The sequence below is a fragment of the Miscanthus floridulus genome, chromosome 8 (genome assembly GCF_019320115.1).
Source record: "Miscanthus floridulus cultivar M001 chromosome 8, ASM1932011v1, whole genome shotgun sequence".
NCBI lineage: Eukaryota > Viridiplantae > Streptophyta > Magnoliopsida > Poales > Poaceae > Miscanthus > Miscanthus floridulus.
Genome location: NC_089587.1, coordinates 221,712,146 through 221,773,093, shown reverse-complemented (window position 1 = coordinate 221,773,093; position 60,948 = coordinate 221,712,146). Strand labels below are relative to the sequence as shown.

General features: G+C 46.0%; 4 protein-coding genes, 1 long non-coding RNA gene and 1 other non-coding gene across 9 annotated transcripts; 2 read left to right on the top strand and 4 right to left on the bottom strand.

Annotated features, from left to right (window-relative positions):
• Positions 1-5,046: 5,046 nt before the first annotated feature.
• On the bottom strand, positions 5,047-5,783 carry LOC136475077 (uncharacterized). The gene is made up of 3 exons (XR_010763087.1): positions 5,670-5,783; positions 5,491-5,570; positions 5,047-5,116 (listed from the first exon to the last, which is right to left on the bottom strand). It is a non-coding gene; the product is annotated as an uncharacterized lncRNA (long non-coding RNA).
• Positions 5,784-10,595: 4,812 nt separating this feature from the next.
• LOC136475076 (autophagy-related protein 18b-like) lies at positions 10,596-13,941 on the top strand. The gene is made up of 11 exons (XM_066472629.1): positions 10,596-10,787; positions 10,889-10,962; positions 11,302-11,375; positions 11,485-11,594; positions 11,766-11,857; positions 12,013-12,125; positions 12,747-12,866; positions 12,956-13,101; positions 13,188-13,298; positions 13,384-13,443; positions 13,553-13,941. The coding sequence occupies exons 1-11, from the start codon at positions 10,729-10,731 to the stop codon at positions 13,707-13,709; spliced, it is 1,116 nt and encodes a 371-aa protein (XP_066328726.1). The 5' UTR covers positions 10,596-10,728; the 3' UTR covers positions 13,710-13,941.
• A 1,022-nt stretch (positions 13,942-14,963) lies between these two features.
• Positions 14,964-21,500, bottom strand: LOC136478255 (serine/threonine-protein kinase BLUS1-like). 4 transcript variants are annotated; one of them, XM_066476621.1, is made up of 20 exons: positions 20,717-21,499; positions 20,023-20,277; positions 19,760-19,884; positions 19,605-19,649; positions 19,420-19,501; positions 19,269-19,337; positions 19,018-19,188; positions 18,875-18,940; positions 18,578-18,652; positions 18,382-18,516; positions 18,230-18,297; positions 17,929-18,108; positions 17,133-17,242; positions 16,955-17,034; positions 16,843-16,881; positions 16,508-16,627; positions 16,250-16,390; positions 16,015-16,076; positions 15,875-15,926; positions 14,964-15,283 (listed from the first exon to the last, which is right to left on the bottom strand). In XM_066476621.1, the coding sequence occupies exons 1-20, from the start codon at positions 20,915-20,917 to the stop codon at positions 15,278-15,280; spliced, it is 2,082 nt and encodes a 693-aa protein (XP_066332718.1). In that variant the 5' UTR covers positions 20,918-21,499; the 3' UTR covers positions 14,964-15,277. The 4 variants fall into 4 exon arrangements, 3 of the variants coding, with proteins under 3 accessions (XP_066332718.1, XP_066332715.1, XP_066332717.1); XM_066476618.1 differs by lacking the exon at positions 14,964-15,283 and having other exon boundaries at positions 15,294-15,926; positions 20,717-21,500; XM_066476620.1 differs by lacking the exon at positions 14,964-15,283 and having other exon boundaries at positions 15,294-15,926; positions 18,584-18,652.
• Positions 21,501-23,252: 1,752 nt separating this feature from the next.
• Positions 23,253-23,325, top strand: TRNAE-CUC (transfer RNA glutamic acid (anticodon CUC)). Its single transcript has one exon. It is a non-coding gene; the product is annotated as a tRNA-Glu (tRNA).
• A 5,671-nt stretch (positions 23,326-28,996) lies between these two features.
• On the bottom strand, positions 28,997-31,097 carry LOC136475075 (UDP-glucuronate 4-epimerase 1-like). The gene has a single exon (XM_066472628.1). The coding sequence runs from the start codon at positions 30,458-30,460 to the stop codon at positions 29,141-29,143; it is 1,320 nt and encodes a 439-aa protein (XP_066328725.1). The 5' UTR covers positions 30,461-31,097; the 3' UTR covers positions 28,997-29,140.
• A 10,463-nt stretch (positions 31,098-41,560) lies between these two features.
• LOC136475074 (transcription factor IBH1-like 1) lies at positions 41,561-43,342 on the bottom strand. Its single transcript, XM_066472627.1, has 2 exons — positions 42,331-43,342; positions 41,561-42,055 (listed from the first exon to the last, which is right to left on the bottom strand). The coding sequence occupies exons 1-2, from the start codon at positions 43,100-43,102 to the stop codon at positions 42,036-42,038; spliced, it is 792 nt and encodes a 263-aa protein (XP_066328724.1). The 5' UTR covers positions 43,103-43,342; the 3' UTR covers positions 41,561-42,035.
• Positions 43,343-60,948: the final 17,606 nt, after the last annotated feature.

Below are 60,948 nucleotides of genomic sequence, written 5' to 3'. Positions count from 1 at the left end.
TGAAGTTTACTTCGGGAAAGATCGTGCAGCTAAAGAACGTGCAGCATGTCCCCTCCATCAAGAAGAATCTCGTTAGTGGATCTCTATTATGTAGAGATGGCTTTAGACTTGTATTTGAGTCCAATAAATGTGTTGTATCCAAGTATGGAACCTTTGTTGGAAAAGGCTATGAAAGCGGAGGCTTGTTCCGCTTCTCTTTGATGGATTCTTGTGATAAAATTGTGAACCATGTGAGAAATGATAATGAGTCTAATGTTTGGCATTCCCGACTCTGTCACATCAATGTTGGTTGTATGATGCGCTTAGCTAGTTTAAAATTAATCCCTAAAATCGATCTAGTCAAAGGGTCTAAGTGCCATGCTTGTGTTCAAGCGAAGCAACCTCGCAAGCCTCACAAGGCTGTGAAAGAGGCGAGAAATTTGGCATCGCTAGATCTCATTCATTCTGATCTGTGCGAGATGAATGGTGTATTGACCAAAGGAGGAAAGAAATATTTCATGACTCTTATTGATGATAGCACTAGATTTTGCTATGTGTACTTGCTAAAAACAAAGGATGAAGCAATGCATTATTTTAAAATCTATAAAGCTGAAGTAGAGAACCAATTGGAAAGAAAAATCAAACGGTTGAGGTCTGACCATGGGGGAGAATACTTTTCACATGAGTTTGATTCATTCTGCGAGGAACATGGAATTATTCATGAGAGGACGCCTCCATACTCCCCCCAATCCAATGGGATTGCCGAACGAAAGAATCGCACTCTAACTGATTTGGTTAACGCCATGTTAGACACTGCGGGACTTTCTAACGAATGGTGGGGTGAGGCTATATTGACGGCATGTCATGTCCTGAATAGAGTTCCTACAAAGAATAAAGAAGTAACACCATTTGAGGAATGGGAAAAGAAAAGGTTGACTCTCTCATACCTACGCACTTGGGGATGCTTGGCCAAGGTGAATGTGCCAATCGTCAAAAAGCGCAAACTTGGACAAAAAACTGTAGATTATGTGTTCCTCGGTTACGCTTTACACAGCGTCGGCTATAGATTCCTAGTTGTAAGCTCTGGAGTACTTGACATGCGTGTTGGTGCAGTGATTGAGTCCAGAGATGCTACATTCTTTGAGAATGAATTTCCTATGAGAGAAAATGAACCTAGCACATCTAGTCAAAAACCTGTTGATTCCCCCGTGGTGCCAACAGAACATCTTGAACAAACATGTGTTGAGAATCCAGAGGAGGATAATAGTGGAACTACTCGAAAGAGTAAGAGACAGAGGACTGTAAAGTCTTTTGGTGATGATTTCACTATATACCTCGTGGATGACACTCCAAGCACCATTGCTGAGGCATTTTCCTCTCTCGACGATGACTACTGGAAGGAAGCAGTGCGAAGTGAGATGGATTCAATTATGACCAATGGAACTTGGGAGATTGTTGATCGTCCTTATGGGTGCAAGCCTGTAGGATGTAAATGGGTGTTCAAGAAAAAGCTTAGGCCTGATGGTACGATTGAAAAGTACAAGGCAAGGCTTGTGGCTAAGGGTTATACCCAGAAAGAAGGCGAGGACTTCTTTGATACTTATTCACCAGTGGCCCGATTGACCACAATCCGAGTACTGCTTGCCCTGGCTGCGTCTCATGGTCTTTTCGTTCATCAGATGGATGTTAAGACGACTTTCCTAAATGGGGAGCTAGATGAGGAGATCTACATGGATCAGCCTGATGGCTTCATAGTAGAAGGTCAAGAAGGAAAGGTGTGTAAATTATTGAAGTCTTTGTATGGCCTAAAACAAGCACCTAAGCAAATGGCATGAAAAGTTTGATAAAACTATGACATCTGCTGGTTTTATTACGAATGAAGCTGACAAATGTGTGTACTACCACTATGGTGGGGAAGAAGGAGTAATCCTCTGCTTGTATGTGGATGACATACTAATCTTTGGGACAAGCCTCAATGTGATTGAGGAAGTCAAGGACTTTCTGTCAAAGAGCTTTGACATGAAGGATTTGGGAGTGACTGATGTGATACTAAACATCAAGCTTCTAAGGGGAGAAAATGGTGGGGTAACACTTGTACAAACTCACTATGTGGAAAAGATACTGAGTCGCTTTGGTTATAGTGACTGCAAGCTCGTGTCCACTCCCTACGATCCAAGCGTGATCCTGAGAAAGAACCGAAGAATAATGAGGGATCAGTTGTGATACTCCCAAATCATCGGCTCGCTAATGTACTTGGCTAGTGCAACGAGGCCTGACATCTCATTTGCTGTGAGCAAATTAAGCCGATTTGTTTCAAATCCGGGAGATGATCATTGGCATGCTCTTGAAAGAATATTGCGCTATCTAAAGGGAACGTCGAGCTTTGGCATTCACTATATGGGGTACCCGAAGGTACTCGAGGGCTATTGTGATGCAAATTGGATATCTGATGCTGATGAGTTAAAAGCCACAAGTGGATATACATTCACACTTGGAGGTGGCGCTGTTTCCTGGAAGTCTTGCAAGCAGACCATCTTAACAAGGTCAACAATGGAAACAAAACTTGCAGCACTTGATACCGCTACTGTTGAGGCTGAATGGCTCCGTGAGCTCCTTATGGATTTGCCGGTGGTTGAAAAACCTGTGCCTGCAATTTCTATGAACTGTGATAACCAAACAGTAATTATCAAGATAAACAGTTCAAAGGACAACATGAAGACCACTAGGCATGTAAAGCGGCGGTTAAAATCTGTCAGAAAATTGAGAAACTTCGGAGTAATAGCATTGGACTATGTCCATACGTCTAAAAATCTGGCAGATCAATTTACTAAGGGACTATCGCGTAATGTGATAGATAGTGCATCGAGTGAGATGGGACTGAGACCCACATGAAGTTCTATCGTGGTGGTAACCTGTCCTATGTGATCGAAGATCCCGTGAATTAGGATGGTGAAACAAGCTATGAGTAGACTGAGGGAAGAGACCCTTTTTAATAAAGGTCAATCTCTTGAGTAATGCACTTCTCTTCCTATCTGTATGGCAGGTTGGTAAATACCTCAATGTGATCCGAGTGGCTTAATGAGAAACAAAGATGTCGGCCTACAGGGCATCTTAAAGGAACACACCTATCTGAGTTCAATTGCTAGTCGCAATCTATGAGATTTGGGTGATCTCTAGATACTCATAAATAGGCCGAGAGTATGACTTATATGCTCCAACCAGAGGAGATGCTACAGGCAGCCTTGTATCAGTAAAGGAATCGAGTGAGCCTCACTTTGCACAAAACTGTCAATTCAAGGCATAGTCCATTGGTCAGTTGTAAATGAGTGTAAACTCCTTTTCTAGATGGATGTTCAACTTAACAGTCTCTATCGAAACACTGGTATATCAAACAAGCTCAGACCTGAAGACATTAACTGTGGACTTCTGAAGTTTGGTGGGGATTGTTAGATTAATTTGGGCCAGGCCCATTATTTATTCTAATTAATCAAATAAACTTCAAAGGCCCACAATTATTGTTAAGTGAAAAAGTGATTAGTACCATATGGGAAATTCACTAAAAAGGTTATCAACTTAAATAGTGAGTCTTAGGACTCTCACATAGACAAGTTGAGAGGGAGAACCGGGAGGCCACACGCGCGCGCCGTCGCCGCCGAGCCGAGCCGCCCGCCCGCGCGCGCGCGCGCGCGACGCGACGGGCCGGGCCGGGCCGGGGCCGTGGGCTGGCTTGGTTTGGCCTAGTTTTGTCGCTTGGCCCAACCAAAACCCTAGCCGCCGTAGCCAACTCCCAACGCCCAACCACCCTGTCCAGGTTCATTCCCCCGACAGGGCCTAACGGACAGATGGGAATTACGCGGCTATAATGAGGGGAGGGCGCCCCTGTTCCAGAGGTGCGAGACCCGACTCTTCCTCTTCCTCCTCTCCGCAACATCTGAGCGCTGAGCTGTTCGTCTGCATCTCCGACCGGAGTTCCCTGCGCGCACAGGGAGCTTCGGTAGCAGGCCTCCGGAACTTGGAGGGCGCCCCTGTTCCAGAGGTGCGAGACCCGATTCTTCCTCTTCCTCCTCTCCGCAACATCTGAGCGCTGAGCTGTTCGTCTGCATCTCCGACCGGAGTTCCCTGCGCGCACAGGGAGCTTCGGTAGCAGGCCTCCGGAACTTCCCCCGTCAAGCGTACCTGCACGGGTAAGTGGGGAATCAAGTTTTTGGGGAGCGCCGGTTTCCCGGTGCGACTGTTGCCCCGTCTGTAGTTTCCTGTTCGGGGGCTTCTGCTTCCTGACGGGAGAGTCTCGTTCTACTGCTCCGACGCCGCACCTGCAGGAGCTTCCCGTGCCACTGCTCCGACACCGCACCTGCAGGAGCTTCCCGTGCTACTGCTGCGACACCGTACCTGCAGGAGCTTCCCGTGCCACTGCTCCGACACCGCACCTGCAGGAGTCTCCCGGCGCAACCTCCTCTGCAACATGGTGGACACGAGGAGGACTGGTGGCCACACCAACACCAACGACGGAGAAGATGGTGGTTCACTGTCCGTGGGTACCGGCAGTCCCACCCTAGGGTATAAATCTAATCCCACTGTGCGCTATTGTTCATATGCTATTCTGTTAGCGTTTTTAGCGTATTTGGTTGCTGCACTGTTAAATACTATCTGCAGTAGTGGTGCTGTTACAGTATGGTTAGTGGTACTGCTACTATTGTTTAAGTCGTATTTATGGATTAATATAAGTCGTAAATTGACCAAATGTTCAACAACAACTACAGAACTACACGGCCCCGTTCGCGTGCCCTTAAACCCGACTTGATCCGCTTCTTTTTTCATCCGGAACAGTATTTTCCTCTCGAAGATTCCTCTAAATTCATCCAGATTACTCCAGATTCCTCCAAACGAACCGGAGTAACACTTGATCAAATAAAAATCTCTAGTAGCAAACAAGCTACTGAGAACTACAGATATAGCTCAAGCAACTAAGCAGGATGGCAAAAAATTAAACAAAGCCAATTAGTATAGCATGAAATGGGCACTTAACAAAATGAGATATCAGCGCAAATCACTGTTGTCGCTGCTCACCTGACAAACTGAAACCGACTTGATCAGTACATGACGTTGAACAGGCAGAATAGGAGCAGCAGGAACACACCTGCATGCATTTACATAACACATCATGTGATTCTCAATATATACTCTAGAGGACATAAGGAAAAATTAAAACTTGATTCCAGTAAAAATTTTGTTAATCTACAGAGCACATATAAGTTACGGTTCTACTTAGAAATATATACATGGTTCGATTGTGACTTGACAGGACTGAAGCAATTCTTTAATACTCCATTATGTATCCTCTAAGATAATAGTGCTGCCATCAGAGTAACTTATCTAGCTAACTGAACAAAATCTGCTATCACTTTGTGAAAGTGCTACTCTAACCGATTACTACAGCAATGAAGTAATGTCAAAGGCAAGACGAAACAAATAACATTCAATCAATTCCAATACTCATAAATATTGATATACCAATAACTAGATCTGAAATTTTCCTTTCTGCTCAAGTCCCAAATCCCAGGTGGGCGACTTCATCTGGAGCAAGCAGCACTCTGCACGCAGGAGCACAGGTGATAGGTCAAAAACAGAAACCAAAGCCGTGGATGGCCAGATAACACAATTGGATCAAAAAAATGTAACAGCCTGCTCACTACTACTAACTGCAGGAGCTGCCACTACCCCTTCTCTCCCGGCCACTAGATCACCACAGGTCCACATCCATTGCCGCCACCAGGCGTCAGCCCCTCCTCTCTTTACCTTCCCCATACCTGAATCATCAAGGCACCTGCAGCCAGACATGTGCTAATGACGGATTAATTAGTCTTAATAAATTTATCTCGCCGTTTATCGACGGATTCTATAATTTATTTTTTTATTAGTATCCGAACACCCCATGCAACATCCGATGTAACACCCTAAAACTTTATATCATGGATTTAAACAAGGCCTGAGTCTCGATCCAAACAAAATAATCGGATCGGTTCAGACTCATCGAGTCACCAGATGGGTATTCTTGCAACAACCTTCCATGCATGTTCAAACCATGCATGAAACCAGATCCATGCATGTAGGAGTACATCACGAAAAGGAATGTAAAACTGTTTTAGCATTGCAAGCAAGCAAGGAGAGGGCATTGCATAGCATTACGTACCTCTGGGCTTCGTCGTAGCGCACTCTTCTCATCGGCCGGACTCCATGCTTGCATGCCCTTAGGCCGTTAGGCGAAACGAGGAAGATCCAACGAACAAGGAGAGCAATAACTCGTTGCCGTTCTTCTCCTGAAACACCGAAGCAGCAAGCCTCGTGCGTGGTCCTTCTTTCCCCTGGGGCAAGAGCCCTAGCTACCTGCTACTGTGCTAGAGCTCGGGATGGAGGCTGGAGCGACCCAGATGGATCGGAGCAGTGGAAGTGGTCATGGCAAGCAGCCACCGATCGGTCCATGTCGGTGTGACCACTGAGCCCCTCGTGCTGCCAGTTTGCAATATGTATATATGGAATGGAGGCGATGGCTCTAGGCAAGGGGCCAAGCCATGGTAAAAACCTCTCCCCGGCCCCGAGTCCCGTCGCCGTCGGCGTGCCCATCCGGGGCCGCGCTAGCTAGCTATCTCTACCATGGCCGATCTGCCCGACCCGGAACACTTTCCTCAGTTATGGCGCTGCTTACGTGCTCCGGCAGGCCGGTCGCCTGACAGGTTCACTCCGGGTTGGTTTTGGCCGGACACGCGCGTGCGGGCGATCGATGTTCACTTGCTCCTGATGTTCACTTGCTCCTGATATATAACAGCACTGTAGGGTGTACATGGTCACGCACGGCTCCTGATGTTCACTTGCCTGCCATCCACCAACCTGGACCTCTGGTGTGCCTCTCTTGATCCGTCTCTCTCGCGCGTGGTCCGTGTTTCCTTCCGGTTGAGGCACACCGGGCCGTTCTTTTCTTTGCCCCTTTCTGCACCTGCTGCTGCAAGAGCTATGATTCCCTCTCAGTTGTTGCAGCTGTAGCACAGCAGAAAAGCTACAGCAAACACGCTACCGCTATATTTTGAGAAAACAAAAGAAATACTCTACTTGACTTTAGCTGCACAATGCAAACTAACCATCTGAATCACTGGCTGTTGCAGACCGGATCGTTGTGGCGAGTTTGGGTGTTTGTCCTCCTGTGCACACAGGTTCCTCCGCTGTATTTTTTTTAATGGTTCAAGAGGTGAATGGTTTGATCATGGGAGGAGTTTAAGTCTGGACAATCTCTTGTCACCTTAACAACTGACAATTGATCCCTTTCAAAGGCTCTTTGATAGAGCCACCTAGCTCGGCATGCTACAACCAATTCAACACGGATCTATGAAGCCAAGGATGACTCTAATATGCCGATGATGTTCCAATTTTTTTTTTGAACCCATCGTCGCAGGAGTTTAGTGCAACACTTGAGAATTTATCGGCCTTTCGGTCACGCATCTAGTCTGGTAACCAATCTTCAAAAATGTGTGGTCTACCCGATTGCTTGTGATCCCTCTTCTCTAGTTGATATCCTCTAGTTGATCTCCTGGATGGCATTACGTGTGAGTTCAAAGCCTTTCCATGTAAACATTTGGTCCGCCTCCAAATGATAAGCCATTGCGGAGAAAGTTAACTAATAACCAAGCCTTTGATTGATAAGGTGGCTGCGAAATTGTCGAGATGAAGGCAAAGTTCTTGGACAGACATCGGGCAGCTTACTTTGATAAACTCTATGCTATCTTCAATTCTAGTCCTCTTCGTCAAAGTCCTTCCAATCAAGAAATGGAATAAAGCAGATAGACAATTTCAAGAGGGTGATCGTTTGGAAAGGGGAAGCTAATGTGAATGGAGCATAGTGGTCACTGTCTGGTGCAATTGCTAAAAGCAACAAGACCAAACAACATTGGTGGGCTGGGGATTCTTGACTTGGAGAGATTTGGAATGGCTTTGAGAACAACATGGATTTGGTATCAGTGGGACGGTCCCGAAAGACCGTTGGTGGAAACTGTTTCGCAATCAAACGGATAAACTCTCTTTCAAGCCTCAATGGTGGTGACTGTTGGACGAGGAGACAAAGCTAGTCGCTGGTTTCCAATATCGGCCGAAATCTTCTGATATTTCCGATATATCCTCTTTATCCGTAGGTGCCGATAATGAAATATCTATCTTTTTCGTATAAATTTTGTTTAAATTTATTTAAATTTACTTAAATTCAAATTAAATTTTATTTAAATTTGGTCCGATATTTCCGATATATCATATTTATCCTCTTTATCTGTGACCCCGATAAATTTTAATATCCGAAAATGAAAACCTTGGTTGCTAGCACTCGTCATGGCTAAATGGCCGAGCACCAATTGATATAGAACCAAATCTGTACCCATTGCCTCGGATAAAGAACCAGACAGTGAAAGATGATATTCTGAATATGAACTGGACACGAGGTTTGATGATAGAATTTGTACGACACCATTTCTTGAAAATGGACAGCTGAGAGAACTTACAGTGCAAGATCAAAGTGTATCTCGCAGTTACAGGGGAAACATCGATTTTTTTGCATGGTTACTAATACAAGTAAAGATCCTAACAACAGATAATTTATTACAAGGGAATTGGACATGCAATCCAACATTTTGAGGCAGCGTTGCATCTGTATGTCCGTTGCCCTTTTGCTTTAGAAGTCCGATTACTTATCATAAATTGGGAGGACTCACTGCAGCGGCAATCCGCTTTGCAATAAAGAACAACAACAATTGTACTCATGTACACGTCATGGAATATCTGGAAGGAGTGAAACCGAAAAACTTTCAAGAAACAACGAGATCACGCTTACAAAAGTGTTGGATATTAATCAAGGAGACGAGTTGGGGCTTATGAAGCATGCTTGCGCAGTACGGAGCATACTTCGTCCATTCTAAAAACAACACAATTCTAGTGTAATATATATGGAGTCAAAATATTTAGAGTTTAATTAAATTGATGAAAAACAATATTTATGATGCTAAATAAGTATAATTAGATTTGTTATTGAATATATTTTACTTAATGATAGACCATTTGACGTCACAAGAATATTGCTCTAATTTTTAAATTAGTTAAACTTTAGATGACGGGACTAAAGTTGCATTCTTTTGAAAGAACATGCAGCGAGCTCTCACGTGGCACACCGAAGCAAAGCGTACATCATCGGGGGGCCTGGTTGGTTCGTGACTTCATTCATGCCCGGGCAGCAATACCAGACGCAGCCTGGCTTCTGGCTTCTGGCTTCTGGCTTTGCCAAGCAAACACGCCTGCGAGCGTACCCGCGGCTACTGTCGCCCCGCACCTGCTGCAACTGTGCGTGCCCTTAATTGGACCGGTCTCACTGCACTGTACGTCTGTACGACAGGCAGATAATCAGTATCCTTTTTCACCCTCGAGAGAGACCGAGAGTTTGAGACGAGACCATGCATTTTAATTAGTTTGGTTTTTGTTCACGCTTCATCTGAACGGTACTTGTATCTCTGTATAGAGTAGTAGTATAGATACGACTTGGACGTGTACACATGGATGGGTTCGTCCACGGTGTACGGATGGCAATGCAGATTCGTACAGTACGTACTGGGCGTCTGGGACTCTGGGCCGGAATGCCGCCATGCCGGAGACCTCTTGCCGTCTTGCGCGTGGCTCGAGGAGGAGCCAGCCCGAGCCTGCAGTCCTGGGCGGGATTAAGCGCTCATGATTTGATTGCCTCAGCCCTTAGAGACAGAGACAGAGACAGGGAGAGTAGCAAGCAGTAGTGTGAGTGATTAGAGAAACCGTACCGCCGGGGACAGCCTAATCGGCAAGCTTAGCGTTTCCCTGGGCAGCTAGCTGCCGTCTGCCGAGCCCGGCTCCAGGCTGACTGGCTGGCTGAGGCCGACGAGATCAGGTGCAGTGCTCGTGCAGACGCAGTCACGCTCACGCAGACGGCCAGAGCAAAAGCACGCGTCGTTTCGCTCCGTTCAACGGCGGCTTGCGCCTGCGCCGCGACAGGTGGAGGCCCGCCCGTCCAGCACGCATCTCGACGCAGCTCCTGTTTCCCATAACCTGTTGGACTGTGGAGCGCCGCGCTCACACACTAGCTGATGACCAGCAAGCAGCAAAAATGTCTTGTCAGCAAAAAAATGTTAGTTTTTTATTTGGAACGTAGGTTTTTCAAGGAAACATATTGTAATTTCATAGAAATCAGTTTAATTTTACTGTAGAAACGTTTGATTTGAAATTTTCCCCGGATTCCAAAGGAGATCTAGATTTTTGCAAGACCACCGATTCCGTGGGCCTGTGCTGCTGTGCTTTTCAAATCTTGGGCCTCAGTATGTCAGGCCGCGCTGGCCCAAAAGGCAGGCCGGGTCGGACCCACGCACCTGTCATGTCCAAGCATCCATCGTCGTCTTCTTGGTCCGGGCAACGAACGAACCCGATTCCTTATTCCAGACAGGGGGAAGCTCGCCTTCCTACTCTCGTAGTCGTCGTCGTCGTCCTCCCGACGTCAGGTGGCATCGGACTTGCGTGGCGTGGAGGTCCTTCCGGACTAGGGGTCGATTTGCTTGTCGGCGCCGAACCCTAGCTTTGCTTCGACGGCACCCACCTACGCTACGGCGGCCGGCCCCAAGCAGTCAAGCGACACCGAAGAATTTTTGTTGCAGAGACGAGCGTGCGCGCCGGCGAGTGGGCCCGATTTTCACAGCGCCGGCGATGGCGAGCAGCTCGTCTCCGTCGCAGATCATCTGCGTCTCCTTCAATCAGGACAACAGGTGCGTGCGCTGAGAATACCTGTCTCGTGGTGACTGCTTTTTACGGTGGCGGGGATGGTGGATTAGGAGCGTTGATTCTGGTTCCTTTTGTATTGTTGCAGCATGTTTTCTGTCGGGACCAAGGATGGGTTCAAGATCTTCGACGCTCGCAATGGGAGGCTCTGCTATGAAAAGAGTGAGATTTTTCTTCGGAGACCCCTTTTAGATTTTGTGGAAATATCCAATACGGTTGTATGCAACAATAAAATCGGTACCACGTTGTTACGGGAGTATATTGGCTATAAATAGCGTTTTGGAATTTTGAAACAATAATACATTAGGGTCTAGCAGAATCAAATGAAACAACACTTACAATTTATTTCTGAACACGGTTCCAAAAAATGTATATTGAAAGAGCATTAGTCATTCTACTTTTCTGAAAACAAAGAAAGTTGTCATTCTACTGTGGAGACAGCTGTTCTGTAATAGTACTACTACTATAAGATGCTGAGTATGAACCTCTGCGTGTTTGCAGATCTTGGGGGATTCAACATTGTGGAAATGCTATTTGGCACAAACCTACTTGCCATTGTTGGAACTGGTGAACAGGTACCTCATTCTGTTGATTGATTGCCCCTAACTTGTTGAACTTTCATAGGTTAGTCGAGTTAACTTGTTGATTGTGACTTGTGAGTTCAAATTCTTTCCTCTTTCGCAGCCTGCAATGTCTCCTCGTCGTCTGTGCTTGTTCAATACCAAAACAGGAGCATCAAAGCGAGATCTGAACTTTAAGACTTCAATTTTGGCTGTGCGATTAAGTAGGAAGAGGTTAGCTACTACTTCAATGTATTATCAGTTTCTGTGGTGGTTCATACTTTATGTTCTGTTATTAATTGATGCATGCCAATTAAGTCCCAGTCAGGATCCACAAATATTGTGTTGTTGTGCATACTAGTTGCTGTGTTCTTTTGAATAAAGTAGTAATCACATTATGTGCAGGCTTGTTGTTGTATTGCAGGATAGGACTTTTGTTTATGATCTAAATAGCACTACTATATTGGATGAAATTGAAACCGTGCCCAATACAAAAGGTAAGGATCCTCCTGCTCTTTGTATACCAAATATTCATGTCATACCTCCTGCTAACAGCCCTTGCTTTCAAGATGGCAAATAATAATAACAATAATAATATAAAAAAAACACTCTTGTGTTGTTTTGCTGATAATATTGTTACATTTTAAATTAGGTTTATGTGCATTTGCTCCTAATTCTGAAGAGTGTTATTTGGCTCTCCCTGCAAGCACATCCAAAGGATCTGCTTTAGTATACAAAGCATCAAAACCGGAATTAATATGCCAGGTAATTTATTGTTTCCTGTGTCATACTTATATTGACTCCAGCAGGTTTAGATCCTTCCCTATTGTGATTTTCTCACATACAGCTTGGTAAAGACAACTATTTTATTCTCTAGAATCTAGACTTGTACCTTGGTTGACATGACTTTGAAAACCTATTAGAGAGTTCAATGATTATTTAAGATTCCTTGCTCTACTTTCAAACAATAGAAAAAAATGCAATGACTATGCAAATGATGTGGCAGCATTGAGCTTATTTATTGGTAAAGCTAGCAAAATGAGTGGAGCTTTATTTGACTCTTTTTCATGCTTATCGTGGTATGCGAAACTTGCAATACACATCTCAGTCACCTTTCAATGTTTAATCTTGCCAATAGATGGTCGTTTTCTTTTTTTGTTTTATCCTCAAAGCAGCAGGAGAGCTGCATACTTTCTTCTGAAAAAAAAAACTCTTTGATTTGGGTGATTGAAACATCCAGTTATAAGCTTACATCCTCAGCGTCCCAATTATATGCTCGCATCCAATTCCTTCATTAAGAAGTCCTCGAGTGTGAAATTAATTGCTGATTGTTGGAGCGTGGGTTGTGGTGTAGTTTTCTCACTGTTTTGTGTAACTGGCTGACAGATAGATGCTCATCAAGCTCCATTAGCTGCAATGGTTTTTTCATTGAATGGTTTGTTCCTGGCAACTGCTTCTGAAAAGGGTACTATGATTAGAGTGCATCTTGTGGCACAAGCAACCAAGGTGAAACTATACCTTTCTCCTTCAGAATCAATTTGACATTGAGCTCTCTACAATTCACCTTATATCTTTTTGCATTTTTCCTTCAACAGTCACATAGTTTTCGGCGAGGAACATACCCATCAACGATCTATTCACTGACATTTAGTCCATCTGTTGATCTACCTGACGTTCTTGTTGCCACAAGTTCATCAGGCTCTTTGCACATGTTTTTCCTTGATGCTTCTAGGAACGCAAGGTTCATGTCCTGCTTTATGCTAGCTATGATTTGCATGCCATTATTTCACAGGCATGATTTGATTTGATCACATCCACTTTTCTCAGGAGACAAGCAAATACATTGCTCAGTTCAGTGATTCCTGGATCTGTAACTGATGCTTTGGATCCAGCTAATCATCATGTTATTCACCATGTTGTCACTGCAGACATCAAGAGGTCCATTCATTATTGATGCTACTTCTTGCCACTCCCTGTACAAACTTCATTATTGATTTTACTAACATTATCCTTTGTACTGCAGCTGTCTGGCAGTACACAGTGTTGAAAATTCCCAAAATTCTTCCAAATTTCCTGCGTTGAAGTAAGAACCGCAAATCGTCATCTGTTCATGAGTTTTTTTTTCCTTCTCCTTTTGTTGTGGAAACACTAACTGCTGCACATGTCTAAATTACCCATGCAATTCTTTACAGGACTGTAATTTACATTGTAACACATGATGGATACTTCCGAGAGTATCTGATCAACACAACCAAGTCAAATGAATCTTCGTGGTTTTTGGTGCGTGAATTTAATCTCCTGGACTCTTGTTCGGGTAGTCCCAAGCAGAACGAGCAGCACATAGACTGACTTGTAATGCTGGCTCCTCTGACTGGAACCTGTTAGGTGATTATATTTGTATGTACTCACGGGAATTCTTCGGCCTTACTTAACCGGACATTGGGACTAACTTCAACTGTACATAGTATAGAGGTGTGCATCACTGGTGGGAATTGACATGTTGTGGGCTTGTGGCGCGTGTAAATTATTATAGAAGTAGACAGCAAGTTTGATGCAATGCATAAAAAGCTTTACACCTGCTGAGATGGTTTCTTTTCCATTGTAATTTGAGTACTTTTCACTTTGAGCCAGTTATCTCTCCCCCAACCCCCACCACCACACACAAAAACAACAACAACTATGCATCAGCTCTGCAGGTACTTGGACATAATACTAACTGTAATGTAAATTCATGAAACATGTCCTAAACTGATCATATAAACAACATCCTGAAAAGTGTGCAAGGTTTAAGTCCCCATCTCACGTTAACTCTAGCTTATCCCAATTTTGCTTGGGATTAAAAGGCTTTGTGGCTGCTGTTTTATTACTAACTTGTGATTGGAGTCTCAAAGGTTGTTGGATCATCATCAAACTTGGAGACGGTCTCCCCCTCCCCTTCAGTTTGGCTTTCCGCAGTTTGAACATAGAGCAGTCCTTGTGGATGATCGTTTTTTGGTGATGAAATAGTTTCTGAATTCTGATTGAGCTGAATTTTTGGTAGTGAGTAGATGACTTGTGAAAGTACATGCCTACCGAATTTCATACATTGTAGACTTCTAGTATGTGCGAGTGTGATATGAACTCATTATACAGGACAACATCTGTGACTTGTCTTGGTGGTTGTTGATGTCAACTTTGCATCAATACCAGTGTGTCGTTGCCATTGTAATCCTCTAGTGGTTCAAGAGAAGGCTCATAGTACCATGGTTGATTAACGTGGAAAAGCTTGAAGGTTCAAGAGAAGACTCATAGTACCATGGTTGATTAACGTGGAAAATCTTGGAGTGGACCGGTTGTCCCATGGTTCTTTTACTCTCACCTTGAGGTCAATTGTGCATGTAAATTAATTGTCAATTATGCATGTGATTACTATTGTTCTGTCTGTTGGATGGAGTTCTTCCCATTGTTCACCACAAGCACAAGATGAGGAGCCAATTGGTACAATCACACTGTTACAACAGCATTTAGTGCCAAGGCTATATAGTAGCCTTGATTTTGGTATGTTTACGTTTAACCTTGAACTTAAAGGAAAAATCGTGCAGCAATATCAAAAGGAAAGAAACATTAAAAACCATAGGCATGTTCAACTAATTGAATTCATTAAAACCATAGGCATGTTAAGCTATCTTTCCCAACCGGGGAACTGCGCTCCAACAAAAACACAGCGCCATGCCATCCATAAACACATACACACATATGGTACCAACATTAATATCCTGCTGAGACAGGACTGAACACTCGAGCATTGCTAGTTCTTTTTAAATATATACTATCCTTATTCTTTTTATCTCTTTCTATGCTAAATAACCATTTGAAGACCGCATCAACAGATCATCTTGCCACGATGCGCCCTTAATGCCCCCTTAGCAGCTTCAGCATCAGATCTGTCAATGCTAAGCATTTCATATTAACATACAGAAATTTCACATTGGTGGCAAAATCTTTATTAGGGGCTTGTTCAGCTGAGAAGATTGAAGCGAATGGAGGGAATTTAATCCTTCTCAATCCCCTTATGGACGGGATTAACTGAACAAACCCTTAGGGCCCGTTTGGATCCTTGGAATTGAATTCATTCTAATAATTATAATTTAGGCACAAATTAATTAAGCTAATACGGTTCTATATAGAATATATTTATATATTATTGTTAGCCATACAAAGGAGATACTTATATGTTGCAATTTTACTATAGGGAAGCGAGTTAAATAGCGTGCTATAAGTTGGAAAGTAGAAACATAGCATGATGATCTATAGAATCAATTTCCATCTTCCACCCTATGAATTTGAGATAGGCTAACTTGAGAAAGTTGCGGAATGTCAAATTCCAAGCCAAATAGCCTAATCCATTAAGTAGATTCCAATTCTTTCAAAATAAAAGGATCCCAACGGAGGGTATCCATTACAACAATTTCCGCATATTAAGATTCTTGGAAGATGTACTCAAATTAGTTTGAGAGGGAAAATCTTATGTGCACCTGCGCTGCCTTTGCTTTAAGCCTCTGAACCTCATCTTGTGTGCACAATAACCTGCAGCAGTCCGAACTTTCAGGAATCGGGACTGAGAATTTCTTCATGTCTTACTTTGGTTTGGAAAGACCAGATTAAAGATGGTTACCGCCATTGCAGCTCCAAGACCTCATTCAGTAGCTCTTTCTCCCTTTCATATGCAGCTTCCAACTGGAAAGGTACCGGGGTTATAGTATTTATACCATCATAAAAAGAAGAGGTATAGTTAGTGAGTATAAACGATTCACCAATGTTTTTCAATTTACCTCATTCCATTTATGAATACCGAGATATTACTAGTTTTATAACCCTTTGATATTCATAAGGATCGAGCATATACTCACCATGGATCTGTCAACTGACACTGCACCTGATGGAGATGTCGACCGACTTGTGGAAGGGATACACTGTGAAGCCATAGAAGGTATGCCTGGTGAAGCCATGTCACAACCACTCACCTGCTTCATCGCGTTAAGTATTTGGTCCTGTAAAAGAGGACAAGAATGTGACATCAACAGATCTGAAAGTTCAGGTTCTTCATTTTGAGCTGGATGGGTGGGTGTTCTTTATTTTTCCCGTGCATATTTCAGAGGTGGGTTTACCCTCTGAAGCATATTTGTCTGTAGAATACTATATAGCTGCATGTAGAAGGAGCCACCAATAATGTTTGATGCAACTTCTGCGGAAGAGGGTATACTTAATGATGGAAGGCGAGAAATTGTCTGCATATTAGCAAAATGGAATCCTTAGTTAAAAACACCAGATGGTAAAATATTAAAAAAAAAAAGTACAAACATGATTTTTGGGCTGTCTTTTATACCGTGCTTAGTTAACAAAAGAAGAACAAGGGCATTTTCTACTCCTGATTTTAACCCCCCCCCCCCCCCCCCCCCCCCCCACCCACCCCCAAAAAAAAAGTAAAAGTGGAGCATATAACCTGCATGCTGTGACACTTCTGTAGGCCAGGTGGTTGAACCTGAGATTATAAAAATGTTTCTTCGTTTAGTTTACTGAATATAAATGCGCCAAGTATTAATACCTGCCAATACCTTATCAAAGTCAACATGCCCAGGTATAACTTTAAATCGACCTCTTATAAGTGGAGGTTTCGATCTATCATCATGGTCCTCTGAATTAAAATGAGGCACATTAAAGTTAACACGTCAATAGGTAGCGAGGTTATGGTACACAAAGCTACATTTGAACTTTTCAACCTAGAACTTTTACCTGCTGATTTATGTGCCTTAGGAGCAGCTTCAGGAGATGTTTCATCTGATACATGCAAGGGCGCTCCATTACACTTGTCACGGTTGTGGATGCTACTTTGCTGTCTCGAGCTGAAAGGATTGGATCTTAGTTACATATTGCTTTCAAAAGATAGATAAGATAAATTATGCACTGCTTACAAACATTTTTGGAAAGAGACAAGGATAGACAAGAGTTTTCTTTTAAAAAACAAGTGTTTAAGAGCTTCATAGCTTCTAGAATAACACTAAGCTGGTGCCAAAAGATTAAAAAGAAAAATAGTTGACAGGACTGAAATGCCAATGTGGTAATAGACATAGAACCATCTGTAAGTTTCCTCCTGTTTTTATGTAATGCTCTTTCTGGTATGGTTGTGTAGCTTACATATTATTTATGCTGTCATAAATATAAAAACAACCTACTTCTAATTGGTTTATTCAAGGCCAGTGAATTTATGTGAACATATATATAATGGGATGGGAAGAAATATGTAATCGGGCAGCTTGATTTTGAGTAGGAAAATTGTTCACAAATAGTCAAGCACTGCTGCCGGAACATGTGCATAACTATAAACCCAAGCTAAGTCACTTTAGAAATACATCAACCCGTAAGTGGCACTGTTATCTAAATGAACCTTCATAGACACTGCTGCAAGCTTCAACGCTCGCACGGAAGTCTTATTAAAAGGACAGGTTTTGCACTTTTGCTTCTGACTTTGGTCATGCTACTGCTTGAGACCACGTAGAATGCTTTCTTTAGCCTGTAAACAAGAACAAACCTCTCTTTGGACGAAAGGAGTCCATCTGATGAACAAGAACTAAAAGAAAACTTCCTTTCATGGGATGAGCTAGTTGGAATAATGTCCGGATGTTTCTCTTGACATTCCATATCGAAGCTTTCTGTAGAGTTGTCTTTCCTGACAGAACCGTTTGTGGGCATCCCATGCATAGAAGCATTCCTGACAGTGAAAACAAGTGAAAACCAATTTGACGATGAAAAAGAATGTTTACATTGCCATCGTCATCAATGCACTCTCCAAAATGGCACTAGTTGTCATTACAAGCAGCAATGTCTATTACCTTAACAAGCAAGCAGGCTGATCAGGAGATGAAACAGCTGACTTATCTTTGGCTGTCATATCATTTTCCTACCAGCTTTTCTTGGGTTAGATGTCAGCCAAAACTTTTTGCTGAGTTATAACACCAAAATTTCCACAGGAATGGAAACTTACAATGTCAGCATCATACTTCATTGAGATATCTCTCGACAAATGTGGCCCTTCTGTTGCTTGATCCTGTAAGCTGTCCAAGTCATAGAAAGACATATCTGAATCTTTGCATGATATACTGTCTTCACATTCTGTGCCCTGAAAAAAGGTCAATTACACGGAATTACATGGTGTGAACATCAATGATGGAAATTTATACGAGTACCAGTGAAGCTTGAGATCTCAGGTCATCCATGTCGAAGGTCCAGCTGCTAATACCCCTTTTGTATTCATCCTAAGGAAATAAGAAATATTAGGGATCAATAAATGTGTAATGTGAAAACTGGTTATGAATTCCTGCTAAGGTGTTCTCTCGATTATTAATGAGGCTATCGTGTAGTTTTTTTTGGTGTGTGTGTGTGTGTTGGGGGGGGGGGTTGCTAATGGCAAAAAGCTTTGCTCAACTTACTACAAAAATAGAGCCATTTCCACGAAATTAGATATTTAGCATGTGCACCTGCGAGATTTCTTCTTTCTTTCCATCAGACATTTTCCTTTGAGCCATTAAATCTTGATCCTTTTCCTGCGTCATGGTGAACCTTTCTGTGTTAATTTCGTGAAGAATAGTTAGTCACAAAGTAAAACTTAAAACCAGTGTACCTTCAAAGCTTGATATCTAACACCAAGGCCAGGTAATCCTTCCAAAAGCTTTCGTGCAATGAAATCAGTGGAACGAGCTTGTTTGAAAAATGATTGCTTCAACAATCTTTTTGCCGAAGGCCTCCTTGAAGGGTCTTTTACCAAACACATAGCAACCATTTGCTTGAAGTTCTATCGTAAGAATTTATTGTTCAGAAATGAGAAGTTATACTCAACTTAGAAAATATGGAGGCCATCTTAAGTATATTTACCCTTGAGAATTTCTTATCTCTTTCATAGTCAAGACCTGGAGGAGCATTCTGAAGTGTCATAAGCAAGACCTGACAAAGTGCAGAATTTTATGCACTGTTGCAACATAGCACGAGGATTTACTCGAAGCAATGACATCTGCTGAAAGTATACCTTCATGGGAGGGTACTTAGAGAAAGGAGCATGACCATGAGCAAGTTCAAGTGCAGTAATTCCAAAGGACCATATGTCTGCTCTGTAGTATATGGAAATAGCTCCAGTTAACAAATACACGCAAAGAAAAATACTAGTGCAGATGAAAATCACTTAACAAGTCGGAGTAACTAGGAATACCCTACCTGAAATCATATCCATGTAGCTGCTCCATAACCTCGGGCGCCATCCTAGTACATTAAAAATGTCCAAGGATGAACATGTGAAAGAAGGGGAAAAAAACTCCACATGTCATCAAATAGTATTATGTATTATTTAAGATCCTGGTACGATTCTGTACCAGCAAGGCGTTCCCACAAAAGTATTCCTGGCCCTCTGCCTATCACCAGAATCAAAAAGGCAAGCAGAGACTCCAAAGTCCCCAAGCTTAATTCCACCCCTAGAATCGACTAGAATATTTCCTGCCTATCACCAAACAGAGAGATAAAATAGCAACCACTTAACTTTGCTGAAACAAGTAGAAAAGATAGATGTATAGCAGTCGCAAAGGAGAAGAAAGCAACAGATACACGTGCATAAATCAGGTTGGAATTGTACATTTACCTTCACATCTCGATGTATAGAACCATGATGGTGAAGATACTCTAAACCTTTGAGGACTTCACGAAGTATCGTTGCAATGATGGGTTCCTCGAATCCAGTAGGATGCACTGATTTCATTATGTGAAGACAGGACCCTCCAGCCATATACGGCATAACCACCCATAACGTTTGGTCCTTTGCAAATGAACAATGCGCCTTGACAACGTTAGGGTGGTCTATCAGAATCATTGTCTGAGCTTCGCGCACGATGTTGTTCTGCATTGAATATTCACGTTATTTACTCAGAGGAGCTTTGCAACCCTGGTGATACGTAAGCTAGAAACAGAGGAAGAAACTTGAATAGGATTCCATGGAAATGTGAACCGAGAGTTACAAATGCATTAAAAAAAGAATTGAAAGAATGTTCAAACTATTGCACCTTTACATTCTAGATTTTTAACCAGTACCACCAAACAAGTAGTGCTCATTTATTCATCGAGTCAGTATAATTCTTCTTCAGCTATAATACACAAGATCGTTTTGTTAAGAAAAACGAATCCACCCAAGCCATTATTCTGAACATCACTGGCCCAAATAGTTGGTTCCTAAACGCAGAACTACGATGCGCGCCATGACAATCGGTGACACGCAGCAGCATCCAGCGAACGAGACGCAGCGGATCAGAGGGAGATAGGGAACGGTGTAGCGCGCGTACCAGGTCGCTGTTGGTGCGCTCGAAGTCGAGCACCTTGACGGCGACGATCTCGTCGAGTGGCTTGCAGAGCGCGCGGTAGACGATGGCGCTGACGCCCTGCCCGATCTCCTCGTAGAGCTCGTAGTCCTCCACGTGGATCGGGTACTTGCGCCTCTCGCCTCCCCCGCCTCCGCCCGCCGCCTTCTCACCGGGCCCCGCCATGCTGCCGATTCCGTCCGGACGGCAGAACCCCCACCGCTGATCAGACGCGCGCGGTCGATGGCTGACGACGAACCCCTAGTCCCGTTGCTCTCGCACCGCCATCATGCGTCGCGAGGGAATTGGTGGTGGTGCGTGCCTCGGTGGGGGGTGGGGGGTGGGGGGAGGAGAGGAGGTGCGAGGGCCTGTAGCGAAGGGCCGTGCGTTGCGGGGACCGCGGAGGAAGGAAAATGGAGAGGGCGGGGGGGCGCATGCCTGAAGCGGGAGGCGGGCATTCGCATGCAAGGGGGGCGCCACTTGGTTGGGACGTCGGCCCTCGCCATGGCGCCGCCACTCTACTCATGTTCCCGACCCCAGAAATCCCGTTCCTGACTGCTGAGATCCCGGCACTGAGAGACAGAGAGTGATCCAGCCCCTGAGATCCGGAGCGCCGCCGTCGGCCGCCGCTCCCAACCCCAAGCACCGCCGCCCGATGCCGTTTTCGCGCCTGCAGGCGGGCGGCGTCGCCTCCTCGGCCTCGTGCCAGCGCCCTCGCCCGCGGCGTCGCCTCCTAGGCCTCCGCCCTGCCAGCCATCTCGCCATCGGCCTCTTGCTCGGGCTGCGGGCTGGCCCGGCCTGCTGGCAGTGCCGTGCTTCCCGGGCTGGCCTGGCCCGAAAAAAAGCCCGGGCCGAAGGCCAGGCCCGTGGCCCTAGGAGGCACGGCCCAGAAGACACGAAGTGCTGTGCCGGCCCGACCCCCATCGGGCTGGGCCAGGCCGGTCCATTGCCCATCTATAGTTGCTCGATGTGTTCCCCCTAATCATATTATGCCAGCAATAGTTGCTGGATCTTTGATCATTCATCCTTCCTTAATCCTTAATAATAAATATTCATACTACTAAATTATTTAATTTTATTAAAAATAAAAATTATTCCTATTATAACCTAGATCGATAAATTGTCTAATTAATTAAATCATAAATAGAAATTCTATGCAGTCTATTGTCTAATCTAACCGGGAGGCGGTAGTGAGGGTTGCGCCACCGGCAGACGTGGCGCCGTGGGAGGCGGTGGCGGCTGGGTGGCGAGGCGACCATCGATGACCTGTTGGGGTAGGGAGGCGAGCGGGGGAGAAGGAGAAGGGGGTGGGGAGGAGGTGGTGAACGCCGGCGAGGTGGTTGCCGCTAGTGGCAGCGACGGCGAAGCGGATGCGGCCACCAAGGGCGGCGCCCTAGCGAGCGAGGTGGACTACCTGCATGGATTCCTTTTTTCACTGAACTTTCCCGATCTTTTCATGGATAATTAAATATGTTCATATATATCTACTTTTCCGCTAATTTGGCTCACATTATTCTAAATTGTGCTTTTATAGAAGGTCAATGTTCTAATTTAGCTATTGCTTCATTGCTGATGGATTAAATGCAAAATATACATATATTTAGTAACTAAGCGAAGATACAAATTTTGATTTTCTCTCGTTGCAATGCACGTGCATGTTTGCTAGTAATACATATTAGGTAAAACCATCTTTGAAAACAGTTGAGGGTCAAAGTTTTTCGATTTTGATAGTTTGAGAGATAAGGATATTCACTTTTAGTGTTTGATAGTCAAAATCGAACTCGGACACTACATATTATAGTTCGGTGACCAAAAGACTTATTTTTTAACGGAGAGGGGTAAGACTTAAGATACACTACTAACATGTCTGGACAATGCCGATTCTTAAGCGAGATATTAAGCTACAAGGTGTATTCCATACACTCTTCTATAAAAAAAATACAATTCTAGTATAATTATCGAGTAAAACTATTATAGTTTTGATTAAATTTATAAGAAACCTTATTGGCATCTATGATAGGGATATATATTCTCACATTATATCTATTTGTGTTTCGAATATTGATAATCTTGTGTACTCTCTCCGTTTCAAATTATAACTCACTTTGACGTCTTTATGTACATAGTTTTTGCTATGTATATATAGATATACACTGTCTGAATAAAAAATATATAAAACTATGTATTTAGAAAAGCCAAAACAACTTAGCTAAATTAGTGCATGTTTGACATAAGGGCTCATTGCTAGTTAGCTAAAAATTAGATAAATTAACTCTAATGCATCCAAATAGGAGCGCTAATTTTTTAGCCAAGGTTTCAACTTGTTATTTGGCTAAACTTGAAACTAGCCCTAACTCATTCGAACAACCTTCAAACCTAGTCAAATTTGAGAAAACTTAATAACTAGAGCTATCCAGCCACGTGTATTGGTTTCATCTCTTGCACAATCTTGAACCATGGAACTGCACGCTGGTTTGGGTTGTCACCGATTAAAGTGGAGTTAACATAGTATTTGGCATAATCCGTTGTAGTCTAGCTGGTTAGGATACTCGGCTCTCACCCGAGAGACCCGGGTTCGAGTCCCGGCAACGGAATGTTTTTTTTTTTTTTGTTTGTCTCGCCCATCCTCGTCCTGCTGCGTCCTTTATGCCTTCTGCTTCGTTCGGTTATGGTGTTACGCTCTTCTCCTCACACCGCCCTTTTTGCTAGCGCCGTGAAAGGCAGCTAAAATAGCAGAAGCGATAGGCCGGACCCGAAGACGACCTGCGGCCCGTGTGCCCCGCCCGCGATTGCGAGGACTTGAGCTGTAAGCCTGTAAAGGCCAGGCAACCCGGGAAATGTAAGCAACGGCGGAAGCAGGTCTAGTGCTCCAGCTGGGAATGGTCTAACGAATCTTATGCGCCATCACGGATTCATCCATGGACCATAGGCCATATACGCTGAACGAGGGGACGCAAAAGGTATGGCAACCTGGCCTTTTTTCCAATCTGCAACTGTAGTTCAGGCTGTGTTTAGTCGTAGGAATTTGGATTTTGAGGCTACTGTAGCACGTTCGTTTTTATTTGGCAAATAGTGTTCAAACATGGATTAATTAGGCTCAAAACGTTCGTCTCGTAATTTCCCATCAAACTGTGCAATTAGTTTTTCTTTTCGTCTACATTTAATGCTCCATGCATAGACCATAAACATTCGATGTGACAGATACTATAACAACTTTTTAGAAGTTAGGGGTGAAACTAAACAAGGGCTCAGTGTATTGGCACCATGGGTAAAGCAAACATCTCTATGCCGAAAGGTGCAGATCCACCGTACTAGTACCACTGGGCACTGGCTGACTCCGCTTTTCGTTTGTCTCGTGCTGAAACTGAAACATGTGTTCCTTTGCTGCTTTGCTAGTTTGCTTCGCTGTTGGGCCTTGGTGGTGCCAATGGCCGGTCGGCCACCCAGCGCCAGCGGCCTAGCCCAGCATGCGGTGACCAACGACAACGAGCAACGACTGAACGATCCCTTTCATCATATCAAAGGATTCACGATATGCCATGTACTCCCACAGTCTAAAACAGTGTGATTCTCAAAACTCTATACATACTTATGTCACTGTACTAGAACGCTACTAGTAGAAAGCAGTGAGAAGATGTACCAAAAACGTCTTTTGAATTTTGGCCTGGAATTTAACCGTGGCAATGTGGCATTGTGCATCGTCCGAAAAAGAAAAAACGTTTCCATGTGAGATTTTTTTGTCTCCTTCGTGTGGAAACCGTGCCGTTCCGTACGGGGGCGCCCCTGGCGGCCGCCCCCCATCCACCACCGCCGTCGGCAGCCTTCTCGGCGCCGGCGGCCCCCTCCATCCCGCCAGCCTCCCTCTCCTCCTCCCCCACCCCATCCGCCACCCACGACCCTTCCCAGCCGTGCCCGGAGCTGACCACGCAGCCCTAGCCAGCGGCTCCATGCCCGCCTTCGCCGCCCACCTCCCCCTCCCCTTCCCCCTCCAGATCCGCCACCCACGACCCTCCCCAGCCACACGTGGAGCCCACGGTGTCCCAGGCGCCGCCCGCATTTGGCGCTGGCATGGCCACCACACGACCGTCCTCCCCCTCACCTTCCCTTCCTCCACCCCCTCTGCGGGCTACTCCACAGCGCCGCGGCCCCTCTACGCCACCGGCTTCGCCTCCAACGACAACGGGTACCTCCCCCGACTCCGCCAACCCTTTTCCCCCCACACGCGCCGCAACTACCCCCGCTGCGCGGCCATGACGCCGCCGCCGATGGTGGCAGGCCGCACACGTGTTGCTCACAGCCAGAGCCAGAGCCCGAGTCACCACAAACAGATTCCCAGAGTGCCCCGCTAGATGTCACCGCTGCCGACCGGTGCCAGGTGTGCTGCAACCGCTGCTGCCAGTGACCTCACTAAGTCTGGGCCTTTCTGGGTCCGTGGGTGACTCCGAGGAGCTACCGACCACCCCCCGCTCCTCCTCTCTCTCGCTGGATGTGGCCCCGTTCTACTCAGGTCCCTCCTCTAGAGGGCGCACAAAGAGTTGTGGGTGGGCGGACGACGACAGCGAGGACTCCGACGTCAACCAACCCATAACCTACCTCGACATCATTCTTTGTCAGGCGAAGCCAGCATCGGCGTCCCCGTCGCACGCCCAGCCTCAACCAGCAGTGGTTGGGGCGGGGCAGTGCTGACGCTAGGCGACAGGGATGTGGGCAGAGGCTGAGGAGACACAGCCGACCGTGCCCCCAGCTGGTGCACGGCCTGCTTGCTTGGCCTGTGGATGGCCGCGTCCCCGTCCGCCAACGCCTTGGATGTCGCGAACGAGTCTCCGCCCCCAACGCTGATGGGTGGCGTGAGATTCTCCAATGGTAGGAAACACGACCTGCGGCCGCCTCGACTGAGAAGCAGCTTCCGTATGCCCAGAAGATCCCGGTAGAGCTGCACAACAGATGTTTCAACTGCCTTTCCTACTCACATCAAGTAGCGACCTGCCGGTTGCCACGATGTTGTCTGCGCTGTCACGGCTACCGTCACCTTGCTAGGGATTGCAAGTGGCCCAAGCGTGTCGTGGCGACGGCGTCGGAGGCAGGGGGTGGCGGCTCACAGCCCTCTCGGCACGCGCCACATGGTGTCTCGGACGCAGCCGCGCAAGTGGCTGTGAGGGGCACCAATGGCTCCCGTCAACGACACCGGTGGCACCGGACCAAGCTGCTCCCACGAGATCAACATTGCCGTGACTGACAACGTTGCTTCTTCTAATGCCGCACGCTGCTCCCACGAGTTTGATCCACTCACGGTGGCGCTGTGTGAGGGCGCTGGGCCTCTCGTATGGATTGACCCGATGCTCGATGAGCTCACTGCCTCGCTCGTCGTGAGTCGATCAGCGGGTGTTCCAGCGTTTGGGCGCCCGTCTACTCCGACAGCGGCCTCTCTGGAGGTTCAGGCATCGTTGGCGGACACCTGTTCGCCACCACGGATGGTTCACCTCAGCTTCGCGGATGCTGAGGTGCCGGGGTTGGAGGGTGATGATCGGCAACCGGACGACGACAACGTTTCTCCTTCGGCCCTCGCTAGGAAATTTGCTAGACGCGTCTCTGCCCCGCTGAAGACTCCCGTCCTCAGGGCGCCACCCCGACGTCGAACCCGTCGCTCTCCATCGTTGGTCACCATCCGCCGTAGCACGTGTCTCCAAGCACAGAAGGTGCTTTGTGTCCAAGTGAGGACCCACCGCCTCACAATCGTCGGATACACAGGTAGTGGCAGACTTCCTGTAGACATTCCAGGACCCGCTCGACTCCGCAAAAAGGGCCGCACTTCGAGTGCTTATAAAGTTCGACGTGACGGGGTTCGAGTGTATGTTCGAGGAGGCTTACTAGTCTCGTTGACACCTATCCAATTGGTTGCACAATGTTTATGTAATGTAATTTAAATTAGATGTATTTTGATAGAGTTGGCTTCTATCCTTCCATGATAATCTATGGATTATTTAGGAATATTGTAACTGGTCAAACTCTACTTCTGCTTAATGAAATACGTATCGCAAGGACACGCTCGCGGGCCCTGTTTAGTTGCACCCCAAAACGCCAAAATTTTCAAGATTCTCCGTCACATCGAATCTTTGGACGCATGCACGAAGCATTAAATATAAATAAAAAATAAAACTAATTACACAGTTTAGACGAAATCCACGAGACGAATCTTTTAAGCCTAATTAGACTATGATTGAACACTAATTGCCAGATAACAACGAAAACGCTACAGTAGCGTTTTACCAAAAATTTTGGCATCCAAACTCGCCCGCGGTACATTCAGGCCTCCAAACCGAGCCGTTCTTTTTATTTCAAATTAGATGCGGTACGGCTTCGAGGTCTCACCACCGTCCAAACATTCAGGCCTCCAAACCGAGCCGTTTTTTTTTTCAAATTCGATGCGGTACGGCTTCGAGGTCTCACCAGTCACCACCGTCTTGCATCTCACCACCACGTATGGTGTGACACGACACGCTGCCTCTGCGTGCGTGACTCCAGTCCAGATGCGGCCACCGTCCAGATGGTGCGCGACTCGTGCATCGAAGACAAATCGCATGGGCCGTGTGCGTGCGGCAGTCAAGTACTGTTCGTGTTCTCCGAAAATTCACCGGGCCTATCTCGAGATTCCACGCGTCGGTCGGACTAGTCGTTGCTCTTCCAAAGAGACCAAGCAAGAAGAGACCAGGTGACTTCACCGACACGGAGAGCCGAGATTCGTACCCGTTTCACATCTTTATCTGCCAGGGCGCAGATCACATTGGCTTATCAGCAGCAGCTCATCGTGACAACATCGTATTTTCGAGATTATTGTTATGAAAGATATTATTGTATTAACAAATGCAATGGAATCTAATAAGAGATTGTTTTTCGTATTTGTCCAAATCCGTGTGTGTTAAAGTAAATTAGAAAGAGATTATTTTTCGTATCTAGGCCTTGTTTAGTTGGCGAAATTTTTTGGGAAATGGTATTGTAGCACTTTCGTTGTTATTTGGCAATTAGTGTCCAATCATAGTCTAATTAGGCTTAAAGATTCGTCTCGTGAATTTCATCTAAACTGTGTAATTAGTTTTTTTTATTTATATTTAATGCTTCATGCATACGTCCAAAGATTCAATGTGACGGAGAATCTTGAAAAAAAAATTATAAAATTTTGGAAACTAAACATGCACTTACCCAACCCATATGTGTTAAAGTAAATTGGGGTGGAACAAAGTGATATAGATGAGTCGGCTAAGGAACAAGAGACGGTCGATAATTTTTTTTCTATTTTCATTACTATTAAAAAGTTATTAGAGATGGATAAAAAATGAATTCGCTGGTTATTTTATTAACTTGATATAATTATTTATTTAAAAACGATTTTCAAACGTACTGACATGCTTATTCCAACCCACGCTAGGAAGCATTTTCAAAAAAAAAAACTCACGCTAGGAATATATTCCTGGTCTATAAGCACAAAACACATTCGCATCCCCGGCAGAAATACTCTGCTCGGCAGCTCATCGATCCTCAATGGCAGCTCAAAGACGAACGCCACCGCATCTTCTGGTCCACCCATGTGATTCTAATACTACAACGTGGGGCATGACCCCACCGACTCCACCCAGACTCACAGACACATGGTCCCACGCAGCAATAAAGCCGCAGACGGCCCACCGGCAGTGCGGGGGACCAAGCGTGGCGGGAAGCCAGCTGGCGACCACTCGCGCGCTTCGAGGCAACTCCCGTCTCCCCGCCCCCACGCCCGCAGGCCGCTTATCCCACGATGGCAAGGCCCACGTTTCCCTGGGTTATTTAGGCCCCGTTTAGATTCAAATTTTTTTTAGCATTTTTGTTTATATTTGGTAATTAGTATTTAATTATGAACTAATTAGATTCAACAACTAGATTCAACAACTGTGTAATGTGACGAATATTGCGTAAATTTTTTTTTAATCTAAACAGCCCCTTACAGGACTGCCACCGCCACGACCGGCCCGCCGACTTCTTCTCCCTCGTATCCGTCGGTTACTCTGACGTTGCAATGAACTTTTGAAATTCGATTTGAACTGGGGATAATCTGACTGGACTACAACAGTTTGATTTGGGGTCAGCACATCGGAGTCCGGAAAAAGGATTAATGGAGAGCGACCAATTTACAGAAAGAGGAGAAGATGGAGGGAGGAAAAAGGAGAAAAAGAAAAGACGGCTGCTCTCCATTGCTTTCTTCCTCCAGCCCTCTCCTCACCAAGCAAAGAATTCCCCCCGGTGTTTCTCTCCTCAAGGAACACCTTAACATAACATATTTCCACCAAAAAATCCAGATAAGAATGTCAATGTTTGATCCAGGAGTGGTGGCCGCGGCCGGGCCAAAGCGGGAAAAGAAGAAGAAAGAATTAGCACGGATCATTGTCGCGAGTTCTTGGATCCCCTGGTGTAGCCGTAGTAGGACAGGTACCACTTGACGAACTTCTTGAGGCCGACGTCGAGGTTGGTGGTGGGCTTGTACCCGAGCTGCTCCCTTGCGAGGGAGATGTTGGCGTGGGTGAAGGGCACGTCGCCATTGCCGGGCATCTCGACCACGTGTTTTTTGGCCTTGACGCGGAGGTGCTTCTCCAGGATGGACACAAGGTTGGGCACCGTGACGGGCGAGGTGTTGCCGAGGTTGAAGATCCTGTAGGGCGCCGGCCCGCGCTTCTTGCCGCCGGTGCCAGTGCTCTTGCCGGCCGTGTCCAGGGAGCCGAGGCAGCCCTTGACAATGTCGTCGATGTAGGTGAAGTCGCGGGCCAGGTCGACGTGGTCCCTGCCGCGGTACACCGTGATGGGCTTCCCCTGCAGGATGTTGCGGGTGAAGGAGAAGTAGGCCATGTCGGGGCGGCCCCAAGGCCCATACACGGTGAAGAAGCGGAGGCCGGTGATGGAGAGGCCGTAGATGTGATTGTACGTGTGCGTGATCTCCTCGCCGGCCTTCTTGGTGGCCGCGTAGAGCGAGGCCGGCTGGTCGGTGCGGTCGCGCTCCGAGAAGGGGACCTTGTCGTTGAGGCCGTAGACGGAGGACGACGAGGCCCAGACGATGGCCGGCTGCGGGTCGGCGTCCTTGCAGGCCTCGAGGAGCGTGACGAGGCCGGCGATGTTGGAGTGCACGTACGAGGCCGGGTTCTCCATGGCGTAGCGCACGCCGGCCTGCGCGGCGAGGTGGAGCACGTGGGTGAAGGGCACGACGTCGAAGAGCTTGGCCAGGAGGCGGCCGTCGTTGATGTCGCCCTCCACGACGAACACCCCGTGGGAGGCGAGCAGCGCCTTGCGCGCCTTCTTGAGTGACGGGTCGTAGTAGGCGTTTAAGTTGTCGACGCCGACGACGCCGTCGCCGCGCTTGCGGAGCGCGATGGAGCAGTGGGTGCCGACGAAGCCCGAGGCGCCGGTCACCAGCACCGACATCCCGGCCCCGGCGGCGGAACCTGGGGGCCGCCTGGGTGCGGCGGACGCGCGGATCTGCCGCTCCCAGTGCAGGCCGCCCCATGACGCGGCGAAGTACTTGGAGGAGGTGTCGACGAAGGACTTGAAGCTGAGGTAAGACGCCGTCATGGCGACGAGGAACAGCGCCCACAGGAACATGGTGCTGGTGGACGCGAAGCAGCGGTGGAGCTGCCGGTTCATGGAGCCCGCCCGCTCGATCTTCACCTTGCCTGGGGTGGAGGGGAAGAGGTCCTCCTCCAGCACCCGCATCTTCAACGCCGCCGTCTTGCCGTGCGACGGACGCCCGCGCGACCAGATGGATGCCTCTCCTCCTCCGCCTCCTCCTCCTCGTCGCAGATTCTGCTCGCTTCCTCGACGCAACGCAAGGACCGCAAAAGGCGTCGCCGCGGGGCAGGGCCGGAGACGCAAGGGATCAACCCGCGCCGCGCTGGACGGATTCCGACTCTCCTCCTCCGACTGATTCACTGGCCGATTGGTTGATTATTCCTTGCTCTCCCTGGCCGGATAGATGGATCGGCCACCGGAATGATAGATAGGTTTCCTTCCTTGGGAGCGAGGAGAGCGCGCCCCGGGTCCAGGAAATTTTATTCGGGAGGAGATGAACAGAGGAAGGGGAACGGAGGGCGGGGGCTGGATGCGCGCCTGCCTAAGGAAACGTGGAGGTGGGACGGGGCGGAGATATAAATAGGGGAGCGGGGCCGACAGCGACGGGAGCGCGTGAACGCGGTGGCGGGGCAGAGGGCGCCGCCGCTGGTGACGAGGAGGGGCAGGTGGTGGCCGCGGCGGACGGGCGCACGGGCGGCCCGGGACTGGGAGACGCAGCGATGGGGGGTCCCAGACTCGCCAGGGCGGGCGGGCGGCGCCTATTTTGGGGGTCGGATCGGACGCGCTGGGGATGGGATGGGATGGGATGGGATGGGATGGTGGGAGCTGGGCGGAGCGGCCGGACGCGCTATTTTTGTGTTCCAGGCTCAATTACATTTATGAGCGTTTTTGCGCGTGGGCGTGAATGTGATTTGTTGTCATTCGTCTGGGTAACGAGTCTGCGCGTGAGAAGATTTTTGTTTCTCGATTTAGAAGTTTCCATGTTCAGATTGACGGTCTGGAGATGTATAGGGAAAAAGTAAAATTTGGCTCCAACTTTAGGGGTATTTGGTTTTCGAGACTAAATTTTAGTTTACGTCACATCAAACGTTCGGATGCTATTTAGAAGAACTAAATATGAGTTAATTATAAAACTAATTACATAGATGGAGACTAATTTACGAGACGAATTTATTAAGCCTAATTAATTCGACATTAGCACATATTTACTGTAGCACAACATTATCAAATCATGGATTAATTAGGCTTAAAAAATTCGTCTCGCAAATTAGCCACAATCTGTGCAATTAGTTATTTTTTCCGTCTATATTTAATACTTCATGCATGTGTCCAAACATTCGATGAGACAGAGACTAAAATTTTTCTGTGGGAAACAAACACAGATCTGAAAAGAAAAACGGTCCATATCCTATCCAATCTACTAGAAGCAATAGTTTATTGATTTTTTTCCTGGCACTTTATTTATGATGTCACCATGCCCGTCATTTTGTTTTTCTCGTCTATATAAAAGCTACTGATCTTTGTGATGCTGATAAGTTGATCATGTTGTTTTTTTGTCTATATAAAAAATACTAATATTTATGATATTTATGATGCTGATAAGTATCACTAGATTGATCATGAAATATATTTGTGCTAAACTATTTTAATATACAAATGTTGATTCTATTTTTTATGAAAACCAAATTTAGAATTGTTTGGCTTTTTATGAAGCGAGATTTTCATTCTTTTCCTAATGGAGGCAGTATCTCCGGTTGGTCATCGAATAAGAAGTGTGAAATAAAGTCCTAACATGACCTAACTCAGAGAAAGAAAAGGAATAGTTCCTCTGGTTCCAATGCGGCACTCTGATTTGTACTTTTATCCATTTTCTAAAAGTGAAAATTTTCTATTTATAGAAATATTTCCATGATGATATGATAGCATCAACCATGTACCGTGAAGTATGTAACTTTGTGTATACCAATAGTCAAGTTAGAAAGTACACCATATACGATCTTAAAACAACCTATGTTCGAATCAAATGTGATATGTGATAGGAGCTTGTTTGGATACGAGGGCTAATCAGTAGCCAGCTAAAAATTAGCTCAAATTAGCTCTATTGAATCCAAATAGAAAGGCTAATAGATGAGCTAATTTCTTAGACAACAAATCATCAACTAGTTGTTAGCCAACTAGCTACTTAACCTTGACTAATTTGAGCTCATTTTTAGCTCAGCTAGTTATTATCCCTATCTCGTCCAAATATACCCTAAAACATATAATTGTTGTCTAAAATGCAGTTGGCATCGACACCATATTATTAATTTGGTAAAGTGCACATGCGTATCAAACAGGTTGTCAAACTTGAGACATATCAACTAGTTTTGCAACTACTAATTTGCATATTTAGGATCCAGAAATGAAAATGGTGTCATTCAAGGTTCAAGTGTAATATTTATTCTATCTATATTGTAGATGTATGTGTCAACATATATATCTATAAGAGTTAAATACACCAATAGCCCTTGAACTTGTAAGAGTGTGTCACCTAGGTCTATAAAACTATAAGCTAGGTACAACCATACGAAGTGGTATGGATCTATGAGGGACTAAAATTCAATATAAAGGACTTTAAAAATGCATGTTTAGAGTTGTGGACCTATGTGACATACTTTTATAGGTAGAGTTGTTTTTTATTACCTTCATTCATATCCATCTATCTCCACCTTTCACGGATGCTGTGGAGATTTTGTTCCGGTCCTTGAGGGAATTGGAAAATATGTTAGAAGTGGCATGTGGGTCGTCATAGATTTTTTTTAGCAAAATACATCATAGATCCTTTAACTATTGCCTCTGTATCGTCTAGGTCCACTAACTTTTAAAATGTAGTTTAGGGTCCCTAATCTTTTTATATAGTTATAAAACTATAGGTTCATACCGGTTCGAGAGAGAGTTGGATTTGACATGGCATGTGAGTAACCTAGAGACGAAATGTTTCCTTATCAGTTGTCTCTAACACATGCAACAATCCTAGACAACTACTCCATCCGTTTTAATATAGTTTACTTTGGACTTGTCCTAAATCCAAACTTATCTAGTTTGATCAAGTTTATACAAAATATATTTATTTTTTTTCTAAAAATCATCAATAGAGAATTTTGACGCCAACCAAATATTAAATAAAGTATATTGGAACAACGACATCAACTATAGTCAGTGGTTACACGTCGTAACTCATAAGTACATGGGTTTGTCAACCTAAAAGAAAGTTGTGATGTTGAGTGGGAGTGGCATCTCACAAGACAAACAAAGGAAGGGCATTCACGAGTTCAAACATCTTCCACATCATATTTTCTTTTCTTTTAGAAAAAGGTACTCCCTCTGTCCTGTAATACAGTGTATTATAGGAATTTTAAGATAAATTAAGAGATAATATAAAAGACGCATGCACATTTATTTTATTTCTTAATCAGACGCTATCATTAGCGTGATTAATGGTGATTGGTTGATAAATGGAAATTATTTAATGTAAAATTAGTTTTTGTCCTCTAGAATGCATTATATTTGAGGACAATTTTTAAATGCTAGAATACACTATATTACAGGACGAAGGGAGTAGATTTTGTTCTGGCCACTCCAAGAGTTTTGCACTCATCTAATGCATTATTACCGTTTAGCCTCCTGCTGAATTTAGAGAGCTCACAGATGGCAAATAAAGCTGAATACCAACAAACTAAGCACTAAGCTTATTACTCCCCGTCTTGTCAAAAATCTCCAACATCCGACATGCTCATTGCACTACTGTAGATCTATTTTACTCTTTCTATAGAATGGACTATGAGAGCATCCAATGAATAGCCCTGAAAATAAACTATAACTAAGAGTATATTTTTCTTATAAAAAACTATATCATTTCTAGATAGCCATAGGGACAAAAAGATTGCACTTGCTTCCACGTGAATTTGAGATTGCGATTTAGGGTTTGCTGGTTGTAGATTTGAAGCCATACATCAAGAAAGTGTTCCATATTCGTTGGCGGTTGTAAACCAAACGCAATTTGAACTATGCTCCAAACAAATCTTGCAACATGACACTAGAAGAACAAATATTGGATGGTTACCATTTTCTTAGAAGAAAGTAGATCTGTTGTAGAAATCTAACTTCTTAAGAATGCCAAAATCATCACATATATAGCTAAATTACTCAAAATACTCAACACTGAGTTTATCAAGCCTTGCCTCCCGCCATAAAAGTTTCCCTTTCTAGTTGCTCGGTTTGTTTGAAAATGTTCTACGACAACTTTCCAATTATTGTTGTAGAGTTTCCTATGATTTATCAGAATGTCCAAGTGTTTAGGCCCCGTTCGCTTCGAGAAATTTTGGAGGAATCTGAAGGAATTTATGAGAGAAAAACACTGTTCTGGATAAAAAAAGCGGATCTAGCCGGATTTAAGGGCACGCGAACAGGGCCTTAAAAGGATATTGGCCCATCATACTATAGCTAAAAATTTGTGAGTACGTTTCATATATTCCTTGGCCAAAACATTTTACTTTTGTGAAATTTAATTTTAAGCCTCGAGAGTTTCTCAATTCCCAAATGCACGTAAAATGGTTTTCCTATTATTTTCAGTCGATAATCGAATAGCAATTGCGAGATCTGTACGTGTTAAAGAGTACGTTGAGTTCCGCGTGGGGAGGTGCTAGTCGGTCCTAGTCGAAATACAGGTGTTTCGCTGTACTAAGGGTGTTTGGTTTCTATAGGAAAATTTTAGTCCCTGTTTCATCAGATATTTGAACACATGTATGAAATATTAAATATAGACGAAAAAAATAACTAATTGCACATATTGTGGCTAATTTGCGAGACGAATTTTTAAGCCTAATTAGTCCATGATTTGACAATGTGGTGCTACAGTAAATATGTGCTAATGGCAGATTAACCAGGCTTAATAAATTCGTCTCGTAAATTAGTCTCCATTTATGTAATTAGTTTTATAATTAACTCATATTTAGTTCTCCTAAATAGCATCCGAACGTCCGATGTGACATGGACTAAAATTTAGTCTATGGAACCAAACACCCCCTAAACAAACGCATCCATCTCCATCTTGTCCGCTTGCTTGTATACCTTCGTGGATTATGAGCTGAAACATTATTTTTCTCTCATACTAAACTAGTCAACAATAAATAATTCGTGATCGTTTACGATGAAACGAACATGTTGCTTGCTTGCAAAACCTGGTAAGTCACTGGCTCCAGGTTTACCTGCTCGTGCGAAGCGTGAACATTGAACATTCACCACCCCTACGCTACTCGCTCGCCTATCCATTCCTTCTTCCGCTCGCACTTCGAATTGGTGCACCGCCTTGTGCATCTCTTTTTTTTTTTTTGTTTCAGCCAAGGCTTATCAGACAGCCAACAATGTTTTTCTTTTACAACCAACCAGCACCAGTTGAGCTTATTAGCCCAGAAACCAACCAGCGAACAGACCGGTGGTCTCTTGGATGATCCAAATTCCAAAACCAACGGAATAGCCCTTGGCGTACGCGTGCCTCGATCCATCGGTTGTCTTTGTCTCACCTGCATCGTTCGTTTTTCCCTCACACTTTTCGTTGGTTGGTTTCTGAACTGATAAGTCGGGTTAATGTTGGTTTGTTATGAGAGAAAAACACTGTTGGCTGACTGATAAGCACTGATCGAAATCAACGAACCAACATGCTAAATATGAAAGACGCTGAAACAGCTCGTGAAATCATTTTTTATTCGTTTCAGCGCCGATGCATCTACGTGCCTCGATGCCTGAGTTTTCTGGCTCTAGCACCGTCCCCTGCAGTGTGATGTATTGATGCTGAGTTCTTCTGTCTCCTGATTTCAGCATCGATATTTGATACAGTGTGGGTAGTATTATGCCTTTTCTCGTCTGGGAACCAACAGGATGCCCGCGCGATGCCGGATCGCGGCCGGCCTCCACAGCCAGAAATGGAGCCACCGCCCGGTCCACTGTTGGGCGTTGGCGCACGGCGCACCGACGCCGACGCCCGCCGGCATATTTCCCCTGCCGAGGAGCGCTGCTGCGGCAGCTGCGCATGGGGGCGGCCCTACCACCAGTGTCGTTTGTTGGGCTGGTGGAGGTGCGGGGAGGAGGAGGACGGCACCGCATCATACCCTGGCCACATTGCTGGAGCGAGCGAGGGTAGCTGCGCGTGGAAACCAAGGATCCAATGCAATCCAGTTCCGGTGGACTCATCACTCATGGATCGTCTCATGTGCGCTTTTTTGACCTCTCCGTTCCAGGCTCCAGCCGTCCAGCGCAGCGTGGGCCGGTCGCGCCTCGAGTGGCAGCGCAGCGCAGCTCACCTGCCGTCGCTGCGGCCGCATGCGCCTGACGCCCAGTGCCCATGTGACTCGTGCCCGACGCCCAGTGACCTCTGCGTGCCTGCTGGTGCGGTGCGATGCCTACCGACTGCCGAGCGAGAGCCTTTATATACCACAGAAGAGGACCAGATTTATCCAGCGTCACCAAACCTGATTCACATGCCGTGACCGTGACGCTGTGATGGAAATGCACGGGCTGGCTACTGGACTTGGCGGTGGTCAAAAGCCTGGCAGACGCAAGCATGATCCCCGATCCGGACATAAGTCTCGTACTATAGAGGGAGCTACTCTTGTCCAGAAACAGATACCAACTCGGCAAGGTGCTCCTACATTCCGCCGTGCACATGTGATTGCTGCTGCCTGCCGGCCGCAGGGGGCAAATCTACAGGTCGCAGCACGGGAGAAGTCAAGTTTAGCGGCGGCCCAGGCTATAGTACTAGGAGTATTCTGAAACCGTGATACATACTCGTAGGAGACAGGAGACGAGGCGCCCATGTTTTGCACTCACCTAATAACCATGATTAGTAAGTTGGGTCCAAAGATATGGCTGGCCGTTGTGGCTGCATCTGCATGCTGCGTGCATGGAGTATTGGACATTGTTGTGGTTTCGTGGTGCTTCGCTTCACCTTCAAGCTTCTCTTTGTTTAGGCCGACAAGCAGTCACATCACATGGTCGAAGCGTACTATTAGTCTGTTCGTTTACTTGTATACGATCGTGGATTATAAGCTAGGAGAATATTTTTTTCTCACACCAAACCCGACAGCAGTAAATAATCCACGATCGTTTACGACGAAACGAACGTGAGGTATGTTGGATGAGCATCCAAATTCCGATGTCCACATCCTCCAACCCTAGTACGTTCCAAAATCCAGGCTGGTTCCGTACGGAGGTGTAGGGGAAAAGAGCAAAGTGACACCGAAAGCTAACGCCCGGGACCGGGAAGAACAAACCTGAGTCTTGTTTAGTTACTAAGCCAAAACTTTAGGATCTACCCTATTAAATATTTGAACACATGTATAGTATTAAATATAGACTAAAAAATAACAAATTACATAGATTGTGACTACTTTACGAGATAAATCTTTTAAGTCTAATTAGTCATTGATTTGACAACAAGTGCTACAGTACACACATATGCTAATGACGAATTAATTAGGCTTAATAAATTTGTCTTACGGTTTACTAATGAATTCTGTAGTTTGTTTTTTTATTAGTATCCGAATACCCCATGCGACACTCCCTATAACATCCAATGTGACACCGTAAAACTTTACCCATGGGATCTAAACACCACCCGTACCAAACAAATTGCAACCTCTAGCTAGCATTAGCACGAACCCGTAGCACTGACCATGTTCGCTTCTTTTATAATTCGTTTTTTTTGACTGGTTTTTTTAGTAGAAATATTGTTTTTTTTCTTACAATAAATTAACTAGAACAGTGCTTCGATTTATTTTTTTCAGCGAAGCAAATAAAGCCAAAGTATATGGATCGGGTTGTTGCGCCCCTCACACCTGTTCTATCAGTCTGCCTTTTTTTCTTTTCCGTTTTAATAAAACGGATGGGATGGCGTCCAAGAGAACGGCAACGGACGTACGGTGCCATAACAGAACACGGGACCTGCCATGCTCGCCTTTTCTTTTTGCTCGCTTTCTTTGGTAGGGACACTGGCGATAAGTAAGCCATTATTATAAGTGACAAATTGAACGAACTTTCCACGCGGCAGTATCTTTGTCACTACATACTAAGGCCCCGTTTAGATCTCTCTCTTTTTTTCCCCTTACTGTAGCACTTTCGTTTGTATTTGATAATTAGTATCTAATTATGGACTAATTAAGTTCAAAAGTTTCGTCTCGTGATTTCTCACTCAACTGTGTAATTTGTTTTTTTCGTCTACATTTAGTACTCCATGCATGTGCCGCAAGATTCGATGTGACGAATACTACACAAAATTTTTTAGAATGTAAACAGGCCCTAAACTTCAGGCAGTTTCCGCAGAAGCTCAGTCTTGACAGCGGCATACATACAGGAACGTGAGAGAGAGATCGAGTAACAACAACTTTCTCTGATCGTTGTCGAATCTTTTTACCGGTAGCTTTAGCTTCAGGCGCAAGCATCAGCCCGTTCGACATGCTGTAAAGAATCGTGGATTATTTATGGCTGGTTGGTTTGGTGTGCGAAAAAAAATATCATTTTAGTTTATAATCTATGATTGTATACGAGCAGACAACCAGGCAACAGGCTGCATGTCTGCGCTGATACATACGGCTCTCCGATCCAATCGAGTGGCGGGCGGTGGGTGGACACCGCCGCGTACGTACGTGCGTTCAACGGCTGCTCGATCGGTTGTTTGTTGGACCAGTACGTTGTTTCGCACGAAGCCGCGACTGCTGCAACGGCAAGCAGCTGGTAGCCCAGGCCCAGGGCATATCAGCATATGCCACGGTTGCATAACGCTTGGCTTGCGCGCGCATGTGGCAGCTGGTGGTGGCGGCGACTGCGCGGCGCTGCTGGTACGTACGTGTTGAGTTGTGCCGCCGTGCGTACATACGGGGGCGCGGCAGCCCGGCGAAATCGTTGTCGCCGGGACGACGACACCTGCTGGCTCTGGGTGCAACGGGACGGGACACGTACTTGGTCGTGCACAACTTTTCGACGTACGCACGTACGAAAACGTGTGATGGATGGTGACATCGTGTCCAGGAAATGTGTGCGGCTCGCGGCTTGACCGCATCCCTTCTGGAAAACACGGATCGGCAGCAGTGACTGCGTGCGTGGAAATGCAACGGACGGTGTGCGTCATCCGGTGGATTCAGAAGCATCCACAGGAGCGATCGCATTCGCCAGTTGCTGCCGTGCCCACCCACACGCTGCCACACAGCCCGCCGGCCATGCATTGTGCTAGGTGTAACGGCCCATGTCCACTCGAACCGGACCTATTGGGAGTTACGAATGGAGTGGGCCAGTATGTTCCTCCAAAGCCCAAAAGTAAATACGAATGGAGTGGGCCAGTATGTTCCTCCAAAGCCCAAAAGTAAATTGAATTAACTCTCTTCGGCCACAGAAGTACAGAGTAGACGTAGTCGTAGTAGGAACGTACCGGTCTTTCGTTAAAGAAGAGAATATATTTCTAAGAGAACATAAAGAAGGGAGTACATAATTTGAATCCAGATCAAATTTTAGTTTATTTAAAATTAAATGGTCAGATATATCCACATCTTTCACCGTACCCAACCAATTAAGGTAGGATTATTGTTATTAGTCATAGTTTTTTTCTTGTCGACGCCGCCGTACCTATACGTTACTGTATGTACGTTCAGCCTACGGTCCGCACCAGAGAGAACGTACTTTGCAAGTAAACGTGTGCTACAAATAGCCATCACATAAAGTGGTCAAAATAAAGTAATCACGGGCGTATATGCGGCTACTTTTTATATGCCGACTCGATCGTGTGCGTGCGTGGCTCTAATTATCCCCGATCCCGTCCAATGTTTCCGGTCTTTTCACTGTCGCCTTTTGGTTCGCCTTTTTCTGCATGCATGCATTTGTGTCCTGCTACCTACCTACTGCTCTAAACGTGTGTCGCCACGCTTTAAATAAATTTGACGAAATACGTGTAATATTTATATCTCTAAATAAATTTGTTAAAAAAACTAAATTCAAATATCTATCAATGATATTAATTATGTGTCATAACTATTAATATTTTCAATATATATTTAGTCAAAGTTATTTTTTTGGCGCAAAAGTTATTTCTCGGAAGCGAAAGCGACAAACATTCAGCACGGAGGGAGTACGCCTCACTCGTTACTGTTGACGGGAACATTCCTGTGCTTCATTTGCCTTCTAAATGGGGCACAATACAGTACTCCTACATGCATGGTAATCAACCGAATTGGCCTGGCTGCTGAATCCCATAGTGTCAGTATGTACGTAACTAATGATGATACGCTAGGCACTTAGCCTGTTCGCTTGGCTAATAAGCCATGACTGAAAGTACTGTTGGCTGATTTGTGGTGAGAGAAAAATAATATTCATTGACTGAAAAAGTACAGCTTACGAGGCAAGCGAACGGAGCGCTAGTCAGTGCAAGACTCAACCAGCCAACCGACCGACCAACCAATCTATGGGTTGATTGCTATCCCCACGATTCCAGCTGGTGGTTATTACTTATTAGCATGCATGTTCTCGAATTGCATCCGTGGTGCATGCCATGTTCGTTCTCAGCGGGTCAACATACATGCACGCATGCATGTGTACGCGTTCTGACCGTTTCCCGTGTCATCGTGTGATTTTTGTTCTCTGTCGTCGCCTCGTCGGTACACTCCTACTACCTGCCTCCGTCCGATTCGTACGTCTTCACTTCTCTGTTGCTGGATCTTCCGGCAAACGTGCATCCATCGCCGTCGTCCGGCCCCGGCCAACTCCCCATCCCCATCGGGTAGATATTGTTTTGCCTCCTCCGATTTGTTACAGGTCGTGTGGTAAAGCGTGTAGTACAATATAAGCTGGCTGTTTTTTCAGTCCATATGTTCAACAGATGCCGCTACCATTGCAAGTGCAGCATTTGAAGCTGCTGCACTGAGAGCAAGCCATTGAATAACGGAACAGCTAGCATTATATACATAGGAGCTACAAATAAATTCGCATATATAATCGAGAAACAAAGATTGTACAGATCAACATTCGATTTTTTTTAAAAAATTTTGTTTGCAGTGATGATGCTATACATTTTTGTTTTGTCCATGTGGATACAGAAACATTAATGTCCGATCAGTGTAATTTGGTAGGCATTTCCGATCGATCCTCTTGTGACAGAAGAAATAATAAATTCGCAAAAAGAAGAAGAAGAAATAATAGGGTGCAGCACAGATATTATATACAACATGCATCCCAGAAATATACTCATATATATATATCGCCTGAATTCGGCGCAAAATCTACAAAAGTTGCTTTTCCTAATACAACAGCTAGTTACATCACATAAAAACTGTACATTGATTTTTGCACGGCTTGCTTGTTTAAAGAGCAACCGTATATACATATATATAGTAGCACACTGGTACTGTACGTATACGATATACACATGACCTTTTCATTCCTCATCATCGCTCAGTGCTACAGAAGAAACAGAAAAGGAAGAGAGTATGTAGGAGAATCAAGGAAGGTGGGGGAAACTCTCTATTTCATCTTACAAGTCTTATCCATGGATAATGGACGATCTTGGTCACAATTCAGGTCTTGTTTGGATGCATGTGTATCCACCTCAATCCATAATTTCATTCCATTCCACTTCAACACATGTGGATTAAGACGAATACATGCACATCCAAATAAGGTCTCAGTGTAGTTCGAATTCCCCTCACTGCTGCTGCTTCAGCACTGCAAAACACCGCAAGAATCCAACAAAATATCGTGTTAGATGTCGCTTCAAATGCACGGCCGGCCTAAAACACGCTCTATCTCTCTGAAACCACCAGACAAAAAAAGACACTCATTTCTCAATCACCTTGCATATGTATCCAAATTGATGTTCAAAAATATGTATCCAAATTCAGAGAACTTAATAAGTAATCCGTTCTTGATAATAGATCAGAAAATTAAACAAATTACAGAGTACAGAAGCAGTTGGAGGGGGAAAAAAGAAGACTACTTACAAGGGTTCTTGGGGGCCTGGAGAGTCCTCAACAGGAGCTGCATCGCATCGACCTGAGCTTTGAGAGACGCGGCGTAGTCTAGGGTTTCACCCAGCAGCGTGCACTCGTCCACCATCCCTCTCCCTCCCGGCACCATCTCCCTCAGCGCCCTGGCCCGCCTCCTCGCCATGACCCTCGCGACAGCGCCTGCCGCTCTGGCCGTGGCTCTGCTCTTGGGCCTCGCCCGGAGCCGCCTCCTCGAGATCATCTTCTTGCAGCCGGCGGCTGCCACCGTCTTGCACGGCGACGACGACTTGCATTGACCCGAAGGCCGTGCAACGACAAGGTGGTGCGCGTCGTCGTCGTCGTCGTCGGCCCAGCTGGTGGCCCGCCGGCGGCGGCCGTGCTGGGTCGACGAGAGCTCCGCTGCCAGGGCCCAGCTCCAGCGCGGCCCGGCGCCCCTTACGGAGGCGAGGGCGGCGTCGGCGGCGTGCCTGACGGCGTCCCTCCTCTCGTGGAGGCTCATGCCCCTCGACGACGACGCAGCACCGCGCTTCCTGAGCCCTAGAACCAGGTTCTTGAGGATCGCGTGTCTGAACTTCTTGGACCCTGTAGCTGCACTCATGCCGCCTAGGCGGCTGCTGCTGCTGCCTGGTGGTGAAGAAGACATGGAACCGTAGATGCAATTGCAAGCACGACAGCTGGTGGGCTTTTTTTTGTCTACCGTACCAATGGAACAAGAATGTAATACAACAGCTCTGAATCCGGGTGCTAATTTGCCGGATAATCGCATACGAGCTCGTACTAACGATGGTGCTTTAATAATTGTGGATGGATCGAAGGGGAGATATTTGTTTGTGAGCTGAGCTGAGAGCTAGAGAAAGGGAGCGCAAAAGAAGAAGAAAAAAAGATAATAATGCAAGGTTGTTAGCAAGATCATCACACACATGAGTGGTGTTGGTGTGTGTGGCAATGCGAGGAACGGAGCCTAGCTATATATGGCCGTTCATTGGCTGGGTCTGGGAGGAGGGCGGTGGCCCTAAACCGCTAAACGGCGAGGAGACAGTGCACATGCAGGCACATGGGAGAGGTCAAGGCCCAGGTCCACAATGCCATGCCATGCATCTTGCAATTGCAAGCTTTGCTGCCTTTGCCGAGTGTTAAATAAAATATACTCGACAAAAAAAGAAACACTCGACAAAATGCGTTTTTGCCGAGTGCTTTTTTTTCTGACACTCGGCAAAGATGCATTTTGCCGAGTGCTATTTTTCGGCACACTGCAAAATGCGTCTTTGCCGAGTGTCTTTTTTCTGGCACTCGGCAAATATGTATTTTGCCGAGTGTCTTTGTTTTGGCACACGGCAAAGAGGCATTTTGCCGTGTGCATTTTTTTTTGGTCCTCGGCAAATCAGTTTTTCAAAGCAATTTTTGTGGCCCTAAATGAATTCAAATGAAAAACTTTTCAACTACAAAGTTGTATAACTTCTCAAGATCTATAAAGTTTATTTTGGTCATTTCTTCATTTGACAAAGCGACAATAACGTTGTTCATAAAATCTACATCTCTTATATTAGTTTCATGAAAGTAGAAGAGAGATATATAAGATTTGGGGAAAATTGGCTGGCGGACACCCACAGTGGTGGTCGTTTGCTGGCGAACACTCAAAGTGGAGCTATATGCTAGAAGACACTCTGGTTTGTTGTAATTATACCAGAGGACACCGCGGGCCGGTTTCCATCGGTTGAGGAGAGAGAAAATTCAGTTTGGACATCCGGTGCCCCTGAGCCAGTTTGGGTCTGGTTAGACCAGCTAATAACCGACCCGAGCCAAGGCTCAGCACCACGTCTCCTGGCCCCGGCGGCCGCGGCCCCGCCCTGCGCCCCCGATAACCCACGGCCGCGCCCAGGCCCTCTACCGACCTATAGTCCTCCCGGCGGCCAACGGCCCCAGCGGCAGCGCCCCTCACGGCACCCGCGCCCACGCTCTCACGTGGTGGCTCCCGCTCCCGACGGGCGGCGCCCCAGCAACCGCGCTCCCGATGGCCGCGCCATCGGCGCCAGCGCCCTTGGCGGGCCGCAGTCTAGCATCTCGCATCTCGTCTTCTTCCTACCCTTAGCGACGCAACGTCACACCTCATGCCCGCGAACCACCATGGCGGTGCCCCTCCCACGCAGGGCCACGTCCCGGCGGCGGCGCATCTCCCAGTGGCCTACGCCCCCACGGCGGCATCCCTCCTGGCGGACCGCGCCCCCCACGACGGCGCCCCTCCTAGTGAGCCATGCCTTCGGCAGGCCGCAACCCCGGTGAACCACACTCCGGTGTTCCGTTCACGACTCAGCGAGCTGCCCTTCAGCATGCCGTGTCCCCGGCGAACCGCACTCCGGTGGCCACACCTCGGCGAGCCGTGCCATCGGCAACTGTGCCCCGCCGCGCCAGGCAGATCTGCGTGAGCAGCTGGCGTGGGGCCAAGGCAGCATAGAACCGCCGCGCGACCAAGAGCAGCGCGTCGAGGAGCTGCGGCGCCAGGCCAAGCCCGGGGAGCGTGGGACCGGGGGACTGGATCTTTCGACGGAGCATCTACGCGGCGAAGAAGAGGAGGTTGGCGGGCAGGGGCGGGTTCGGGGCGGCCAGGAGGGAGGTAGCGACCGCCCATGCCTACGGAGATCGCTGCAGCGCGAGGAGCCACTGGTTGGCGGCGAGGCGCGCCGAGGGGCTCACGTCGTGGTTGAGCGCATACATGGCCGTGGCCAGCCACGCCTGCAGCTCCGACGCCTCCGCAGCGTCCATCACGGCGACGGCGGTGGGACGGGTGGCGGGTGGATTCGGGTGCGGCCAGGAGGGAGGCAGGGGATGGAGGGGATTGGGCCGAGTGGCACGCAGTCGCGCATGGACGAGCCAGTTAACCAGACCAGGCTCGGGTCGGTTATTAGCTGGTCTAACTAGACCCAAACGTGGCTCAGGGGCACCAGCTGTCCAAACTGAATTTCTCTCTCTCCTCAACTGGTGGAAACTGGCCCGCGGTGTCCTCTGGCATAATTACAACAAACCAGAGTGTCTTCTAGCATATAGCTCCACTTTGGGTGTCCACCAGCAAACGGCCACCATTGTGGGTGTCCGCCAGCTAATTTCCCCTAAGATTTGTGAACAATGTTACTACCACTATATCGGATAAACAAATGACCAAAATAAACTTTGTAGATCTTGAGAAGTTATGAAATTTTGTAGTTGGCAACATTTTGATTTGAAATCATCTTGTCATGCAAAAACGACGTTTGAATTTGAAAATTTTAAAATTTGAATTTTTTAAAAGACCTCGGATGGAAAAACTTCCTAAATGAAAATTGTAGATCTCCAAAAGTTATGAAACTATATAGTTGACAACCTTTTGATTTGAAATCATCTTATCATGCAAAACTACGTTTGAATCTCTCAAATTTGAAATTCGAATTTTTCAAACGACCTCGATGGAAAAACTTCCTAAATGAAAATTGTAGATCTCGGAAAGTTATGAAACTTTGTAGTTGAGCACTTTTTGATTTGAATTCGTTTAGGGCCTCAAACAAGCAATTTACTCTCGATTTAGTATAATATATGAGGATAGGTAACGGAATCTAGACACAAGTGACAGTGTAGTGCAGTGGTAGAGCAGCAGACACGCGAGGGAGAGGTCGTGAGTTTGAATCCCGCCGGCCGCGTTAGCCGCGAATTTAGCACAAAAAATGCACTGACTTCGATGAAGACGGGCGGACGCTGGCTGGTGGCGGCCTCCCCTGATTTTTTTTTGAAAAATTTTGCTATTATTTTTGGGTTTTTCATATTTTCATTTTGCCGAGTGTAAATCTTTGTCGAGTGCTTTTCCGGCACTCGGCAAAGGCTTTGCCTAGTGCCCGACAAAAAGCACTCGGCAAATAGCTGTTTGCCAACAAAAAGATGTCGTGTGTTGTATGCCGAGTGTTACACTCGGCAAAGCAATTGCCGAGTGTTTTTGGGCCATGGCCGAGTGCCCCTGGCACTTGGCGAAACGATTGTATCCCGTAGTGACGACATGCATGCAATGTCCCAAAAAAACATTAGAGAGAGGCCCATCGCCCACATGTTATGTGCTCCCTCCATACCAATTTATAAGACATTCTGGGTCCGAAGGGAATTAGCAAATTATAAGACATCCTCGCATTCGATGTTCATCCTGCTTTCATCTTTTACTAAAATGCCCTCGTACCCTCCGTTCCTATCCACGCTCCCTCCGCCCTCTCTCTACCAAGTCGTCCTCCACTGTTTTCCCAAATCGCTGGCGCTCCATGCTCTTTCGAGCGCATCATTGTGCTTTACCAACTAGACTTCACCGAGTGCGTTGTTTCCTGCTGTTTCCCCAACGAGACTCGCACTGCTCGCACCGACCGAGGAGGAGCAGTAGGACAACGAGTTGGATCTGGCTGAGGAGGCGCCATTAGTGGAGGCGGCAGTGGCATCGAGGTCTATAAGGTGAATCCCAGCCTAGCTTTGAACGCGGCATGTTTAGCGCCACTGCTAGTGGAGGAGGGGCTAGATCCACTGCGTTAATCACGTTCCGCTCGCGTGTTCCCCAGGGGCTAGCGCTGGCGTAGGGAGGCCACGAATCTTCGTCGTGCCCATGCTGCTGGTCGGGGGTGGCCAGGTGTGGCGCGTCGGATCCTAGACTCGCCGACAGTGGCGCATAGCTCGACGTCACTGCTCGGCCTCAAGCCCTTCACTGCGCTCGCCTAGGAGCCGGGACTCGCACCGCCTCTGCCTCGGCATTCCCCGCGACGACACCCTTGTCGAACCCGCCGTTGGTGCCAAGAACTACGTGCTCGGTCCCCAGACGCGATAGCCCGTTTAAGCTACCACAACACCTCATGAAGCCTCTAGATCCAAGAAGAAGAGTGTGAAGAGGTAAGGAAAAATCTCTCTTTTATTCTGATTTGTTTGATTGGGACTCTGAATACCTCCTGACTTGTTCTCTAATTGGTTTGGCTTTTAGGACTTGGCAAGTTTATGATTGTCCCTCTGATTTCTTTACCCACCCATGACGATTTGTCCTGAAAAATTTTCACTGTGTTTCCTTGACTTGGATAGCTACGGTTGAACCTGTAACCACAAGTTGTGACTATTGATGATCCATAATTTTGTTGTTAAGCAAGAGTACTTGCTTTATCAGAGCGATTGTTTTGTGTTGCTCACCCTTCATGCATATTGAAAATTGATGATTTTTCCCTTCATGTCGATCAGTGTCATCTGTCGATCAGTATCTTTGGGTCACACTGCAGCTGCTTAGTGTTGCATGTTCGTTCACATTGTGCTGACTACAAATTCATGTTCTTTAATAAACACGTTAGTAGGTAGCTTTGCCCTCGCATTACCAGTCTACCGCCTAGACAGGATATGGAGATGAAGAAACCAACTCTAAATTGCCTGATTTTGATATGATTTCAATGCTCTGCCTCTCCGGTCTAGGGCACGCTGCAAAGGCGATCCTTGGTGCTCCCTGTACGTACGAATATGGACAGGATATGGTGTCCGTGTACAGGCTTCTGAGGAACGCCATATGTGCTCCCTGCCACAAAGGTGCCAAGGCCATCAACGACGGAGTACGTACAAATTCTTCCCTAGTTAATCTGTTCCTTACTGTTTCTGATTGAACATGTTACTGATTGATCATTTACACTGCTAGAATTGCACATCTAAATTTTTTGATTCAACACAGAAAAATCTGAATAATAATGAGACTACTAGAGAGAAACACCAAACATGTAATAAAATGATTCCTGCCTTATCCATCCTCAAAATGACAAAGTAGGCAACAAAATGACATAAAAAATTAGAGGTGATCCTTGGTGCTTTCTATAGCTTACGACTGTCGATAGTCCTTGATGCTTGATACTGGTCTACATTAAGTAAAGTTACGATACTCTGTAGCAATCCAGAGTTTGCATCTTGACAGCAAAACAATGATTCTCAGTGTGAAGCCCCATGTTATTATCTGTATTGAATCTCAGTGGAACTAGTCATGTGTATGCATATTTGTAACTAGGCTTTTGGTTTTTATAATTCTCACCTGTAGACTTCATTGATGACTTCATGTTGGGAAAATGAGCTTGTGATATTCACAAGAGCAGAAAAAGTAAGAAAAAAACTTAGGAATTAACTCTGAGCTGAGAATCTATAGATGACTGAAAAATAATGGTGGAATGTTGCTTTCTTGCATGTGCAGACTAATATGAGACCAGTGAGAGAATGAGGCCATCTTGGAGTAGCATTGCAGATAAGTATTGCCACTCATACATAGATTCTGAATCAATATTTTGTTTCTCTCTATAACTAAAAAATAATCACCAAAAATGTGCTAGCATAATCTTTATAAAATCTCCTATAGCAACACACTAAGATACTCAACCGAATTGTGCTAGATGGGCTAGCGCGGTAGCATAAAGACCATTCTCGCATGACAACCGATGAGGTAGCCTCCCTTCTCTTTCTAGGCGTTGCTTATTCATATGTGGGAGTTTGTATCCATTTCCTCCTCCAATTTTCATGACCTCTTTCATGCACAACTGTAGACTTAGGAATACTCTATTCAGAATTGCCTCGTTATATTCTTCAAATTCTTGCTCCACATTATGAATTAGATCTTCAATAGTTTCTAGATTTCCACAGTCGGTTAAGGACTGTATAGAGTTGAAGAAACTAAGATCCAAAACATTCATGTCTGGGGAGTTTGCTGGTTGTTGCATTAATTTAATGTCTAGACCAGTAGCCGCCACAATTTCGAGAAAAGCTGGGTCATTTGGACGAACATGGGTTCTAGCGTTGTCTTGTTGAATGAAAATAGTCTTCTGTGTGTCTTCTTGTGGCCACTTATCTTTGATGGCTGGGATAACCTTTTCAAGCAAATATTGCCTCATCACCTCCCTGTTGACTATGATAAATTTAGTTTCTAAGGTCTCTCTTTCTCTGTTCTGGCTCCTTGCCGTAGGCACCTCTTTCACAAATGGCCATACTCCAAGCTTTCCAGAAAATATCAAATTTCCTTCCTCATCATATTTTGGCCTACCTACAGCAGTCAGGAACATGACTTTACCAATGTTGTTCTTGTTCTAAATAGTGTGTTCAGGGTCATCTTTTTCGGGCGTCAGGTAGTATTTTTCCCTTTTTGGTCATAAAATACCATTTCTCATCAATATGCACTATATTCTGCATATCAACGAATTTAGGTTCTGCATCCTCTAGAGTTTCCTGATCCAACATTGAAATGCAGAACTGCAGTCTATCTCTTTTGTTGCTCTCTCTCAAGTGTGGTTTTAATGTACTGGAGTGGCGTCTTATCTCACCCAGCTTGAACTTCCTGTGCAATGTTGAAATACTGACGTCTAAGGATTTGGCTAGTGACTTTAAGGTGGATCTTCTATTTAGTGGAATTGTGGCCATTTGAGAGGGATCAAGTTGAACTTTCTTGCGACCCACTTGGTCTGTTCTTTTGTTAGAAACATCAACCTCTTGTCCTAGCGCAATCTGCTCCCTTGCACACTTCCAGATCCTTTGAACAACTCGAATATGTGCCTGAAAGAACTCAGCAACCTCCTTTGTTTCATTCTTTGATAGTTTTTCATTTCTACTTTTGCCATGTAAAGCTGCATACACAACATATCTTTGAGCATCAGTTAACCATCTCCTTAACCTCATTTGTGGTTCAACACCTGCAAGTGCAATAATAAGAGAAGAGAATTAGGTTGATTCACATTAACATGTTTTTTATTCAAGGTTTGAACAACTAAAAAGATTGAATCAAGCAACATGGCAATATGTTGTTCAGAAGTCACTTATAGATAAGCCACTTACTACAATTTTCATTTACAAAAATTTGGATTGGCATAGTTGTTTTTTCATAAAAGCACAAGAAAATGGACAGCATAACGTTGTATAAAATCATAAGAAAATGGATTTCATAAATTTCTTGGTTACATGCCCTGCATGAGTACCTTATTGTGCATAATAAATGCATTCAAGCATGGCAGGTGTAGTTTATCACATGTTATGTTGAAAGAAATGGTTTGTGGAGGTGGATCTCATGGATCAACATCACATGTTATGCGCTGGGGATATGTAAATGAAACTTACTCAAGTTACTAGCATGAACTCAAGTTATTTTTAATGTAATCTGAATTATTTTTAATGTAAATGATTGTACAGTTCTTTCAGTTTAGTTTGCTACAAATATGTTACTCCTATGTTTCAAACTACCAATTTCCAACACTTGTAGTTCTGTTTTGTCTAAAATAGAAATATAACCCTTTTTTAATGTAATATGAATTATAACCCTGACCAAGACCTCCTGTTATTTATGGCTAGTTGCAACCCTCTTAGTAGTTGGTTCCCATGCTGAAAGCTCTTTTTACTGTAATTTATTGTGTTTTTGTTATCATTATGGTTCTATCATGATTTTCTGTACACATGTGCTACCGTAACATCTTCAATTTGGAGCTAGTAGTACCATGTTTGATAAAACTTTCCTAGGTAATCTGCAGATGCATACGATCCACTCGATCCGAATGGGAACATAACAATAAAGTGGGATGTAATACAGTGGACTCTAGATGGCTATGTGGTGAGTGAACGATTAATGTGTGTTTGAAGCTGCTTATACCATCATTGAAAAAATTCGAGTGCATGTCGCTGTTGTTACAAAAGTCTGCATATGCTCTCATAGTCCTTTCAGAAGTGGACAAGATTATTCTACAAGACTTTTTGTTTATGCCAGTTATCCCATCTTACTAGTCTTGGGTCTTGTTGGCGGTATTCTGCTTTCTCTGTCATTCTTTTGCATCAGAAAACCCCATGTCCTCTGTTATATTACCATTCTGCTCTGCCGATCTTTGCCCATTGGGCACTGTAGTACTTCCTTGATATGCTTACAGTGGAATTAAGGCTGCAGCCTGACAAGCATAGTGCCAATGACTTCTTTTTTGCAAGCATAGAACTAGTAATTGGAAATACATGTTGTTAACAAATACACTGAATTGTGCAATTTGATTAGCTAATCAATGAACTAGGAATTGGAGCATCTCTGAATATATCAGCTCATCAAGTAACTAGACGCAATGCATTTGAGTTGTATAAGCTGCCAGAAAGATGTAGCTCTGCTCTTGATCTTTTATCACATTATTGACAGAAATGGTTTGTGCTGGTGGATCCAAGTCTATCAAAAGAGGAGTGAGGAAGAGGCAAATGCAGAACCTATACCTGTAGCATTAGAGTCATCACCTCCATCTTGAGCTAGAGCATAGACATCCTGGTGGGCTGCAGCCTCACCTTCTTCAGGTATGATCCCTCCATCTAAATCTTCTGGAGGTGTACAATTGAGGTCAGGAAGAATATTCGCTGCCATGGAGGTGAATTGCTGATCCAAACACCCAATTTCACACCTGTTTATGCAGATGAGCATCCAATGAGTTGGCTTCATGAAGAAAGCTAGAGGGAGGAGGGCAACTGGCTGGCCAGACATGGGCATGCAAGGATGGGTGCTCACCTGGCTGGGTACCACGCTTGGGACACCTGTTGATCAGACTTGGGGACCTTTGCTTCTAGAACAAATCCAGTGAAGGCGGGTGGCCAGCGGTAGTGGGGGAGTTGAGCTCATGGAGGAAATCACGGGCGGGTGGCCAGCGGTAGCGGAGGAGTTGAGTTCATGGAGGAAATCACGGGCGGGTGCCCGGGCGTCAAGCAGTGGAGCGCCCCCCGCGCGGTGGGCTTCCTGGTGCCGGCGACGAGAGGCGGGATGGTTCGTGTTCGCAGGAGAAATTTGAATTTCTCGGTGCTCTCTGTTGCGTCAGAGTTGCGTGTAGCGTTGAAATTCTCCGAGACACACAAGTTACGTGTAATTAATTTGGTGGTAGAGGGGCAGAAGTGACAATTTGTAGCTTACCTTAATCTATGCTAAAGTGGTCGGAATGTCTTATAAATTGGTATGGAGGGAGTATGAGCCAGCTCTATAGCCTTACGTGAACAGTACACTGTACCTGAAAGTTGACAATAGCATAGTCATTTTTATTTTATTTTTGGCGACTGTGTGTTGCCTGATCATTATTCATTAGTGGTGTAAATGATCGATATATACGATGTTGTTGTGCGCGTACGTCATTTAAATTTGTGTTTCAGTATATATATATATGCTAGTTCCACTTCGGCACCCTTAATCAGTTCATATATATGAACATAAGAAATATATAGGAGTATTTCATTTGGTCCGATCTTTAATTCTTTATTAAACATAGACTACTCCGCCGATGTTTCTTATAGGTCACATGCATGCACGTTGCTGTAACAACCTCATATATACATGAATGAACCAAACAGGCCCTTTAGCTTTACTAGTACACTGGTAGGGCATGTACAACCCACGGGCAGGGGTCCGTCTCTAAGCACCTTGAATCTATCATACAGACGGGTATAAAGATAAGTCATACGACCTACAGACAGAGGGTCCGTCTCTAAGCTATTTAATGCTTTGCATGTAGCTAGGATCAACTATAAATAAATTTTGTATATTATTGTGTGGCTATTTAATAGAAAATGTATCAAGGATAAATAAGAGCAACATGATTACATATGGAAAATACAGTGACCGCCAAAAAACAGGACAGCACCAAGACAGAGCCTAATTGTTGATAGAATTTTTTTAGAGAACAATTGTTGACATAAAGTCAGTAATTATATACCTCTAAAATTTAAGTCACCAAACAGCTGAAGCTCAATTCTCATTTCGTGGCTTAACATCAACACCATTATGGTCAAGCAAGCACAAGCATTTGATTTTTCATCAACAATAGGTCTTCTCTGACTGTAAGATTGACATGGTTGCATTGTGGAAAAATTCCATGGCTTCTTCTCCCTTCAAGGATACCAGCGAGGGGACATTACATATCAGTGTATAGTTTTGCTCTCATCCCAACAAAAAAAACTGAGAGATGACATAGGCAAACTCTCTAAACCTCTGAATAAACAAACTGAGATCAGAGGCCAGTAGAAATCCTCTTTCTTGTCGCTACCCTCCCTCTCGGGCTTGCACTCCACCGCATGTCTCAGTATCAATTGATTAGAAAAGCAATCTCAACCTTTTCTCAGTCCTACCGATGCTACTAACCGAAGAGACCAAAACAACGAGAACCTTGAGGTAGGAGATATCGATGCAGCAAAGGCTGGGGCACTTCTGGTGAGCAGCTCGTCGTGGATGTTGGAGATCTCACGGAACCGCTCGATGCTGACATGCTGAGCCGCACTCGGCGTACGGGCATGGGCAACAGTAGGCCCGGCGGCGAGGACTCCACGCCCACGCCGGCGCTGACGCCAGACCCGAGTCACGGAGACCCCGTCGTCGCCACGCCCTCGCGCTGTTTCTAGCCAGTGGTTGCTCTGGACTTGGAGCGCAAAGAAACCTCGCGAGCGCCGTGCGGGATCCGAGCGCGGGGGCAAGTCGCGGAGACGAAGGCTTACAACGCTGCTGCGCTCGTTGGTTCCGCCTCGGAGCACGGGCCCGTGCCGTCGCCTCGCGAGGCGACGGGACGAGCGTCTACAAGCCGAGCCGAGGACTTTTTCGTAAAAAGAACGTCTCCGAGACGGGTACAATCGGCCGCTGTACGTGCCCGTAGGATGATTAGAAAGGGGTTAGTTGGGCAAAATTAAATTGATATATGGTGATGAGGCTGGGTATTAGTAGGCCTATAGCCTATAGGTCATACTCATAGCCCTTAATTAGCGGGACAGGTAGCTTATCCCCCCAATATTACGAGTGGGTGGTGGCATGCATGTACGTGACTCCATGCATAAATTGCTCATGTGTACGCTACTACTTATCCTTTCTCGGTTCTTATATGGACCAACGAACACGTACAGTTTATTATTCATTCACATGCCTTATTGCTAACTTTCACCTATCCGCATCATGCATGCATCTCTTGCGCAGAGCAACTGCAGCATGCAGAGAACTGGAAGTAGTAGCTTCACAAAATGAAACCATTTTTAACACATTTTTTAAACTAACTTTAAAACTAACACCGAGGTTCATTTTTTTCAAATCTAACACTTTTGGCCGCGCATATTCGCACGACGCGGCGATTTAACGCTGCCGCGCCATGCACGGGGGCGCGGCGAGGCTGCGTACGTGGCAGCGAACAGGGCCCCTGACCGGTGACGTGGCCAGCCCTGCCGCGTCAGGACGCGGCGGTGACGCGCCACGCATCATGGCGCGGCAGTGCCACGCCACCGTCCACGGCGTGACAGAGCCTAATATAGGCCCGCGGCCCAGTCCGCCGCGCCCGCACAAGTGCCCGCCCGCACGCGCCTGCCGCGCCCGCCCGCCCGCACACGGCCGCCGCGCCTGCCGCAACTGCCCGCCGCCGCCGCCCGCCGCACCGGCCGGGCCACGCAAGCCGGCGCACCAAACCCGCCGCGCCCGCTGCGCCCCCCGCCCACGCACGCCGACGCGCCGCGCCCTCCGGCCACGCACGGCGGCTGTCCGCTGCGCCCGCCACCGACCTGAGTGCCGCGCTACCGCCCTCACTGTCTTGCCTGCGACTACCGCCGCCGCCCTCACTGCCGTCGCCCGTGTCCACCCACCACCCCCGTCGAGGCCAGCGCCCGCTTCTCCCGGCTAGGTCTAGCGCGCCGCCGCCGCGAGGACGAACGCCGCTGCCACGAGGTACTCCCCTAGTGTATTTATTGATTAAATCAACATTGTTAGTATAGTAAGTTACTACAATAAGTAAAGTTAGTATAGTTAGTAAAGTTAGTTAGTTTAGTTAGTATAGGCAATATAGTAAGTTAGTTTAGTTAGTAAAGTTAGTTAGTTTAGTTAGTACAGTTAGTGAGTCTAGTTATACATTATATTTAGTATAATTAGTTGTTGTAGTTAGTCTTGTACATATGTTAATTTTAGATTAGTTAGTATAGTTATAGTTAGAATATGTATTAATATTACTATGGACAGTACGTAAGACGATTTCGACGACTTGATGAAGTTTCTTGAAATGCTTTTGTAGATGGATTGTTGTGTTAGAGTTTTTATGGAGAAAGTGTTAGGAGAGAAGATGGTATGTTTGAGGATATGGAAGAAGAATTGGAATGGTTTGATAAACCTCCTAATTTCAACGACCTTTGTATCCGTTTGAATGCAAAGTTTGGCATTGATTTCACACTGAAGGGGAGGTTTGATACTGGAAAGACTAGGGCATAATATGTCCTGATGCCCTTGCGCGACCCTGCTCACTGGTCCCGCTACACTAGGGTGCTCCAAGATTCCAATATGCCCATGGCTAAGGTGATGGTGGAGAATGGGTACAGGATGCAGGGTGTCTTGGACGGGCCGTCCATTGACGGTGTTGGAGGCAATGAGCAAGATTTGAGGATCGAAGGGGAAGCAACTCAGGGTAACATGGATTTGGACGGTCAGTTGATGGAGGAACAGTTTCATTCAAGTCAAGTTGACTGTATAAGCAATGACTTCGATGTGAACGAGTCTGAACTAGAAGAGGAGGAGCAGGAGGAGGAGGACAGGATTGGTGATGTAGTTAGCAGTGATTCAGACGATTCAGATGGTGACTAGGGAGATAGACATGCTATACCCACACCGGTTGATGCCATGTCAGTACCTGTTCATGGTATGCCATTACTAGTACCAACTGAGGTTTTGCATGCTATCCAGACTTAGGATAGACTAGTCACAGATTTGCCAGCAGATGATACCCCCTATGATTCATGCGGTAGAATTAGCGAAGCGCAATAGTATGTTCCACCACCACCCTACATAGCGACTGAGCTTGAGCAACTAAGGTCGATGAACGTACCTTTCAGAGGCGTTCCGAACTATAGGGATGTCAGCATGACGAATATGGCAGTTTGTGACACCAGTCTCTAGATGTGTAGGAAATCATTATGTGACCATGAGAAAGAAATCCTTAGAAATGGGATGATATTCAATACAATGTCAGAGATGAAGCTCTTCCTTCAGGACTATGTTGTGTATCACCATAGGCCGTACAACGTCACTCATTCAGACCAGGAGTTGAGGTACCACGTGATATGCAAAGACAGTTGTATGTGGAGGTTAAATGTACGAAAGAGATAGAGTGATGGCAAGTGGAGGACGAGTATAGTTGTCGAACCCCACACTTGCCTAACAAATAGGGGGAAGGAAAATCATCAGCAGCTCACTGCACGTTACCTTGCCAGTCGTATATTGGGGCTCGTTGATGACAATAACGATATTTCGGTGTCTTCTTTATAACAGTCCATATCTGATTCATTAAGTATGATGTGAAGTATAGAAAGGCTTGGCATGCTAAGCAAATTGCCCTGGCAATTCGTTAGGGTAGTTGGGAGGAAGCGTACAATAGGGTGCCCTGCATCTTATGTGCAATGCATTACTACAACTCTGGCTTAAAATGGTTTGTGGACACCGGAGGGATGTATTTTTAGGACCCGTTGAGGCATGTCCTCTATCGTGTGTTATGGTCGTTCGCATAAACAGAACATGCATTCCAGTTTTGTCGGCCAGTCATACTCGTTGATGGCACTTTCTTGACAGGAAAGTACAGGGGCACCTTGATGATGGCTGTTGTTGTTGATCCTGAGGACCAGATAGTACCCATGGCTTTTGCTTTGGCAGAGGGAGAGAACAATGAATCGTGGTCATGGTTCATGCGGCTTATATGTGTACAAGTGCTTGGCCCATCTCACACCATATGTTTGATCTTAGACCATCACCTAGGGCTTCTTAATGCTGCAGCTGAGCATATAGATGGGTTCCTACCTCTAGTGCATAGATGGTGCATGAGACACTTTGCCGCTAATCTCTGGTGGCGTTAGAGAAAGAAGGAGGTATGTGACAAGATAAAGGCTCTATGTTGTGTACGTATAGAGCACCAGTTGAAAGAGACAAAGAGAGAACTAGACAAGATGCTAAATGAAGCGGGAAAGGCCTGGTTAGAGATGCAGATGGAATAGAAGGCTCAGTAGGCGTTAGCATATGACAAGGAGGGTTTCAGGTATGGCATCATGACCACTAACTCCTCGGAGTCTTTCAACCGTGTATTCACCAGAGTTCGATCGTGTAACACCCTCGATGTTACACTATAAATCTTTTGCTAAAACATTGCATGGGCATCATGTTTATATGATAGTGTTTGTAAAATAGTGTGTAAATTGATTTCTATAATGCGAAATGAAAGTTACATTTCATAGTCAAGTTATATTACTCAGGGTTCTAAATCAATTTTTATTAAGAGAAAATGCTATAGAACATATATATGGAATTTTAGTAAAGTTAGAAGTACAAACCAGATAGGTGACGATGAAATACTTGAGGTCGTAAAGGGAATTTGCTAGCTAGTATATCGAATAGCTTGGAAATCAAGTTTGACGCGAATCCGATCAGGACTTAGTCGATTTTGTAAGTTTGAAAAGTGGTTTGACAAGGCCAAGTTTGGCATTTTTTGTAGAAGAATCGGGTTAAGGAGTGATGGGGTATTAGGGCTTGTTTTAGTAGCTTAACATGCCCTCTCGAGTATGAAATAGGTGGTTTAGCAATTGAATTATTGAATTGGGCTTTTAGGACGCTTTAAAAAGCATGCATGGCACGTTTTGAGCTGAGTTCCGTGCGTGGACGCGGTCACCAAGCTCCTGTGCCATCGACAGTGCCCCGGCACGCTCATATCTGGCCATGCCCGGCTGGTCTCGATGGCTGGCTGCCCAGGGCATAGCTGCTGCTCCCCACTGTTGATGCTCTGGTGGCTGCCCGCATCGCTCTGTGCTGGCTCTACTCCGCCTGGCACCGTCACGCTGGCTCCGCATCACTACTACTGCACCAGGCCATGTTGCATGACCAGAGCACATAAACTCCCACGTCGTGCACCACCGTGCTCGGCGGGCTCGATGCCTCGGCTGGCTCGATGTTGCCTGGCCGCCTGCCTCACCGGGTCATCGCCGCGCCGTAGCGTTGTGTCACATCCGCCTGTGCCGCTGAGCCACCACCGTCCCATCACTGCTATGCCGCGTTGTCACCATCGCGTCCACCTACGCTTCTGCGTCACTACCGTCGCAATTTAGTGCACGTGGCCATGCCAAGGCCATCGCTTGTCGTTCGCCATTAATGGTGCCACGACCACGCTGCCACCGCCCACACGTGGGCATGTCCCTTCTCCTGGTTGCTTTGGCTCGCAATGACTGCTCGGGTGCGGTCATCACATCCTGCCAAGGCTCGGGCCAGCAACCAGACCCCATTCCCTTCTTTTCCCCTCCTTCCTCTGCTACCGGGCCACCCTGGCCATGCCTTCAATCTAGCACGGTGAGGTTCCATCCTTTCAATTCAACGCGTGTCTAGCTCCATCTTCTAGTCAGCTAGCCAACCGACCCCGTACCGTGCTGCATCATACCTTGGCAAGCTCCAATTTGGAGCTGGCGCCCGCTGTCATGCCATTAAAAGCTTAGACACCATTGTTGTGGGCAGTACCCACTGGGTCCTCCCGAGTCTAATTGGTTGTGCCCCCAGCCTCGCCTCGCAGTCCTCCACCCCGTGTGCATCCCAAGTTGCACTGCTACTGCCTGCCCAACACCGTTGACACCATCGGCCACCGCAACCATCGCTGTGCTTGCCGTGCACGCGTGGCCGTACTCACTCGGCCCATTCCTAGTCAAGCCATCAAGTCTGGGAGGTTCTAGGTGAGTTGCTGATGCCCATCCTCTAGTCCATTCTTCTCGATTGTGCCTGAGCTCATGAGAATGTGGCCACCGTCGCTGCAGGAGGCCCGCCGCCGTGGAGGGAGCTCAGGACCCTGTCTTTATTCACCGCTTCACCGCCCATCGCCTTGTGTTCTCTTTAAGGTGAGCATTGGCTTGCTATCGGGGGTGGGGAGGGGCTAGGCTGGCCGATGTGACCGCCCTATGCCAACGCCGTCGCACCGGCGTGCACGCGGGTGCCTGAGGACGTGGCCGTGGTAAAGACAGTTGGTCCTGAGGGTTTATCTATAAATAGCTGACTATAGGAATAGTGTTGTGGGTCTTAGGGTGATTCGACGGTAGGTCAAGGATGTTTTCACAAAATAGCCGAGGCGTGCGGACCTTCCCGTCATGGGCCGCTGTCGCACGGCTGGGCCACGCCGGTGGGCTGCACATGCGTGCACGCTGCGTGGACATGGGCTGCACCGCGAGTTAGTGGGCCGCGAGTTGAATTCAGTTTTCTTTTTCTAGGGAATTAGTAGATGTTTTTTTCCTAAATTGAATTATGCGCTGATCTTTGGAAAATGATAGTAAATGTTGTAGGTATCCAAAAATAGTGAAACAAAATTTGTTAGGTACACAAAAATGTTATCTATCTGTTGGTGTAGTTAGTTTACAGTTAGCTATGATAATGATAGATTCATTAATTCATTTAGGAAAGATTAGTATTATTTAGCTTAATATTTGTAGAAATTTTTGTGGTAAATTGGTGATAGCTTTAGCCATAAAATTTTTATAGTAGGTTTATTAGATTACTATGTGCTCACTGTAATTTTTATAGCCCTAGAGTAGGCTAATAAACAGAGTAGCTAGTACTCCTTGATTTATCATATATAGAGTAAATCAATATTAAGAATAGGGACGCCTTTAGTTGCTAAGTTAATACATGAAGTGTTTCATACTTGTTTAGTGGAAATGATAGGCAACTTAGCATCTTAGTCGGTAGAGCTAGCTTAGTAGCTTGATAAATGTATTTTATTTTAAGAGTTGCTATTGCCGTATTACTAAGTGTTGCATCATCAGTTCATGGATGTAGATAACATGAGTATGAGGAGATCATTGAAGAGTACGAGGAGGAGATTCTCATTCAGGAGGGAGCCCCGGAGGCATCAGTTGTTGACTTTGTTGACACCCCGCCTACCCAAGGCAAGCCTCGGTGCATAACCCTTATTTTTAATGATCACTGAATATATATATATATATATATATATATGATGTGCATTTACGTTACATGCATTTTATAGAAACTACATGCATAAATATACCTACCTATGAGTCCTACTAGTATAGGTCGAGTAGCTGCTATGCTCAGAATTTTGGTAGCGTGGGTAACCTACCGTTACTCGCAATAGGTGATTACTAAGATCACTCCTGATAAAATGATGGAAAGGAAAAATGGAGACCGGGCAGAGATATGGTTTGGGTATTGGTGGGTGTAAGAGGTTGTGTCCTGTGGCCATTGAGGCATAGCTTAGTTATACTTTTTCCCTATCTGTGTCGGTTAAGGACTGGCCGTTGCAATGGACTCTAGGCAAGTCATAGATTTATTATCTTGAGCACATACTTGAGTATGGGCGCAGGGAAGACTTGTTACTCTCTTGTCGTGGGTTCTGGCTCTTTTCGGACCGACTGATTGGAGGCGGGGATGGTAGAGGTCTAAGCACTACACTGAGTCTGGGATTCAGGAGCAGGGGCTTGCAGTCCAAGTTTGGATGGGGACCTAGACCCCTTGATAGGAGAGTGGTGGGTTGGTCCTGCTTGTGCTTGGTGTACAAGCGGGGCATGTGTTTTGGGGTACCTAGCTGGGCACATTGATTTATGAATCACCGCTGTGTCGGTACGACTTGTCTATAGTCT

Bases quoted from the DNA above. Each gene is read 5' to 3' on its own strand.
- LOC136475074 (XM_066472627.1), bottom strand. From the start codon at position 43,102: ATGCGATTATCCGGCAAATTAGCACCCGGATTCAGAGCTGTTGTATTA. The intron at 42,056-42,330 runs GTAAGTAGTCTT...GGTGTTTTGCAG, and splicing joins CCAGGCCCCCAAGAACCCTT to TGCTGAAGCAGCAGCAGTGA.
- LOC136475075 (XM_066472628.1), bottom strand. From the start codon at position 30,460: ATGCGGGTGCTGGAGGAGGACCTCTTCCCCTCCACCCCAGGCAAGGTG.
- LOC136475076 (XM_066472629.1), top strand. From the start codon at position 10,729: ATGGCGAGCAGCTCGTCTCCGTCGCAGATCATCTGCGTCTCCTTCAAT. The intron at 11,858-12,012 runs GTAAGGATCCTC...ATTTTAAATTAG, and splicing joins AACCGTGCCCAATACAAAAG to GTTTATGTGCATTTGCTCCT. The intron at 12,126-12,746 runs GTAATTTATTGT...ACTGGCTGACAG, and splicing joins AACCGGAATTAATATGCCAG to ATAGATGCTCATCAAGCTCC.
- LOC136478255 (XM_066476618.1), bottom strand. From the start codon at position 20,917: ATGGCGGGGCCCGGTGAGAAGGCGGCGGGCGGAGGCGGGGGAGGCGAG. The intron at 19,650-19,759 runs GTACAGAATCGT...TTAATGTACTAG, and splicing joins TTTGTGGGAACGCCTTGCTG to GATGGCGCCCGAGGTTATGG. The intron at 19,502-19,604 runs GTAGGGTATTCC...CATATACTACAG, and splicing joins CTACATGGATATGATTTCAG to AGCAGACATATGGTCCTTTG.